Source organism: Cryptomeria japonica, chromosome 9 (assembly GCF_030272615.1).
Source record: "Cryptomeria japonica chromosome 9, Sugi_1.0, whole genome shotgun sequence".
NCBI lineage: Eukaryota > Viridiplantae > Streptophyta > Pinopsida > Cupressales > Cupressaceae > Cryptomeria > Cryptomeria japonica.
In genome coordinates this window covers 738,131,767-738,203,855 of record NC_081413.1, presented here as the reverse complement: position 1 = coordinate 738,203,855, position 72,089 = coordinate 738,131,767, and positions in this window count along the sequence as shown.

Genomic DNA, 72,089 nt, shown 5'->3' with positions numbered 1-72,089 from the left:
GTAAATAAAGTTGAATCTGCATTTATTTCTTTTCATCTTGATGAATCTAATGATTTCAATGAAAGAAAGTATAAGTATTCCAAAGGAGATCACAGTGGAGCAAGTGAAAGATTTCGTAAGAACATGGAGGCAGTACACAAATTATACGAGGAAATCAGAAAGCAAGAAGATTTTGAAGCACTATTAGCCAAAAGGTTACCGAGAGGCAAAGGTAAGTATAAAGGAAAACTACATTTGAAATGTTTCAATTGTGATAAAATAGGACATATGGCTTCTAACTGTCCTGACAAAGATTCTACTGAAAAGAGAGATTACCGAGATGATAGACAGAAAGATAATCATTACAGAGGACACCGAGACTTCAGAAGAAGAGATAGAAAGACATGCCTAATAGCTGATGAGGAATCCAATGATGATAACTTAGATGAGACTGATACAGAGGAAGTAGTTTATGTGGCTATCAAGGATGGATCAGATGAAGAAAGGTATGAAGAAAAAGCCCTAATATCTCACATAAACACTAATGATTCTTGGATTATAGATAGTGGATGCTCACATCATATGACAGGAGATAAACACAAGTTTGTTATATTAGAAGATTATGATGGAGGCTATGTTAGATTTGGTAATGATGCACCATGTCCGGTGAGAGGTAAAGGATCTATAACACTTCTTGATAATGCAAGATGCAATGATGTTTATTGGGTTGAAGGTTTGAAATACAATTTGTTGAGTGTAGCACAGCTAAACAACACAGGTTACCGAATAGAATTTCAGAAGGGAATTGTCAAAGTTCATGACAAAAATGGAAAGTTAGCTGCTACCGGGACACAAACAAAAGGTAACACATTTCACCTTGACTCAATTGGAAATAAGTGTTTGCATGCAAAGTTAGATGATACCTGGTTATGGCATAAAAGGTTTTGTCATGTCAATTTTGATAATCTGATCAAAATAAGCAAGAAGCACAGAGTAAGAGGTCTACCGAGTCTTGAAAAACCTGAGAATGCTATGTGCCAAGGATACCAGATGGGTAAGATGACAAGATCAAGCTTTACAAGTAAGTCTTACACTTCTAAAGGAATTTTACATCTAGTGCACACTGATCTTTGTGGTCGTATGAAAGTTCAAAGTTATTATGGTGATAAATATTTCATATTATTTGTGGATGACTATTCAAGGATGATGTTAGTAATGTTTTTAAAAGAAAAATCATAAGCTTTTCAAATGTTTAAATGGTACAAGGCAAGAGTTGAAAATGAAACAGGAAGACAACTCAAATGTCTTAGATCAAATAGAGGAGGAGAGTTCACATCTGATGAGTTCAACTTATTTTGCAATGATCATGGTATTAAAAAACAAGTCTATGCACCGAGAACTCCACAGCAAAATGGAATAGCTAAGAGAAGAAATAGATCTATTGTGGATTGTGCTAGAACACCGATGATTGAAAAGAAGGTGCCACAAACATTTTGGAGAGAAGCAATAAGCACAGCAGTTTACACCTTGAACCAAGTTCAATTGAAGAAAGGTACTTTGAAGACACCATATGAAATCTAGTATGATAAGAAACCTAATGTAAGTTATTTTAAAATCTTTGGAAGTAGATGCTATGTTCATAAAGATGATAGAAATGGCAAATTTGATCAGAAAAGTGAAGAAGGAACATTTCTAGGTTACTCTTCTAGAAGCAAAGCATTTAAATGTTTGATCAAATCATCTAACAAAATAGTAGAAAGTGCAAATGTGAAAATTGATGAATTTGCAGAAAGAAATGATGAAGGAAATTCCAAGGAACCAAAAGACTATGATGAATTTGTCTATGTTCAACTGAGAAGTCCTACCAAGAAGACTGTTGAAAAAAAAATGAAGAGAATATCCAGTTACCGAGTGATGAAGAAGATCATACAGAGCTACCGAGCCTGTATTAGCCAAGTATGTCAGAAGACATCATGCACCAAGTTAGATTATAGGAGATAAGGATGATCCAGTGATGACAAGAAACAAACTGAGACAGAACACATGTTTGATATCTGAATTTGAACCGAGAATAGTGAAAGAGGCATTTAACAGTGAAGATTGGATAAATGCCATGACAAAAGAGATTGATCAAATCAAGAAGAATGACACATGGACGCTAATCTCAAGACCGAAGGACAAAAATGTAATTGGTACAAAGTGGATTTTCAGAAACAAGCTAAATGAAAAAGGAGAGGTCATTCGAAACAAAGCAAGACTAGTTTGCAAAGGTTATGCTCAAGAAGAAGGAATTGATTATGGTGAAACTTTTGCACCTATTGCTAGACTTGAAGGAGTAAGAACATTGTTGGCCTATGCTGCTTTCAAAAATTTCAAGATATACCAAATGGATGTCAAATCTGCATTTCTGAATGGAATATTAGAAGAAGAAGTTTTCATTGAACAACCTGAAGGATTTATTGAAGACAAGAATAAAGATCAGGTATGTAAATTGAACAAAGCTTTATATGGTTTGAAACAAGCACCAAGAGCATGGTATGAAAGATTGCACTCTTATTTGATTAAGATTGGTTTTATAAGGACAAGTGAGAACAACAACATGTACATGAAGAATGATGAAAATGGAATACTATTCTCAGCCATATTTGTTGATGATATTATATTTTCTGGAAATGACTCTTTATGCAAGAACTTTGGAAATGAAATGAGCAAAGAATTTGAGATGTCATTAATCAATGAGATAAAGTATTTTATAGGTTTATAGATACTGCAAATAAAAAATGAGATTTTCATTACTCAATCCAAGTACATAAAGGAAATCTTGAAGAAATTTGGAATGGAGGATTCAAAACCAGTAAGTACTCCTATGACTACCAACTGTAAATTATCAAAGAATGATGAATCTGCATCTATTGATGAGACACTTTACCGATCCATGATTGGAAAGCTACAATATGTTGTTTACAGCAGACCAAATATAGCACATATAGTAGGTATAGTTGCAAGATTCTCTGCAGATCCTAAGGAAACACACATGACAACAATCAAAAGAATTTTTAGATACTTGAAAGGCAAAGAGGATTATGGCTTAGTATATTAGAAAGGAAATGATTTTGATTTAAAAGTTTATACTGATGCTGATTGGGCAGGCAACATTGATGACAGAAAAAGCACAAGTGGAAGAGCTTTCTTTTTAGGAGAAAGACTAGTGAGTTGGCTTAGCAAGAAACAAGGATGTGTTTCACAGTCAACAACAGAAGCTGAATACGTTGCTGCAGCATTGAATTGTACCAACATTGCATGGATCAAACAACTATTGGAAGGTATAAATAAGAAAGTTATCAAGCCAGTAACTATATTCTGTGACAATACTAGTGCCATTAATATTTCAAAGAATCCTGTTATGCACTCTAAGACAAAGCACATATCTATCAAATATCATTATCTTAGAGAAGAAGCTCAAGAGAAGAAAGTGCTATTGGAGTATGTTAGCACAAAGGAACAAATAGCAGATATCTTCACCAAACCACTACCAAGGGACACTTTTGAATATCTCAGAAGTAAGTTAGGGGTCCTACCCCTATCTTCTACTCACTGACCGAGTTCTGTGAAAGCATCAATCTGATGACTCTAATGAATATCTTTTAGGAGTTGATGCTGATTTATACACTTTAGGATGTTTTCTAAAGGTGTACAGGAAATAATACAGGAAATATTACAGGGAACAAAAATTGAAGACAAATGCTCTGACCGAGACTCAGTTGATACACAACAACAGGAAATAACTTCTTACTGAAAGTAATTATGTTTTAGTTCTTTACTTTTTGGTATTGTTGTCAAAGGGGGGGAAGACTAATATAAAGAGAAAGAAGACCTATCAGGGGAGAAGACTAAAAGAAAACTGAGTAGACTACAGATTGGAAAGAAGACTCAAAACAGGAGAAGTCTAATGTATGGGGGAAAGCATTTCAGCATTTCAGAATCATAGAAATCCGAATCTTTTAAGGTCAAATCAATTGGTTTTGCCATCAATGCCAAAGGGAGAGATTGTTGGCAATATTGCATTATAACAGACAATGAAAGATTGTTGGCATTTCATAAGGATATTGAGAAGGTTGTTGATGATTATGGATATAACTGATTAAAGATGTTTATTGTCTTGATATTATTATTTTGTCATTGATGTCAAGAAATTGATTTTCTAATTCAGTATGATGTTGCCATATCTTGAGAAGTATGATATGAAGATTATAAAGATGTCGGTAAAAGACACAGGAAAGAATATGATGAATAAGGGGATGAATAAGGTATTCAATGGGCAACTAGTACTGAGTCAGATAATGATGAGATCATGATGTTTAGATTGTTTTAACATCATACATATGTTCTAAATATAAAGGTTAATACTATACTATGTTATCAAGCAAAGAACCTAGTCGGTAAACCCTAAGGAACGTAGTCGATAAACCCTAAGGTTATCGTTATCGGTTAATAAAGGTGGAATGTCTACCGAGTTGTTACCAAGTTGTAACTGAGCTATAACAAAATGCATTAAATGTTTACATGCATTATTTAATGAAGGAAGCTAATGAGCTAGAACTGATCAATGATTGGTGAGCCGTGAATGAAGTTTGTTAACGAATCTAAGGCAATGAAAAGTCGGCATGGAGATCTATAGCTCAGATTGAACTGCAATACCCTGGCACAAGTTCCAAGACTAATATGCAAGTTCCAAGGCGGGGTAAAACATTTTTAGATCGAAAGATGCATTGAACCTGGACAAGATTGAAGATTTGATGGCTATGATTGATCATGGGAAATGTGATCAAGGAGATTAAGCGGTTACCTAATTGTTTATAAATAGGAAACTGTTGATAAACAATGTATGCGGGCAAGTGTATGCACAAGGATGCTACATAGTGATTACCGAGCACAGAAGCTTGAAGACCTGTTTTGAATAACAGTGTATAGAAGCCCAACAGATAGACAAGATTAGTTCTATGTCTAGATTGTATTGAACAAATAAGAATTTGCTTTAGCATTTTAGATGTGAAGTTGCAGATAGATTTTATTACTGTTATTTTGTGAAAGTGACAGAAAATCTCTTAACCAAGTGGACTTAACAGTCTTATTTGTAAAACCCTCTAGCAAGGTGACATTCTGATTGAGTGTTTGAAATCCTTTAACAAGGTCACTTCTAACAAGGTGAAGATCCTAACAGATCTGAGGGAAATCCCTTAACTGGGTCACATCTAGCAATGTGTTTGTAATCTTTAACAAGATTTGCTTTTAACCGAGCGTACTCTAGAAGAGTATATTTCTTAGTGGGTCCGAAATCCCATAGTGGTTTTTCCCTATTTGGGTTTCCACGTTAAATATGGTGTTATGAGGTTTATGATGTTCATATGCTTTTGAGTTTGCATGTTTAACAGTTTTGGTTATATTACTGAAATATATGTTACCGAGGTTGAATCTGATGTTTTTATGGAAGATTAAGTTTGTATGATTCACGCCCCCCCTCTCATCTTGTTGGATATTGGATTTGTACTTATATTAAGTATCAGAAGCATGTCGTGTTTGATAAATGCAGATTACGGAAGCATAGACGATGCATGTAAACTGTCTGACAAAATGCTTCAAAGAATAATGGAATCTTTGGAATAGAATACGGACGTCCACAAAATAGGTTGACAAAGAGATTTTTGTTAGCTATTATAGTAAAGAGGGCTCACGTAGTCATGCATGCAAAAATGTGGCAACCTAGCCAAGGCATTTAAATCATTTGAAATATTGCTTCATAGAAATGTGATTTCACAAGATGCACAATCGTGACATGATTGCAGAATATATTCAAATTAAAATTGTTGAAAAGCCTTTGGAAAAATTCAATAAAATACAGAGTGATAGGTATAAAGCGAAACTTCACAATCCATCCTCTCTGTCAACACAAAAATGGAGCTTCAAATGGAAAATGGACAACATTATATGATTTGGAGATTTTTATCATATGTTACAATTACAAATGCATTGGCCAAAACGAATGTAAAAATGTGAATCAAATTAGCACGTATTTAGAAGTTCATGATACAGAGGTGGTGGCAATTAATGAAGCATGTAAGTCATCTACTACAAGAGCTATCATTAGTTTTCCTACAGTAGAGAACAACCCATAAATGTTAGAGTTTTTAATTCAACTTCTTTGCTGTGTCACAAAGTTGGAATGGAAGTTCAAGACTTAATTAAGGTTTTACCAAAAATGCAAGCAAGGATTATAAAGTAGTGAAGATTTTTGAAATGTCAATGAATATGGAAACTCGTGGAATATATATCAAACTCGATTTTGGCATTAAATGGTGTTGATGAAGAGAAAAGAAGACAAGAATGACACTCTTTGTCTACATGGGTCAATAAATGTGGGACTCAAGAATGTGCAATCATTGAAGGAAAATATAGACAAACTTCATGTTCTTAAGTAGATTTAAAGAGGGATTTAATAAATTCAAATGATAACAACGAGGTGATGAAACTACTTAAAGGTGATATAAACGTCATCTTAAGATTACACTATTCAAGAAGATCAACAATCTATATGCAATTGTGACACCTGATGAGTATTTTGGAAATTTTGTTGGTGAGCTCAACTCTTGAAGCATGGTTAAATGGGGAGATGATGACAACTTCAGATGAAGTGGATAAAGATGGAGAAGTGCCTCAACATAGCTTATGACTTGGTTCTTCATCAATATTACAAGTTTAAATTTGTATTTTTGTAAAGGTGACTTATGTTACTCATTGTAACTAAAGGTTAGAAAGTGCAACTTATTCACACAAAAGTGAAGTAGTTTCTAACTAAGCTCTTTTTGCATAAGAATGAGTTAGTTATTAACCTATCCAAGTTAGTTACTAAGGTAGTTATTCTGGGAAGCCTATAAAGGCAAGGTTTTTGCATTGTAAAGTGGGACTTTTACGACAGGGGGAAAACTCTGCATAATTTTGTAGAGAAACTGAGATCTTTTGATGTTCATTACCTTTGTACTAAGGGGTTTTTGAACTTATATATTTTCAAAAAGAATAATGAAGAATGCATTGAGATCGTGTGTCTTGAATGTATTCATAAGTTATTGTTACTAATTTATCGTACGTTGAATTAGTAATCCCTTTATGTATTGACAAAATCTATTGATGAAACACATCATTTCATGGTATCTTGACTTGCATGTGCTAGTACAACCTATCTCTTCGTGTGTCAAGCTTTATTGTACTTCTTTCATCATCGTTTCATGACTAACCTATTTGGTGGTAACCCCTTTTTGTAATTGTTATCATTTATAAAAATCCTACTTGATATTCGTATGTCTTCTAGTAGGGTTTTTGTTATTAATCTTGTTTAATTTCTATGTTTTCTCCTTTATGTACTTTCAGGTTAAAAGTACACAAAAATCCTAAATACCCCTATCATACAAGGGAGCTTCCCCTCTCAAATGCAGAGGAAGATTGCAGTTTTACTCCAATCTCTCCAACTGTTGGAATGTTTGTCACTGCTCATCGGGCAAACAGGGTTAGTGTCGGATAATCAACCTCTATGAAAAATCTATTTACTAATAGGATCAAAGCAAAAGAAGATGTTTCAAATTTGTTCCCTGTAATGCCCCACCAGGAAACCCCGAAGGGATAAAGCTAAAACACACAAATGGAGTGCAACATTTTTTTTTAAAAAATTTAAACACAACATTAAGATACAATAAGATATCCAAGTTCAAATTACACAGCGGAAGACATCAACTAACACCTAAAGAGTTTCCCAACGTGATTACTTAATTACACAATTAAATTTACTCATGCTAATTAATCCAATAAGCCGACTGTCTTAATAACGAGATAATTCTTAAACAAGGATAATTAATTTCAGCAAGATAAAAATATAGATCACATGATAATGTTCATCCATTAAGACTAAATCATAGATAACATACGAATACATCCATTAAGGTTAAAATATAGCTGATATGATGAAGTTCATTTATTAAGGTTGAAATGTAAATAACCAAATGAAGTTCATCCATTAGAATTACAATTTAGGTAATATGACGAGTTCATCTAAGAATTGTTATCCATCCATATCGTTTAATTTTACATTAAACACATGCCATGCATCTTGTTCCAAAGCGCACTATAATTTCATCATAACTAGTGAGACCATCTCATGCATACTTAATTTCATTAACAATTATAGAACTCATTCTGCAAATCAAAATACACTCTTTCATGAACCACATTATTGCATTAAGAGACGACTGCATACATGCATTTACAATAAATTTCATCTAAACCACTTACACATTCTATCAAAATGCCATCCATACATGCTAACACTAAAACATGAAACATAAGAACAAAAGCAACACATAACACCAAAATGATCTCGGAGTTCACCCCTAGAGGGCTACATCTCCGAGTCTGCTCAACTGCAAGACCCCTCTGATAATTAAATAAGTTAAGGGTACATAAGTTCCACATCATTTACATTCCTGCTATCGAGGCAAATCATACCAATAAACAACTGACCACATTGGTCAATAAATACATAACTGATCCATACACAGAAACGGATCCAACTGAACATATTAAAAGCTAATACAAGGTCCATTGCTCGACAATACTCTAACTAGATACCTGACCCGCTATGGTCAACCACAAAACAACACTCGACACCTGCATAAAGGACAAGACCAGTTATAACACCATCACAAGGCACCAATCAAACTAGAGACCGAAGACATAAATAGGTACCCCAAATCAATCCAAACGATAGGGTCCAAACAAACATATCAAGGCCTTGCCATTACTTTAAATAAAAGCGAATACAAAAATTAAAACTTGCAAAGACAATAACCAAAAAAGGACAATCTTCTTTCCTATTGGTTTAAACAATAAAAGTCGATCAAGTTTTCTAAATGATCTAAGTTTTTTTTTTTTAATTTTAAATACATTAATAGAAAAATCACCATTACAAGGAGAATACAATACCTCAATAGCAATAGTACCATTTGTCTACTCTCAATACATAGGAAAAATATAAACTAAACCATTTATTTTACTAAATGAAAGTATCATTAACTCACCAATATTCCAAACGATACATTATTAAATTTCCAAAATTTTCAATAGTATATCATTAAAGTTTTCAAAATATCCAATGTTAAACATTTCATTCTATTTTTTCTAATTAGTCAAATAATATATTCCTGAATAAAATATTATTTAAAAATTATCAATTAATAAATATATTTTATTTCTACAATTTTCCAATTAAAATAATATTCTATCTATTTCCAAAAAGATACTTCCTCAATAAAATAGATACCAAAATTAAATATTAATTATTATATATTTATTTATCCCAAAAAATATAAACAGTTAATAATTTAATAATACACAATATTAACGAATTAAGTATATATATATATATATATATATATATATATATATATATATATATATATATATATATATATATATATATATATATATATATATATATATATATATATTATCATGATTAATATATATTTAAAATATACATTAATTAATAATTAACATATAATAATCAAATATATTAATTAATATTTAATAAAACAATTAAACATTTTAAAACCCACTTTAAATTAAATATGTTATAATATTTTTTTAATTTTAGTAATAAAAGCAATTTTCCTTTCTAATTTCTAACAAAGGGATAAATTAACATGCAATAAGCAAAAATCATTTTTTTCTTCTCTTTTCTCATGCAAATTAATTAATTTCCTAAAAATAGAAATTAAAGCAATACTTTAATTCTAATTTATTCTTTTATTCATTTATTTATTTATTTATTCTTTTTTTTATTTAAAATTCTAGGAAACAATAAATGAAATTAATCTAATTTATTTTCCACTAAAATTTAAATAAAATATATTTCTAATATCATGCAACTTGCAACTTAATTTAATAACTTCTTTTAATTAATTAAATTTATATTTCTATAGTAACTAAATAATTTCACAGAGATGCACAATTATTGACAGAACAACCATGGCCAAATATTGAAACCAAACCCAAACAAGAGGGAATATTTTCTTTGGTAAATCCCATTTTCTACCAAAACTTGCAATTTTCATGCACAACAAAAATCTTGGCAAAATTGTCAAAATAACTTTTCTCAATTTCCTCACAAAATTTAATCCACAAACACCCAGAAAATAACTTATTTCCATAAACTAAAATTAATTTTCAAGAATGGACTTTAGCCAAGAACAAGAAATAACCAGAATAGGTTTTGAATTTGACAAATATTTTAACACACATCATTCAAAAAGAGGAAAGAAATAAAAATATTTTCTTTAAAAACAACCAGAAGAAGCCACCCAACCTGGTATAGCTTTCTTGGAAGGACTTTGTAGGAGAGATTCAATCCTTCAACAAGCTTCCAAATAATTTTTCTTCACCAAAATGCCCAAATCTCCTCCAAAAATGCTTCTTCCAAAATATTATCCAAAAAGCTCTCCCAAAAATCATTCCCCCAAAATATTTCCAAACCTAGGGTTAAATAGAAGAATCTCCTGGCCTAATTCCTTATTTTAGAATTTAAACCACTTTTGAATAAAAAGAATAAAATAAATAAATAAAATAAAATAAAATAAAAGAAAAATCATTCTTTTCAACTATTAAAATAATATAAACTTGTTGTTCTAACTAAAAATCAAAATGCTTTTCTCTGTCATTTAATTTTTAATTAACAAAGCTAATAGTTGCATTTCACAATATTAATGAGGGTAAAATATTTTTAATTAAATTAAATTCTCAAAATCAATCTTTCACACTATATAAATTATATATGAATAAAACTTACTTTTCTAATCAAAATTGATTTTCTTAAATAATTAAAATTAACCTTTCTATTCCAAAAAGCAAAAGGGATTAAATTATTTCTATTTCGAATAAATTTAAATATTTCCTTTTTAAAATGCATAAACTGAATAAATTTGTTATTTAAAATTAACTATTAAATTAAACTCGCTACAAACATAAATAGAGCGGTCTTTTTAATTAATGATTAATCACATAAAAGAAAGCTATTTATTTTAATTCCTCAACTACTTATGCATAAATGAACACATTAAATCAAAATAAATACTTAGGGTTAAATACTCCATTTACCACACGCCAAGCACACAAACCAAGTAAGCCAACCAATTACCCGACCCGCAAACCCAAATGAAAAGGGAAACTGACGGATCACAGATGATGCTCACTTGAGCATGACTAGGGTAAACTGAGGGTTTTACGACCACTTAACCCAAATTCTAAGGACGAAAGAGGTATACTCAACCCTGTGAATCCAAGTGAAGACGAACCTCACACCTAGGCGGTACTATTCCTGCAATCTCCTACAACCATGAGCCACCCAAGCATATATATATATATATATATATATATATATATATATAAGGAAAGTGTTAGCTCGAGATTAATAACAAGAATCAGGAGGACAATTAAACTTACATAAGAATCGATGCGAAAGCACATTAACAGGTACACACAATAATCACAATATCTGACTACAACATTACCTCATGGTAATTCAACCATTCAAGAATGCCACATAAAAAGTCAACCAAGGTCAAACTAGTTTTACAAAGCTGACTAGGGTAGGGGTACTACATTCCCAGAGTTCGGCTTGATTTTTCAAGACTAGGGCTTATCAATTTGCCATGGTCCTCCAAATTTATCACTATCAAAAGGTGAACTTGTTTGTCTTTGTGAATCCTGTTGATTCTCCTATACGCAACTCTATACTTATTTCTTGCACATAGAAAGAAAGAGGAAATTGTTGGGGAATAGGGGTTTGCCTAAGTCAAACCCTAGCTTAGGAATTAACCTTGAATGAAATAATGCAAATACTAAAATAAATACTAGATAGATAAACCTCAGATCTGCACTTGTTGATGATGATGCTTTGCTCTTTGAATGTATTCACAAATGTTGTATGAAATGGCATGACAAACTCAAAACCCTAATCGCACACACATGCTTGCATAATATTGATGTAATTTTTCTCTACAATGGTTGAAGGATGAATATGCAACCTTGAAGATCTCTAAAAATGATCGACCATGAATGCTTCATGGATGCACAAATGTTAGATTGCTTGTAGATGGAGATTTAGATTGCATATATGAAATTAGGTCAAGATAAAATGTGTTTATATAGGGGGTTATAGGTAAATTACTGATTAGGCCAACCTCCATGGTAATGCGGAGCCACAAGGATCAAAACTTATTGTTGAGATATAGCCTCAACCCCATTTTAAATTGGGGTCTGATTAAGCGAGACCATGACATTTTGGGGTGCCATGGTCTAGACCAAGGCATTCCACACCCTAGTCCCACCACAATCAAGACCAATACAATGCTAAAATGAAGTGGTTATCCCATGGTAAGACCCACAAAAGGTTGTTCATGGCCTCAAAACTGGAGAATAGGCACAAAATAGACCTAGAAAGGTGATGAAGATAGGACATACTAAAGCAGGGGCACAAACATGAGGTGTAAATATATGCATACATATGCATGTATTGTGTGTGTGTGTGTGTGTATAGATGTTCATACATACATACATATATGTATGTATATATATATGTATATATGTATACATATAAATATATATACACGTATATATACATATATATGCACATATATATACATATATATACATATATGCACATATATAAATATACATATACATACATGTATACATGTATATGTATAGACACACACACACACACACACACACACACGCACACACACACGCACACACATACAGATATGTACATATACATACATACATACATACATACATACATGTGTGTGTGTGCGCGTGCATATACATATACATATTGTTGCCCTAGTTTTCAAACACTCAATTTTTAAACTTTTGCAGGGCTATTGGAAGGACTCTAGTATTTCTAGTTATATACATATACATACACACACATATACATATACATATGCATATGCATATACATATACATACATATATACATTTGTGTGTGTGTGCGCATAGACATATACATATTGTTGCCCTAATTTTTAAACACTCAATTTTTAAACTTTTGCATTAAATCCAATATTTGGCTTATTTGAGATATGTACCTGTCAAAAGTTTTTGGGTTGTGTAATTATGTGGTTTCAATTCAAAGTCATCATCCTCAAGCCTTGTTTTGTACAAATTTGTCATATATTGGTCAAAACCCCAAAACATTAAAATTTTGAAAATCACGAGTCTTCAAGGAAAATCATCACATGAACATGTTTTTAGAATCATTTTGAGTTATGTGACCAATTTTTATGATGACCCAGCTCACCATTTACAAGATTTTAATATTTGCATTTTTTATGAGCCCGTTTTTGAAAAATGTAAAAATCTCATTATTAATACATCGTCATGAATAAATCCCTCTAGGTTATGATCACCTCATCTATCTTAGTGTCTAGTGAAAATTTCAAGCCCAAACTCCTCTTCAGTCAAAAGTTATGACAAGTTTTAGAAAGAGGGCAAAAAGAAAATAAAATACAAGTTAAAATTAGATAAATTCATTTCTTTAAAAAAATTTAAAAAAAATTTAAAAATTGCAATCCAAATTCATAACTAGCAACTAGTTATGATTTTGAAAAGTCAAACATAAGAGGTTGTGGATTGCAAATTATGAAGTGGTTATGAGTTGTGAATTCCAAAATCACAACTCACTAGTTGTGAATTCCAAAATCACAACTCACTAGTTGTGAATTCCAAAATTACGACTCACAACTAGTTGTGATTTTGCAAAGTCAAATGTTGAGGGGTTGTTGAAATAAAATTCTGAAAGCAAAGGGGTATGCACTGTGAAATTGAAAACCATGTGACTCTTAACTAGTTGTGATTTTCAAAAAGTGAAAATGAGAGGTTGTGAAAGTTGAAAAGTGAATGCAGGATTAATTGTGCGTTGTAAAATTTGAACTGAAAGGATTATGAAATGTGATTTCACAACTCATAGCTATTTGTGAATTGTAGATTTCCAAAACACAACTAAAAGTAGTTATATTAACTACTTCAAAAGAAGAATTCCTCCAACCTCTACTCACATAGTCTCTACTCCTGCATCAAGATAGATTGTGCCAAAGGGATGTTATCTGGCATAATAAATTGCAATGATTCCACAATATGCTAAAAATGAAATTGGCGAAAATACTTTAAAAGGTTTGAAGCAAATATAATGGACTAGTTATGAAATTCATTGCAGCTCAATGCAAAGGTTTCCAGAAAATGTTACGTGTCAGTGTAAAAGACAAAGCCTAATAACAGTTTGACACAATGATAAGAGTTTGACATGAGTATGCTTCAAGATGATTCTACCACATGATTTATAGTGAATTGCAGTTAGGCCAAAATGAATTTGTTGAGACTGTTGGTGTTTTTCCACCTAGTAGTCAGAACATAAATAATTTAGAGCCTCACTGGATTGACTGTTTTGAGCTATGTGGGAAATTGACAAGGATTCCAAGGATAAGGAATTCTTCTACACTTTGGGCTCTACAAAACTCAGGTGGGTGAACCTACAAGACACTCACAACAGGGTTAACTTTAAGAAACCCCCTCTCAAAAAATTGTATAAAATCTTGGTGAATCATTCCTTTTTTTTTTTTTAAATATTAATTTTATTAGCGAATTTTTTTGGTAGAAAATATTGGCAAATCTTGAAAAATAATAAGAGTGCATAAATTACTGTTGTAAATCCTTTCATTTAATTTTTTTTTTTTATACAAAAGTAAAGGCCCGAAGGTGGAAATCATTAATTGTAATGTTGGTGAAATGCACATGAGATCAAGAGGGAAACTACCCTTTCCCTCCAAGGAGAGATGAAAATTTCACTATTAATTACCCTTCAAACACTTTTCACCTAGTTACATTTAGAAGAGGAGAGGAGAATTCACTAGATTCAACCTTCAAAGATGAAGATTGAATTCTGAATGAAATGGGAATGATAAGTTGATCCCCTCTTCCTTATTTGAAATGAAAAGGAATTGATTGAATTATGTAGTGCAAAAGTGACAAAGAACTGATTATAACTTGAGATCGGAATATGGGATGAAGCTATGCACTTGGATTTGGCAATAATATGTCAAGATGAAGTTACCTGCGAATTTAAGGAATAGTTCCCCGGATCGTGGCGAGAACATACACGGTCCTCTGAAAAATCCGCGAAATGAAAAGGGTTTTTCCGCCTCTACAAATGGAGCCCAAATACGAAAGTAGAGTTGTGCACCTGCAACCTACACAAAGAAAAGAGAGGAAAATGGGTTGGGATTGGGGGTTTGTCTTTAGGTCAAACCCCAGTTTTGGAATTAAACAAGTTGTAAAGCGGAAAATCGCGATCGAACCCTAGTTGCTTTCCCCTCTTCCAACTCCAAGGAGAGAGAAGGGAGATTCACTAGGGTTGATGGTTTTCACTTAGGGGAGAGACTTTACATTCAAAAGAGGGGTTGAAACCCACAAGATCCAATCCCACACAATGCAAGATTGGATGCTAAATGTGTTTCAAGGGTTAAGAAAGCAAGGCGACCCTCTTTTGTAAAGAATGTTGATAGAAGAATTAAGCTAGGAATGCATAGAAAGTGACAAAGATTCGCTTATAAACTGAGATAGGGATATAGGATGAAGCTGCGGACCTGGAATTAGCAGTAAAATGTCGATACGATGCTGTCCTGCAAATTTGAGCAAAAGTTGTCGGGACGATGGCGCTCGGCGTGCACACGGTCCTCCGAAAAATCCGCGAAACGAAGGGGGATCTGTTCGTCTCTGCACAAGGATTCCAGATCTTCAATTTCAGCCGCATACCTGCAACCTACACACAGAAAAGCGAAGACGATTGGGGGGTTAGGGATTAGGGGTTTGCCTTTAGGTCAAACCCCGATTTTGGAATTAACCAAGAAATGAGAAATGTTGTAAATGTAATGTAAAACAAGTACTAATACCTTGGTGTAAGGATGTTTGTATCCTTATGTGCGAAGGTATAGATGTTGTTGTTTGTTGTATTGTTGTATGTTGTATGTAGCATGTAGTATGTGATCTCCTCTTCAATGGTTGAATCCTTGTCTTGAATGCAACACTTAGCCTTGAATGGAGACTTAGAATGATCAATTACTTGAAGGAATGCTTGAATGCTTGAATGCTTGAGTATAGTTTCCACGCTTGTACACATATGTCCTCCTTACCTCAATGGGAGAGGAAAATGTAGTTTATATACTTGTCAATTAGGGCTGATAGACTGATTTTCCCGACCTTAGGCCGACCAGGAAAGATAATTTTCCAATTTGCAAACATAAAGACCCGAAGTCCAAAAGAGACCGGACCCAAAATAGGACCCAGGGACCAGGGCGTTGGGCGCTCTAGTCCCACCTCCCGGGACAATAGGGTGCAAAGGAGGTTCAGGCCAGGGTGCAAGAAAATGCAGTTTTTGGTGTCATAATCAGGTTTCGGGGTCTCCATTCAGGTTGCGTGTTGCGTCGCCATCGTGAAGACCGAAATTTAGTCGAAATTGCAAGTGTCGCAATTTTAGGACACTACATTTAGCCCCCACTTTAGCGGGAGTATAAGCGTATGCTCATACTTCCGGTAAAGTAAAAGGAAACAACATTGAAAAACTTTCACCACGTCAAGGAGGCAAGATACACCAAGCCCCCAGTGGACTAAGGATCTTAAGACTTCAATTGACACAGTAAAAGGGAAGATCACGAGGGAGAACCATGACTGTCAGTAGTAAGGTTCCCTCACTATGAGTCATGCAAGAAAGATATCAAAAATTTTCAAGGCAAAGCTAAATTTGTCAAGAAATTTTCAAGTATCTTGAAAAGATATGAACGGGATGTATGCCCCCCTACGTTAAAGCGATCACACATGCCTCACCAGGGGTGATTGCTTTAAGGTAGTGATACATATAAGAAAATGAAAAAGGGAAAGGAGCACGTTATCACAAGGATTTAGCCCCCAAGTGTGAGATAAGCCCAAGGATAATAGACACAAAACACAAAGCACGAGGTGACTTCGCTTTCCTCGGGGTTAGTATGCTGTATGATAATTCATGTATATCATATGTATGTATGCATAATTGTTCTTCATTCCCCAATCAAGGAAGGTCACCTAGAAGAAAGGAACACATGTGTCTTTTGAGTCAACATGAGAGAGATCGAGAGATCTCAATGCTTTGCATCGTCCTCAAGTAGACAACACTAAGGACAACAAATAGAAGAATGAGAGTAACATATAGAAGAAGTAACAAAAGAGAGGAGGAGAGAATCTGCTATGCTAATGAAACTAGTCTAGCACGTCATCTACCCCCCGATCTTGCTGATCAATGTTTCGGGAAGGTAGGGAACACGCTAGAGGAGGAACATCCAACACAGCAGATGGAGCTATCACAAGATCCAAACAAGGGCTATGTTCATATCCCAAGCCGCGGTGTTCTTGTCTAGGAGCTAGGATAAGTGCTTTAGAAAATTCGTTAGATAAATGGTTATCAATATCAACAAGTTCATATTCACTATCAGAATGAATAGGAGCAGTAGCATTTTCATCATGAATAACATTTTCATCTATATCATCATCAAGATTTATAAAAATAGGATATTTAACTCGCACAGGATCAAGACCATCATGCATCTTATGTTTAGGAGATTTCAGCTCAATCGTCGGCTGAGGAGAAAATGGAATAATGCTTGTTGAAGGTGTTTTTGGGGATTGCAAAGTTTGAGCTCTAAGACGACGCTTTCGCCGGCGTTCACGTGCAGAACGATTTTGTCTAGTCTTAGTAGGAAGATTAGGAGATTGAGGAGGAGGAATGTTCTCATCCTTAGCACTTGGGTGTTTAGGTTGTGGTCTCTTAGGCTGGATAATAGGAGAAGAGGAAGGTCTCTTCTCTCCATAAGAGGAAGGAGGAGGAACTGCTCCATATAAAGGAGGAATATTTGGTTTTGGAAGGAGACCAAGTCCATCATGACGAGGAGGGATAGGTCTACTTTTAGGAAGTTTATTAGATATAGACATAGTCACATCCATAGGGATGGGTTTGGAATCTTCTTGAGGAAAGACATTAGTTTTATCTTTCAAAGGAAGAACTTCCTTCTCAAGAATGATAGGAATGTCAAGTTTGGGTGTTCTAGGTTCACTTAGAGATAGGATCATATCTGTTTTCCACTTTTGATTAGATTTGAAAAGATGATCACTTCGCGGAGGAAGAGATTGGAATTGTTTAGGCCAAAAATAATCAATAGGAACACTAGAAGTTCTTTCAGCTGGTTTAAAGAGACTATGATTGACAGTAACAACTTCACCATTATGGGGAAATTTCAAACACTTATGAATAGGAGAAGCAATAGCTTTCATGGAAGATAGCCAAGGATAGCCAAGCTTCACACGAAATTGTTCGGAAGATGGAATAAGAGCAAAGTTCACATCAAGGGATTTGTTACGGACCTCAATAGGTAATGTAATAGAACCAATTGCAGGAGAAGAAAATGCATCAAATAGTTTCACAACCACATCTGTTTTGTCATAGATAACTTGATTCAATTGCAAAGTAAAAAGAAATTCTTCAGTAATGACATTAACCATACAAGAAGGATCAATAAGCACTCCACGGCAAGGTGTATTCTTGACTTTTGCAACTATATATAAAGGACCATCAGGTGCCCTGATAGTTTCACTAGAATCAAATGTGATGGAAGGTTCTTTAGGGATTTTCTGTTGCTCTACAAAGTTAATCACATTCGGAGTCATGGACACAAGATCATCAGGTGAGACAGAGGAATCAGTAGTATCAATTGCATTAGAGGTATGAGAAGGTAATGGATCAGTAAAAATTTGAAGATTTCGGTTAGGAGGAGCTACAGATGTGTTGCCTTTATCATTCACTCCAGAAACAGAGATAGTATTATTATCAATCAAATCTTGAATTTTCCCATTTAAAGCAAAACATTTTTCAGTATCATGCCCAGGTTGACGATGAAATTGACAAAAAGATTTGTTATCAAAATAGGGTGAATTAATCTTTGCAGGATCAATTTGCCTTATAGGAGGAAGAGTAAGCACATTTTGTTCCAATAACTTATTCATAATACTATGCAATGATTCATTCAAAGGAGTAAACTTTCTTTCTTTCTTGAAAAACTTAGAAATAGGAGACACACCTGATGCTGCATTCACATTGTTGTTGATGATGTTTTCATTGAATTTAATGGACTCTCTGTTCGGTTTAAACTTCCCAAATGGTTGTTGACTACTATCACCCTTATCACTCGGAGTCATAGGATGTGATTGTTCCATTTGACTCACAGTCAGTTGATAATTGTGAAGAGTTGCGCACAACTGTTGGAAAGAAGTAAACTCAGAAAACAGGAGTTTTTCTCTAATGTCTTTTTGTAAATTAGAAATAAAGATTCTTTGAATATCATTGTCAGGCACTGGAAAAGAAATTTGAGCATACAAATGCTTATATCTACCAATGAAATCAGTCACTTTTTCTTTAACACCTTGTTTACAATGCATTAAATCAATCAAAGTAACTTTAGGACTTATATTGTTTTGAAATTGTTGAATGAAAGCATTTGCAAGTTGTTCAAAAGAAGTAATAGAATAAGAAGGCAACGAGCAATACCATTGTAGGGCTTTGTCTCTTAATGTTCTAGTAAACAATTTTGCAAGCAACCTTTGGTCAGAAGCAAAATTGGTACATATTGTTTGAAAGGTCTTAACATGTGTTAGAGGATCACCCTTACCATTATAAAGCTCCAAATGTGGAATTTCAACATGTTTAGGGGGAATAGCTTGAACAATGTCAAGAGAAAGTGGGCTCGCAACATCAAATGTGGGCACACTAAACTTAGATTGATTCATAGAGGCAATTTGTTGCTGTAAAGAAGAGACAGTTTGTGCAAGATTGTTAATGGTCGCTTCAGTCGAAGAATTCATATTAGACGTGTTAGATTGTGATGGAGGTGTTATGTTATTGAAAGAAGGTAGAGAGTAAGGTGGTGGGACACTATGATAGTTATTCATAGGAGATGATTGGACAGGAGGAACACTACAAGGAGGAATAGAAAACGAATTGCCCCCTTGTGTCATGTTCATTTGTGGTGATATAATAGGAACACTCATTGAAGGAATGAATGAAGAAGTTGGATTGAATGAAGGAAGAGGGTTAATTGAAGAAGAGGGATTTCCCCCATGACTAGTAATCATAGGAGGAATGTCTTGTATTGAAGTAGTCACTATGTTTGATGTAAAAGTAGGTATAGTAGCAATAGGAGTCGTCAAAGGAATAGAATGATTAACTTGAATAGGAGGTTGTGTATACCCTAAGGTTTCGGCACAACTCTTCATAGGCATCACATTTGAATCCACAATGTGTGCAATACCACGCAAAATATCAATTCCATTCTTATCACTTTGAAGCATACGTTTTAGACCCTCAATTAAAGGAAGAGCTTGACTATCAGGGTATTCTTGAGACATCCATTGTCGAAAATCGTCAAATTGGTTATCCAATTTTGAAAGTTGTTCTACAGAAACCTCATGGAGAGCTTCTTCATCATTAAGAGGATTAGAGGAATTACCCATGTCCTCGTTAAAAAGACCATTCAAATTAGGTTCCATCTCCTCAGTAATTAAACCTTGGAAGGACTTAATTCTAAGGCTTCGTCTAACGGGAATAGTGTAAGTAGGACTTATTGTTGTAAAACTCATGCACTAAAGAAAGAGAGAAGATTTTGAATTTTAGAGGTAGCAAATTTCAGTAAAACCAGCCAATCTTCTAGATTTAAGCTGTTAAATACAATAAGGACAATCTCCCAAAATTTTGGAAAAAATGTCCGGGACCGTGGCGCTCGGGGTGCACACGGTCCTCGCAACTTTTTTCAAAATTTGCAGGGATGAAAGTTATGATGATTTTACAGCTAACCTGAAAAAATTGAGTGATTTTACGATCTGTAGATAGGCCAAATTAAAGTTGCAATCCCAAAATTGAACCCTACCAAGATTGTCGAAAAATGCAAAATTTGAATTTTGAAAAAGAGAGGGAAACTGAAATTTTGAATTTTATGATTTTAGAGGGAATGTCAAGAGCAATGCAAATTTTGAAATTTTAAAATTGACTCAATCTCACGCAAAATTCACTTCTGAAAGCGGAAATCAAAGTTGTTGTAATTAAGCACTTAATTTCAAAAGTCACAAATTGCAAAAATTTGAATAAATCACTGAAATTTCGAATGAATGATAACACACTTTTCAGATTTAGGACTGTAAGAAACACAATTTTGACACAAATTTCAATTTCAACAATTTTTGAATGATTAGAAGCCTCAATCCAAGCAATCGCTAGACCAACTTTGACTGTAATTTTGAAGGTGTTAAAATTGATAAAATCAGCCAAAATTCTGGATTTTAGCAGGAAAATACAGTAAGATCTAGCTCCTGAAATTTCAGAAAAAATGTCAGGGACGATGGCACTCGGAGTGCACACGGTCCTCGCAACTTTTTTTCAAATTTTCAGGGATGAAAGATATTGTGATTTTATTGCGGAATCCAAAGTTATAGCTGATTTGGAAATGTTTTGATCAGTGAAATTGTCGGACAAAGGTTGAATCAAGAGGGTTTCAAAAATTAGGGTTTTGACACTTAACCACTTAATTTTCAAAATTAAAGCACAAATATGAATTGATAATTTGTAATAGAAGGGCAGATCTGAAACAAGCATTAACAATTAAACATTTCACAAGTTTAATTACTTAAAAAGAAAATTTAGGGTTTTTATGCAATTAACCTCTAAAATTTTGCAAAAGATCAAACATGGAAATGTAATCAAGGAATCCAATTTTCAGATCTAACTATGAATAATCAGAAAGGATGTTCACGTCAGGTTCACCAAAATGTAAAGCGGAAAATCGCGATCGAACCCTAGTTGCTCTCCCCTCTTCCAACTCCAAGGAGAGAGAAGGGAGATTCACTAGGGTTGATAGTTTTCACTTAGGGGAGAGACTTTACATTCAAAAGAGGGGTTGAAACCCACAAGATCCAATCCCACACAATGCAAGATTGGATGCTAAATGTGTTTCAAGGGTTAAGAAAGCAAGGCGACCTCTTTTGTAAAGAATGTTGATAGAAGAATTAAGCTAGGAATGCATAGAAAGTGACAAAGATTCGCTTATAAACTGAGATAGGGATATAGGATGAAACTGCGGACCTGGAATTAGCAGTAAAATGTCGATACGATGCTGTCCTAGAAATTTGAGCAAAATTTGTTGAGACGATGGCGCCCGGCGTGCACACGATCCTCCGAAAAATCCGCGGAACGAAGGGGGATCTGTTCGTCTCTGCATAAGGATTCCAGATCTTCAATTTCAGCCGCATACCTGCAACCTACACATAGAAAAGCGAAGACGATTGGGGGGTTAGGGATTAGGGGTTTGCCTTTAGGTCAAACCCCGGTTTTGGAATTAACCAAGAAATGAGAAATGTTGTAAATGTAATGTAAAACAAGTACTAATACCTTGGTGTAAGGATGTTTGTATCCTTATGTGCGAAGGTATAGATGTTGTTGTTTGTTGTATTGTTGTATGTTGTATGTAGCATGTAGTATGTGATCTCCTCTTCAATGGTTGAATCCTTGTCTTGAATGCAACACTTAGCCTTGAATGGAGACTTAGAATGATCAATTACTTGAAGGAATGCTTGAATGCTTGAATGCTTGAGTATAGTTTCCACGCTTGTACACATATGTCCTCCTTACCTCAATGGGAGAGGAAAATGTAGTTTATATACTTGTCAATTAGGGCTGATAAACTGATTTTCCCGACCTTAGGCCGACCAGGAAAGATAATTTTCCAATTTGCAAACATAAAGACCCGAAGTCCAAAAGAGACCGGGCCCAAAATAGGACCCAGGGACCAGGGCACTGGGCGCTCTGGTCCCACCTCTCGGGACAGCAGGGTGCAAAGGAGGTTCAGGCCAGGGTGCAAGAAAATGCAGTTTTTGGTGTCATAATCAGGTTTCGGGGTCTCCATTCAGGTTGCGTGTTGCGTCGCCATCGTGAAGACCGAAATGCAGTCGAAATTGCAAGTGTCGCAATTTTAGGACGCTACACAAGTAATGAAAGAAAGTACTTGCAAATAGTTGTAAATGAAAGGTTGAATTGTAAATCACCTCAAGGGAGGTTGTGATAGCATTGTTGATAGAAATTATTGTGTGGAATTGAATGTGGGAATCAATCTCCCCTTCAATGGTTGAATCCTTGACTTGAATGCAACACCTAGCCTTGAAGGGAGACTTGAGAATGCTCAATGCTAGAAAAGAATGCTTGAAATCTTGATCACTTATGCAACTTGACAAAATCCAATCTCATCCAACTTCACCCTATCCAAATTTGACCTATCCAAATTCAACCTATCTGACTTATGCAAATGAGAGGACGAATGCCCCTTAAATACATGTTAGTGGATTTGATTTTCATCATAAGCCGACATCGAGGGAGTTTCCCGCCCATTGCACAACCCACAATGCATGCTTAGGAAAGGTCTTGCCCCCAAATAGAGCAGGGACAGGGGTGCCACGCCCTTTTCCTAGGGGGTACAGTGGCACCACACCCCTGTCCTAACCCTTTCTCTAGGGAAGAGTGCAGTCGAGGTGATGTAGAGGCCAAGAAAGAAGTCGTTTCTGAGGGTTGAGCAGTCTCCGGTCTCTGATTAGTCTAGAGGATTTGATTTGCGTGCGTGAGGACCCTAATGTAGTCAAAAATTGCTAGGGTTGCAATTTTCTGACACTACATTTAGCCCCCACTTTAGCGGGAGTATAAGCGTATGCCAATACTCCTAATAAAGTACAAGGAAACAAGATTGAAAGACTTTTACCACACCAAGGAGGAAAGATGTGCCAAGCCCCTAGTGGACTTAGGATCTTATGACTTTGATTGACAAAGTAAAAGGGAAGATCAAGAAGGGGAGAACCATGAATGCAAGTAGAAAAGTTCCCTTCACTATGAGTCATGAAAGCAAGGATACCAAAGATTACAAAGAAAAACAAAGCTCACTAAGTAATTCTTAGTATCAAAGAAGGAAAATATGAGCGAAGTGTATGCCCCCACATTAAAGTGATCGTGTGTGCCTTATTGGGAGTGATTGCTTTAAGGTAGGATACACCCAATAGAGAGAGAGAAGGAGGGAGCACGTTATCGCAAGGATTTATCCCCCAATCGAGGAATAAAACAAAGGATAATGGACACAAAACATGAGGTAGTGTCACTTTCCTTGGGGTCAGTATGTTGTATGATAACTCATGTATATCATGTATGTATATGCATATAATAATCGTCATTCCCCAAAGAAGGACACTACCTTAGAAGAAAGGGAAGAGAGGATGTCTTTTGAGTCAACATGAAAGAGATCAAGAAAAGATCTCAATGCTTTGAATTTTCCCCAAGTAGACATTAAGGGAACAATAGAAGAACATGGATACACATAGAAGAATGGTCACAAAAGAGAAAGAAAGGAGAAAGAGAGAACATATGCAGTGTTAATATTGTTAATCTAGCACGACATATGCCTCCCAATCTTCTTGATCACTATTTCAAGAAGGCGAGCAACAAGCCACGGGAGCAACATCGAGCACAACAGATGGAGATATCACAAGATCCAAACAAGGACTATGTTCATGTTGTAAGTCACTTTGTTGGATTCTAGGAGCTGGGATTAGGGTTTGTGAAAACTCGTCTGATAAAAGCTTGTCCACATAAACATACTCATACTCACTAACAGAAGCATTAGGAGTTGTATTGCCATTATGAATAAAATTTTCACCCATTTCTTCTTCAAAGTTTAGAGAAAGAGGAGCAAGAGCACGGATAGGAGTAAAACCATCACATGTTTTGTGCAACTTATGATTGGGAGATGTAGGTTGAACATCTTGTTTGGGAGAAAAGGGAATCATGTCAACTGTCAGAGTGTCAGGAGATTGAGTATTTTGAGGGATAGCTTCACGAGCTCGAACACGACATCTCTGTCAGCGTTCTCTCGCACAACGATTCTATCGGGTCTTAGTGGAAGGTAGAGAAGGAGGAGGAACACTTGAAAAAGTAGGAATGTTTCGCTCCTTGATATTTGAAGGTTTAGGTTGAAGTCTTTTAGGTTGAACAAAAGTTGAAGCATGCCTCTTCTCTCGATAAGAGGAAGGAGGTGGAATTGCACCATAGAAAGGAGGAATATTAGGTGTAGGAAGGAGACCAGGTCCATCATGAGGAGGAGGTATAGGTCTAACCTTAGGAAGAATATTGTTGTTCTCCTTAAGAGAAGGTAAAGTCAGATCCATAGGAATAGGTTGATGATCTTCCTTAGGAGAGAGATTAGTTCTATCCATGAGGGGAAGAACCTCATCTCGAAGAATAATAGGAATGTCAAGTTTTGGAGATCTAGGTTGACTTAAGGATATAATCATATCATTCTTCCATTTTTTATAAGATTGAAAAAGAGCATCACTCCTTAATGGAAGAGATTTAAATTGTTTAGGCCAAAAGAGTGTTAGGATAACCAGTGAACAACTGAGAGTGGGGGGGGGGGTGAATCATTTGTTAACAGATTATATCAATTAATCCACTTAATAACCTTCAACCAAAGCATATAAACATTAAGTACCAGAATAACAAAAATAGATACTGGTAAGTAATGCAACTTAACAATAAAACAGATAATCAACACAATGTAACCATACCACATAACACCATGATTTGTACGTGGAAAACCTGCAAAGGGAAAAACCATGGTGGGAAGCCTACCCACAGTCAGATGATACTTCTACAAAAAGTATGTGATACAACAAGGGGCCTACACATGCAGGAAGGCACACTGCATAGAGCATACTGCTCATTACAAAAGAGTTTCACTGACTACATAGAGGTAATAACCATCTCAAAATAAATGGACAACAATCCAGAATAATGAACTGTCAAAGATAGCATCTACCATGCCTGATTACAGTCCCGGTTAAGCTCAATATTAGAGGCCTTTAACCTCTTCCTTAATCCCAATTCGATCACCTATGATCAACCAAATCTCCTTCACATGTGATATTACATTCCACACCACGAACATATCATCTACAATGAGATCTTACATCAATTTATACAAACCCTGAGGCCTAAACCAATTAGGTCAGCCACCTAAAAGATATTACAATAAGATCATTACATACATCCATATTAAAATGATATGCCATGTCCCCTTAAGAACAAAACAACAATAAACAATCCATAAATCATCTCGATAACATGTAGAGAACACATTAATATGATACCGGTCCATAACCTAGATAGGTACCAGACCTAATCTGGGTCCATCATGCCAAAGCAATGCCTTCACTCAGTTGAGGAATGATCAAAGAACATCTTTAGCATCCTGAAATCCATCTAGAAGCTGCATCAACACCACTTATGCATCCTGTCAAAGATTCCTCAGTGAAAGCTTTGTTGGTTAAACCTTAAACCAATGCCGATATGGGTTTACAAGAGTGTGTGATAGTATCTGATCACCAAGTCAATACCAACTGATCAAAACATGCTCCAAAAGCATGTAACACATAAAATAAAACATACTCCATAGATCCAAACATGTTGGAAGTGTCCAACAGATAGTCTCTTTTGTCGGTAACACTAGATCTTCTACTGGTAACCAAAACCTGTCTGTCAATAACCAAAACCTATCTGTCGGTAACTAACCATAACAGCTAGTGTTGGCATCAATGAAAAAACATGAATGCAACATATAATCAATTCATCCATATTGTCAACAATATCCCCCTTTGACATTGATGGCAACACTAGATGTGAAAAACATATAAGTACCAAAAAAATGCCAAACAAGTCTCCCATGTGGAAGACAACCAACAATCTCCTAAATATCAATAACTCTTCCCCTGTGAATAATATCTTTGTAAAGTTTTAAATTTATTTTTCACTTTACTATCTCTCCCCTTTTGACATCAATGCCAGAAATCTGACACAAATATCAAAGCAAGAATATAAACCTTTGAATCTCAAAGTTGACTACTCCCCCTGAGTAGTAGCACCACTCATCAGTGCTGGAATGAATAATATCTATGATAATGCATGTCAAACTGATGACAAGCTGCATCAATCAAGTCTCCATCGGAGGGGCAGAAACCCCTAACCTGTCTCTCAAATACTCAAATGATTCCTTAGACAGTAGTTTAGTGAATATATCTAGAATCTGTTCTTTAGTGTTCACATAAACCAATTTGACTTCCTTTCCTTCTACCTTGTCCTTCAGAAAGTTATACTTAGTGATATATGCTTAGTCTTAGAGTGAAATACCGGATTCTTAGACATGTCAATAGCTACAGAGTTATCACAGTATATAACTATCGGTAAACTATAATTTACCATGATATCCTTCAAAATTTTCTTCATCCATAAGACTTGAGTGCAATTAGTTGTTGTAGCAACATATTCAGCTTCTGCAGTAGATAAAGAAATGCATGACTATTTTTTGTTGATCCATGAAACCAGTTTCTTTCCAAAAAGGAAAGCTCCAACAAAAGTGCTCTTCATGTCATCAATATCTCTTGCCCAATCTGAGTCAGTATATGCACATAAAGTGAAATCATAATCTCTAGAATACCATAAGCCATATTTTGTTGTTCCTTGCAAATACTGAAATATCCTCTTTACTGCACATTCATGATTTTATTTAGGATTACTTTGATATCTTGAAACAATACTTACTGCATTCATAATATCCAGTCTAGTTTGAGTTAAATATAACAGACCACCAATCATAGACTTATACCTTGTCGCATTTACCAGTGTAGAAGTATCCTTGATAGATAATTTCTCACTTGTCACCATAGGAGTACTTACCAGTTTGGAATTATCTATACCAAACTTCTTCAACAATTCCCTTAGATACTTAGTTTGATAGATAAAAATGCATTTGTCGGTTTGAGTAATCTGCAAACCTAAGAAAAATCTCATCTCACCAATTATGGACATTTCAAATTCATTTTCATATTTTTAGAAAATTTCATGCACAATTTATCTTCGCCTCCAAAAATGATATCATCAACAAATACTTCAATAATCAGAATATTATTATCAGTGATCTTATAATATAAATTACTATCAGCACTGCCTTTAATAAAACCAAGCTTCAAAAGATATTTATCCAATTTTGCATACCAAGCTCTAAGACCTTGTTTCAATCCATATAAAGCTTTCTTCAATATGCAAACCATATCTTTATCATCTACCAGTGAAAATCCATCAGGCTATTCAATGTGGGTGAACTCACAATACTGGTTCCCACGTTTTGACCAACTTTGACACTTATATGAATATTTTGAAGAAAACCTTCACTTTTCGACACCTATAACTTTTAAACCGTTAATAATTTGAAGATGATAAAAACTAGTGATTTTTAACATCTTGTTTGTAGATTCTAAATATATTTTTTTCAAATTTGTTTGAATAAAATTTTATTGATTTTTCCATCTCCCTCAAAAAGTATTTTTTTACAACAAAGAACATTTTTTAAGAGTGATGTGTATCCCGAAATGCATAATTTTTTTTCTATAAATGATAAAAACTTAATTCTTTTGAATTTTAGTTTGTAACATCAATACCTAGGGCATGCAGTTGGTTTGATAGTGACATGTTGAATATTTTTCATTTTATTAAGTTTTGAAGTTCGACTAATTATAATTTAGATATAGGTGTACGTTTGAACACATAACTTGTTCTATATATATCAAAATTCAATTTTCTTTTTTTTGTTAGAAAGAAAACATCATACCTAGTTCATAGATATTTTTCAGAATTTTTTTGAATTAGTTTACTATTTTTCCCAATGCATTGAACAAAGAAGTTCAAGTTCGGTGAAAAAACTACATTCATAAGAAATAAAATAAAAATATATTAATGAAATTAAATATATTAAAGTTATACTATTTGGAAAGCTTATAATAAAGAATAAATACTTTTTAAAAAAAACTTTTAAATGAATTGATTTGACCCCCCAAAAGCTAATGTAAAATTGGTTTTTTATCAGCATTTGATAGATGCAAAGGAGACTCCATTGCAAGTATGATTTAGAAGTAGAGAGGTTCTATCCAAGAAATTTTGATATAAGAGCCTTTGATTTAAATCTCTTCAATTAATTACTTAAAATGGGACCTCTTAAAGCTTAAATCATTATATTTTCTAAAAAATGTATGATTTCAACAAAAATCAAGACGTACCAAAAAGTGGGAACCAGCTTTGTGAGTTCACCCATGTATACTTCTTCCTCAAGTTCACCATTCAAAAATACACATTTAACATCCATTTGATAAACCTTATAGTTCTTATAAGCTGTATAGGCAAGAAATAGTCTAACAACTTCAATTCTAACTAGAGGTGCAAATGTCTCACCATAATAAATTCCTTCCATTTGAGAATATCCTTTACAAACTAATCTAGCCTTGTTTCTTACAACTTGACCATCCTCATTCAGTTTATTCCTAAAAAACCATTTAGTTCCAATAACATTCTTATTTTTAGGCCGGGGAACTAAAGTCCAAGTGTCATTTTTCTCTATTTGATCTAATTCATCTTCCATAGCCTTTAACCAATGTTTATCTTTACAAGCTTCAATAAAAAATGTTGGTTCAATTTAAGAAATAAGACATACCTCTTCATTTGCTAGTCTTCTTCTTGTCATAAATCCCTTGTTCCTATCTCCAATGATTTGATCTTCAGAATGATTTAATCTTACATACCTTGGTGTCTTCTGAACTTCAGGTTCATTGCTCTGTTCATCAATCACAATTGAATTTTTTGATTGTACTGGTGTAACTGTCTTAGTTTCCTGTACCAGTTGAGGCATTGCCGATTCAGTTATGATCATTTCCACTATAGGTTCCCTATCATAGGATATAGATTTATTTATGTATTTCTCATCCACTTTCACATTAGCGCTCTCCACAATTTTATGCAATCTTTTATTATAACATTTATATTCTTTGCTTTGAATTGAATAACCAAGAAATATCTCTTCATCACATCTAGGATCAAAGTTCCCGATTGAATCATCGCTTTTGATATAGCATTTACTTCCAAAAATTCTAAAATATTTAACAGTAATTGTATGTCCAAACCATAATTCATAAGGGGTCTTACTGGTTTCACCTTTGATGTGAACTTTGTTGAATGTGTAGACTGTTGTACTCACTGCTTCTCTCCAGTAGATGTGAGGCAATTTGGCTTCCATCATCATAGATCTTGCTGCATCCAAAATGGTTATATTCTTTCTTTCCACTACTCCATTCTGCTGAGGAGTCCGAGGTGCAAAGAATTGTCTCCTAATTCCATTTGTCTCACAATAACTGTTAAATTTATGAGAAGTGAACTCACCGCCTTGATCTGATCTTAGACATTTGATTTTCAATCCAGTTTCTGTTTCAACCTTTGCTTTAAAGATCTTGAATTTCTCAAAGGCTTCAGACTTCTCCCTAATAAAAGTCACCCACATCATCCTAGAATAGTCATCAATTATCAGCATGAAATACCTATCACCTTGAAAGCTTCTAGTCCTTGCAGGACCACATAAGTTAGTGTGAATCAAATCAAGTACATCATTAGATTTATCATGTATGCTCTTCAAAGTTCTAACTTGCTTTCCCAATTGACATTCCTTACATACTGGATTATGAGGCTTCATAATCTTAGGTATATCTCTAATTGCCTTTGTTGAACTGATCTTAACAATACAATCAAAATTAACATGACACAACCTCTTATGCCATAACCATTTCTCATCAATATGAGCAATCAAACATGTCTTATTACCAATGTTCAAGTGAAAGATATTACCCCCAGTCTGAATACCGGTTGCAATCTCCAAACCAGTCTTGTTAATGATTTTGCATTTTTTATCTTTAAACTGAAGTTGGAAACCCTTGTCCACCAATTGACCAACACTCAAAAGATTATTCTTTAAGCCTTCTGCATAATAGACATTATTAGTATTATTCTTGCCATCCAGAGAAATAATACCTCTACCTTTGATCATACATGCTTTGTAATCTCCAAAACTGACTTGACCACCATTGTATTCTTGTAGGGACATAAATTTTCTTTTATCTCCAGTCATATGATGTGAGCATACACTATCAATCACCCATTCATCCTTATCTTCAACTTTTGCTGCCAGGGCCTTTTCTTCATTCATGATAGTCAGTTCCGGAGCATCTTCCTATAAAGCATAGAACACCCATTCCTTTTCATTATTGAATCCACTAGCACAGTCTGTTGCCGGTTCATCCTCAGAGTCATCACTTACTCCTTCCTCATCCACTATGTAGCATTTTTTAGTTTTCTTGAATCTATATCTATTCTGGTTAGGCTTAAATGATTTCTTAGCTCTTTCCTCAAATCTTGCATTCCTTCTAGGACATCTAGATGCAAAATGACCAATCTTATTACATGCAAAACATTTAAAAGGTACTTTTCCTTTATACTTACTTCTTGTCGGTCCTTTAGGTACTCTTCTAGCAAATAAGGCTTCAAGTTGCTCAAATTCTTCATCTTCTTTCCTCATGTCTTCCAATTATTTTGCATATAAGGCTTTCCAATCACTTTTGTCGGTAGATGATGATGCATGAAAAGCAAGTTCAAATTTTGCAGCTCCAGAAGATCCAAATTCTTCAAGCTCAAAAGCAGATAATTTCCCAATCAGAATGTCTCTGTTAATTAAAGTGTTTGCCATTGTTCTCAACTCATTAATTGTAGTTGCCTTCATCTTGTAAGCTGGTGGAAGGGTTCTCAAGACTTTGGAAACTATTTCATCTTCACTCATAGATCCTTCACAATATTGAATTCCCACGACAATCTCATTTACTCTTTCCATAAACACTACAATTCTTTCATTATCTTCCATCTTCAAGTTTTCATATCTTACCCGGTAACCATCAAGTTTAGAAATTTTGACAGTAGGATCACCTTCATTCAGAGTTTTCAATTTATCCCACATAACCTTTGCCGATGATTTATCAGTCAATCCCATGATTTGCCTATCAGTAAGTGCACACAAGAGGGATTATCTAGCTCTGCAATCATTTTCAATATTTTTGTCCAAGTCTACAAGAGCAGGATTGTCGGATGCTGGATCATAAGGTGTGTATCCTTTCTCAGTGATCTCCCAAATATCCTTGCCAGGACATCTAAGATGAGTCTCCATTCGCATTTTCCATATCCCATAATTTGTTCCATCAAGCTTAGGGATTTCTCTTTTAAAAATAGTTGTTGGTGGATTTGAAGTGTTAGCTTCCATAGGATCTACCTCAAGTGGTTAAGCTTCTGCAAAAGAGGACCAATGTTCTGATACCAATTGTTAGGATAATCAGTGAACAACTTAAGGGGGGTGGGGGGTGAATCATTTGTTCACAGATTATATCAATTAATCCACTTAATAACCTTTAATCGGAGGATATAAACATTAAGTACTGGAATAGCAGAAACAAATACCGGTAAGTAATGCAACTTAAAAATAAAATAGATAATCAACACAATGCAACCATACCACATAACACCATGATTTGTACATAGAAAACCCGGAAAGGGAAAAACCACGGTGGGAAGCCTACCCATAGCTAGATGATACTTCTGCAGAAAGTATGTAATATAATAAGGGGCCTGCACATGCAGGAAGACACACTGCCTAGAGCGTACTACTCATTACAAAAGAGTCTCATTGACTACAGAGAGGTAATAACCATCTCAAGATAAATGGACAACAATCTAGAATAATGAACTGCCAGACATAGCATCTACCATGCCTAATGACAGTCCTAGTTAAGCTCAATACCAGAGGCCTTTAACCTCTTCCTTAATCCCAATTCTATCACCTATGATCGACCAAATCTCCTTCGCATATGATATTACATTCCACACCACCAACATATCATCTACAATGAGATCTTACATCAATTTATACCAACCCTAAGGCCTAAACCAATTAGGTCGGCCACCTAAAAGATATTACAGTAAGATCATTACATACATTCATATTACAATGATATGCCATGTCGGCTTAAGACCAAAACAACAATAACAAATCCATAAATCATCCTGGTAATGTGTAGAGAACACGTTAACATGATACCAGTCCATAACCTAGATAGGTACTGGACCTAATCTGGGTCCACCATGCCAAAAAAATGTCTTCACTTAGTTGAGGCATGATCAAAGAACATCTTCAGCATCCTGAAATCCATCTAGAAGCCGCATCAACACCACTTATGCATCCTGTCAAAGATTCCACAGTGAAAGCTCTGCTAGTTAAACCTTAAACCAATGCTGGTATGGGTTTACAAGAGTATTTGATAGCATCCAATCACCAAGTCAATACCAACTGACCTAAACATGCTCCATAAGCATGTAACACATAAAATCAAACATACTCCATAGATCCAAACATGCCAGAAGTGTCCAACAGATAGTCTCTTCTACCAGTAACCAAAACCTGTCTGTCGGTAACCAACCATAACAACTAGTGTTGACGTCAATGACAAAACATCAATGCAACACATAATCAACTCATCCATATTGCTAACAAAGAGATCAATAAGAACACTGGAGCTTCTTTCGAATGGATGAAATAAGCTATTGTTCACGGTTATGATTTCTCCATTGTGAGGAAATTTCAAACACTTATGGATTATAGAAGCAATAGCCTTCATGGAAGATAATTAAGGATAGCCCAACTTCACACATAATTGCTTAGAAGATGGCATGATAACAAAGTCAACATCCATGGATTTAGTATGAACTTCAATAGGAAGGGTGATAGAACAAATGGTAGGACAAGAGAATCCATCAAATAACTTCACAACCACATTAGAAGCATCATATATTGGTTTATGCAATCATAAAGTGAAAAGATACTCTCCAGTTATGACATTAACCATGTAAGAGGGATCAATAAGGGCACAACGGAAAGGGATATCCTTAACCTTCACAACTATGTATAAAGAGCCATCGGGTGCTCTAATGGTCTCACTAGGGTCAAATGTAATACAAGGATCCTTAGGCATATCCTATGTTTCTACCATATTAACCAAGTTTGGAGCCATATAGGTGAATTCTTTAGAAGAGAAATAATTAGGCACAATCTCAATAACGTTAGAGGTGTGAGAAGGCAAGGGATTAGTGAAAATATTAAAATTTTGATTAGGAGGAGCTACATATTTATTCTCGTTATCATTCACACCTTCCACACATATAGTATTATTATCAATCAAGTCTTGAATCTTATTCTTCAATGCAAAATATTTCTCGGTATCATGACCAGGTTGACGATGAAATTGATAGAAGGAATTGTTATTAAAATAAGGGGATGCAAGTTTAGAAGGATCAATTTGTTTTATAAGAGGGAGTTTGATAAAATTTATGTGCAACAATTGAGACACAATACTATGTAAAGACTCATTCAAGGAAGTAAATTGTCTTTCTCTTTGGAAAAATTTAGAAATAGAAGGCACACCTATTGTAGCATTCACATTGTGCTTGTTGATTGTATCATTGAACTTGATGAAACTTTTTGTTGGTTTGAACTTTGAAAATGGTTGTTGAACGTTCTCCCCCTTATCACTCGGGGCCATAGGAGTGGATTGCTCCATTTGATTCACAACCAGTTGATAATTGCCGAGTGTTGCACACAGCTGCGGAAAGGAAGTAAACTCAGACAAAAGAAGCTTTTCCCTTATATCTTTTTGTAAATTAGAAATGAAAATTCTTTGAATATCATTATCAGGTACATGAAAATAAATTAGAGCACACAAATGCTTATATCTACCAATAAAATCAATCACATTTTCTTTAACACCTTGTTTACAATGCATTGAATCGGTCAAAGTGATTTTAGGGCCAATATTGTTTTGAAATTGTTGGATGAAATTATTTGCCAATTGTTGAAAAGAAGTGATGGAATAAGAAGGCAAAGAGCAATACCATTGTAAAGCCTTATCTCTTAGTGTTCTTGTAAACAATTTTGCAAGCAATCTTTTATCATGAGTAAAATCAGTACACAAGGTTTGAAATGTTTTCACATGCGTAAGGGATCACCTTTTCCATTATAGAGTTCCAATTGAGGGATCTCAACATGTTTAGGTGGCATGGATTTAACAATATCAAGAGAAAGTAAGCTTGCAACATCAAAGGTGGGCACACTAAACTTAGATTGACTCATATAAGCATTTTGTTGTTGTAAGGAAGACATTGTTTGAGCAAGATTGTTAATTGTCGCTTCGGTAGAAGAATTGATATTAGACATAGGTGATTGATAAGGTGGTGTGATGTTATGGAAAGAAGGCATGGACTGAGAATAGGGTGGTGGGACATTATGATAAGTAGCCATGGGTGATGATTGGGTAGGAAAGGGGACACTCAAAGGAGGAACAAAGTTGTTGAAGGAATTGCCCCCTTGTGTCACACTGATTGGTTGAGGAATAATAGGAACACTCATGGAAGGCATAGGTAAAGATGGAGGATTAAATGAAGAAGATGGATTGCCCCCATGACCCATGGTTGTAGGAATGACATTTTGAGTTGATGTAGCCATGATGTTGGAAGTAAAGTAGGAATACTATTCATAAGAGTAGTCAAAGGAATTGAAGGATTGAATTGTGTTGAAGGTTGTGAGTAACCTAGGGTTTCGGCCCAACTCTTGATAGGCATGACATTAGAATCAACAATATGTGCAATGCCACACAATATAGCAATTCCATTCTTATCACTTTGAATCATGTGTTTAAGGCCTTCAATTAATGGGAGAGCTTCACTATTAGGGTATTCTCAGGACATCCATTGTTGAAAGTTATCAAATTGATTGTCCAATGTTGAAAGTTGATCTATAGAAACTCTAGTTAAAGCTTCTTCTTCATCATGAGATTCATCAATGGGGTGAATAGGCACATGATTAGGATGGGAAGAATTAGCATGATCCTTATTAAACAAGTCACCCAAATTAGGCTCCATCTCCTCGATAATTAAACCTCGGGAAGCCTTAATGTGAGATTTTGCCAAGACCAAGGGCACAATTAAAACCACAAAAGAGAGACAAAAGTATGACAAGAATAAACTGTATTCTCATCAATATGCAAATGATCAACTGGATTAACCAATACAATAAATATGGGCCTACTTATATAGGCAAGGATATATGGATATGTGAGAACACAATCATGACATGTGGCTCAATGAGAAAAAGGGTAGGTAATAAAAAGTAGGGGTAGGTGGGAGAAATAATATAATATCCCACAAGAGGTGGATGACCCACCGAATGTGGAGTGTAATAGAAAGATAAGACCACAAAAGGTGGAATTTCTCCTACAAGCTATATCCCTATGTGCACACTTCCCTAAGTGTCTCATATCCAAACTACAATGAGATGCATTATCATAAGTTAACTTAAGTAAAGTGTAATAATATCCATGATGAATAATTATTTACACCAACACCCCCCCTTATGTGCAACTTAGGGGAATGAAGACTCAAGTCAACAATGCAAGATGGGTCCCGACTACTAGGCCATGATAGGTACCCATGTACAATATGCAAATGCAAGAAAACCTATGAAATGCAATGTCTCACAAACAGAGAAAGGGAGAAAACCCCGTGGGAAAAAACTCCCCCCCAAAAGAGAGATGAATGTACAAAAGACTCTCAAAGAAGAAGGACAAAACCTCAAAGAGGAAAAATTCCCCCCATAAGAGAGGAAGGAGAAGTTAGCCGACCCCGCCTAATGAGACATCCTGCACCCCCAAGAGAGCTCACAACTGCTAGAACTTACTCTCAGTGAAAGGTTTGGTAAAGATGTCAGCAACCTGCTCCGCTGTAGGACAATACTACAAATCAATGACCTACTCCTGAATCAGCTCTTAGATGTAGTGCATATGAATCTTGATGTGTTTGGTCTACTGATGCTGGACCGGGTCCTTCAAGATTGCAATAGCACTCTGATTGTCACAATGTAGAATTGTCGGACGCGGAGTAGTGAACCCAAACTCTGTGAGAATATGTTGAAGCCAAATGGTCTTAGTCGCTGCGTTAACAACTCCTCGATACTTAGCCTCAATCGAAGAGAGAGAAATAGCATGTTGCTTCTTTCTCTGCCAACAAATGGGGCCCGAACCAAGGTGAAAGTTGTAACCTGAAGTAGACTTACGATCATCAAGATCGCCAGCCCAATCAGAGTCTGTGTAACCGACCAAGCGAAGTCTTGTGCATGTTGCATAGTGAATCCCACAATGATGTGTACCCTAGATGTAGTGAAGGATACATTTGGCGGCTTTCCAATGAAGCTCATGTGGTTCCTGCATGAAGTGGGAAACCATGCCAACTGCAAATGAAATATCAGGGTGTGTGTGAGTCAAGTAGATGAGACTACCCACAAGATGACGATACAATGTGGCATCAACTGGTGGAGAAGAGAACCTAGCCTCAAGCTTGACTCCTAAAAGAAAGGGAGTCAGTGCAGGCTTACAATCAACCATATGAAAGTGTGCAAGTAGATCAAGAGCATACTTGGGCTGTGATAGTGTAATCCTGGAAGGTGACTGTGAAATCTCTATCCCAAGAAAGTAGTGCAAAAGACCCAAGTCAGTCATAGAAAATATGTCATGCAAAGAAGATTTGACCTTGCTAATGATGGATGTGGTGCTCCCTGTAATGATCAAATCATCAACATAGAGCACAAGTATCAAGTGAGAGTCATCCTATCCCAAAATGTTGACATTTGGATTGGAATGACACCTGGTGAACCCTGCTGATAGAAGAAAGGAATCCATCTTGGCGTGCCAAGCCCTGGGGGCCTACTTAAGGCCATAGAGAGATTTCCTTAGTCTGCAAACTAAGGAATAATCCTAGATGAAACCCTATGGCTACTCCATATAAATCCCTTCATCAATATCCCCATGAAGAAAAGCACTCTTCACATCCATCTAATGTACATCCCAACCATGAGTTGCGGCAATAGCAAGTGTCAAGCAAATGGAGTTCATCTTGGCTACAGGCGCAAAGGTTTCAGTATAGTCAACACATGGAACCTGAGAGAAACCTTTCACAACAAGTCGAGCCTTATACTTATCCACACTACCATCCGCTGCAAACTTGGTCTGATAGATCCACTTACATTGAACCATCTTTCTCCCCTTAGAGAGAGGGACTAATTCCCATGTGTTGTTCCTCATCAAGGAACTATACTCTTCCTCCATACCATGGTCCCACTCAGGAACCCCTGATGCTTCACGAAATGTTTGTGGATCGGAAGCAGTAGCAATGAATGCATGGGGAAGGTCATGATGTTGTGATCGAGTCCTCCATGTATTTGAAGGATCCCCAACAAGATATCCCGCTAACTCAAGTGTCTGTCAAGCCCAACGAGGTCTAGGTGGAGGTGGAGAACGAGGCTCCTCAACTGTAAGTGGATCCTGCAGAGGTGTAACCCTGCAAGTCAGAGTTGAAGAAGTCTCATCATTTGAATCACTGGCATCACTATCCACAAAGGAGGAAGGTGGAGGAGGTAGAGAGGGTAAGCTAGGAGAGCTTTCCTCAAAATGAACACTCCTCTCAATGAACACCTCATGTGTCTCAGGATCCATCAATCGATATGCCTTAGCACCCTCAGGACATCCAAGAAAAAGACAAGGCCTACTTTGAGGTTCCAATGCCTTGCGTTTCTACGGAGGAATGTGAGCCCATGCTGGACACCCAAAGACTCTAAAATGTCTCACAATCGGTTTCCTACTAGCCCAAGCCTCAAAAGGAGTAATAGTTGTCAAAGCTTTGTGAGGAACCCGATTTTGGATGTGTGTGGCACAACTAATAGCCTCTGCCCAAAAGGTGGGATCAAAAGAACGTGCATGTATCATACAACTAGCCATTTCTTTGAGAGTTCTATTATTACGCTTTGCAACTCCGTTCTATTGTGGAGTGTAAGCAACAAAATGTTGAAGATCAATCCCCTCAAATGTGCAAAAATCCTGAAGTCTTTTGTTCATATATTCCCTTCCATTTTTCTGTGCAAAGAATCTTGATCACTTTCCCTGATTGCTTCTCCACATGAGCCTTGAAGTCTAGAAATCTGTCAAACACTTCACTCTTATGAATAAGAAAGTAGACCCAAGTGAAGTGGGAGTAGTCGTCAATGAAGGTGATGGAAATGGACCTGCTACATCACTATGAACAAGTTGAAGAACTTCCAAAGCTCTCCAAGCTTTCCCCTTATCAGACTTCTCCTAGAGATGCTTGCCCATGGAATATCCTGAACATACACCCTCTGAAAAACTGATTCAAGGTAGACCTGTGACCATGTCTTTAGTGTTGAGTTGTTGAAGATAGTGGTAGTTGAGGTGACCAAACCACCCATGCCTTAGCTTACTTTCTGAATATGAATGAGTAAGCAAGACCCTAGAAGGAGAACTTGGCACAAAGTGGGAGAATGAATAAAGCCTTGAGTTGTCATTGACTTGTCCTACTGCTACCAAGGCATCATTATCAAGTTCCTTTACCACAACTAAATTAGGTGTAAACTCAACCTTTTTCCCATTCCCATAGTGAGTTATTTGGTAGATAGAGAGAAGATTGGTAGACAAGTTAGGAACATAGAGAACATTCTCAAATGTTCCATCATCCATGTCAATTGAACCTTTCCCTTCAACCTCAACTTGTGTATCATCTCATATGTAAATGTGAGGTATCTTTGATGGCTCCAATGAAGAAAACTATTCCTTTGTAGAACCCATGTGATAAGAGGCACCCGAGTCAAGTATCCATTGCTGTGAAGAACCTGTTGTAGCCTCAAATGCTTGCCCTTTTCCCTTAGACTATGAGGAAGAGGAAGGAGATGAATCCTTCTTGTTGTGGACAGATGGCAAGTTGATGTTATTTTTCTTAAGAAGATTTGTCAACTCATCAACTTGCTTGGCATGACATCGATGCTCATCATGACCATACTTCTTGCAATAAGCACAAGTTGGTTTATCCTTCTTAGGTGGAGTCCCCTTCTTAGAAGAGGATGAAAAATTGCCTTGTGATGGAGAGGATGATTGTCCTTTTTCCTTTTGTTGCTTTGACTTAGGTTGCTTCTTCTTCTTGTTGGAATCTTTGCCTTAACTCCCTTGACTCCCTTGATTAGCCACCAAATCCTTGGACTTTGAAGACTTGAGAAGCCCCATGTTCAACAACTTAGATTGTTCCAATATCAACATTCCTGTGAAAGCATCAAATGAAGGCATAGTGTAGGAACTCCCCACTGTCAAACGATGAGTTTGGAAGCTAGAAACAAATGATGCATATTCAGGTGCAAGCTTTTCCAACAAGTTGAATATCAACTGAGCACCTTTTTTGTCAATTCCACAATCCTTAAGCTTAGCTCTTAGCTCATTTGCTTTGGTGACATAATCTTGGATTGTATCAAAACTCTTGGGATCCAAGTTGGTGAGCTCATTGTCAATCTTGTAACCTCTGATTTCATCAACTCGACCATACAATTTCTGAAACATTTCCGAAGCCTCTTTGAATGTAGAACACTTCTCAATGTGAAATATGAGGTCATCTGATACATACTTATGTAAAGTTCCAAGAGCCATGCACTTCTTATTGAGCCATTCTAACTGAGCATTAGGATCAGCCTTAGGATCAGGTGGTGCTGCTATTGTTCCATCTATGTAATGCATGAGTCCTTTTTCCCTTAATTTGCTCCATGTTTTAATTTTCCAAGATGCATAATTATGTGGAGTTAAAGGTGGAAATTTATGAGGACTCATAGCAAAAAAAATGAAAGAGTACAAGGAAAGAGAGGCACAATCACACAAGACACCCCCCCAAATTCACTCAATCAAAGAACCCCCCCCCCCCAAAAAAAAAAAAAATGATGATTTGGGACTTTATACTTAGTGCATGTACAATGGGCCACTTGCAAAAAAATGGCAAAGTGGAATTCTGATTTCAACTTTACAACTACCTCAAAGAGGCCAAAGGAAAATCAAACTGACAATGCAAGAGATCTAAACTAAGATCCAAGCAAATTACAAGTACCAAGTAGGCCAAAGAAGACCAATATCTGAAAGTACAATATCCACTCAAAATATCTGAAAACTAATCATAGATTATGAAAGTAGACAAAAAAATATGCACTTTCAAATAAAACAACACTTGAAAAGGAGGTCGTATGAGTTCAAACGAAGCCTTTGAAGATGCAAAATCGAGGATTGGACAGGTACAACTAAGAGAATCTCAAAATTCTGAAAAACCTATGCACCAAAATCAGAAACTAACCATGCCACTATGGAGAGCATGAAAAATTAACCCAAATAAAAAAAATTGCACCCAAAAAGGAGCAAAATTGAGCAAGTTATGAGCCTCCAAAGTTGACCCAAAAAACCAAACTCCTCAACAGAGAGGGGTCTAAAATTTTCAAAAAGATGCTAACGTCAGAAAAATCACTGTGATAAATTTGACGGCCATATTACCATCAAAATGGTCGTTGCACCCCTTGACAAGGCTGACTGGGCGGTGGCATGGCGGCTGACAGGCCACATAAGGTACAGATGACGTGGCTGCTGACAAGGCGAAGGTCATGGCAGGTGGCATGGCACGAGGTCCACGTGGCAGCAGATGTGGCTCGAGCTAAAGTGTGGGGTCGGGTGACGTGGTCAGAGCAGTCACCGGTGTCGGTGCCACCGGTGGCCTAGGTCGTCGATGTCCGGTCGTCGATGGCGGGGACCATTGGTGGCCTAAACGGTTGCGAAGGGCGGGGTTGGGGCTGGAGTCTGCAGGGGGCTGGTGGTGGAGCTGAGGTGGCAGCGGGAGGCAGAGCTGCGTGGTGGCTATGGTCTGTACGGTGACGGGGACCGAAGTATGACGACGACGTGACAACAACCTGCAACTTGCAGTACGACGGGGTTCACGGGGGGGTCTATGGTCCCCAAAAAAATTGCCTTCTTTTTTTTTATTATTTTTTTTTTTCAAAAAAAATTCACCTTTTTCAGATAAAAAAAAATATATATATATATATATATTTTTAATCCAAAAATTTGTACCGTATCGCCCGAATTGGGAAAAAAAATTTCTCCACACCCAAAATCTGACTTTTGCCAAAATAGGTCGAGTTTGTACTCGATTTCTATGGAAATGGCCTCCCGAACGCAATGGTGAGGTAAAAAACACTCTAGGATGCCTCCAAAATACGCAGTACCTCAGATCCGAAAATAGAAGCCTTCCAAAAATGTCTCCCAAAACCAATCAATGAAGCCCCAATTGCTCTGATACCATGTGAGATTTTGCCAAGACCAAGGGCACAATGAAAAGCACAAAAGAGAGACAAAAGTATGACAAGAACAAACTATATTCTCATCAATATGCAAATGATCAACTGGATTAACCAACACAATGAATATGGGCCTACTTATATAGGCAAGGCCATATGGATATGTGAGCACACAATCATGACATGTGGCTCAATGAGAAACAAGGGTAAGTAAGAAAAAGTAGGGGTGGATAGGAGAAATAATATAATATTCCACAAGAGGTGGATGACTCACCGAATGTGGAGTGTAACAACAAGATAAGACCACAAAAGGTGGAATTTCTCCTACAAGCTATATCCCTATGTGCACACTTCCCTAAGTGTCTCATATCCAAACTACAATGAGATGCGTTATCCTAAGTTGACTTAAGTAAAGTGCAATAATATCCATGATAAATAATTATTTACACCAACTCTTAATTCTAATGATTCATCTAATGGGGATAGGATAGGTAGGACTAATAGTGGTAAAACTCATGCACTAGAGGGAAAATTTGAATTTTGAATTTTGGAGCAAAGCTTACTGTAGACACCTAAAATTGTCCAGTCTAATTAAATAAATATTTTATTTATTTAATTATCTAAGCCTAATTCTTCTATTAATTAAATAAATCTTTATTTATTTAATCAATTAATTTTATCCTCTTCTAGCCTTATTTCTCATTTAAATAAATACATTTATTTATTTAAATTATCCTTTTCCTAAATTAAATAAATATTTATTTATTTAATTGATCTCATTTCTTCTATTAATTAAATAAATCTTTATTTATTTAATTAATTCATTAGCTTTTTCTACACATGACACATGTCATTCATCTCTTAATTCCTACACTACCTACCTCTTTCATTATTTTACTATTTCTTCTACCTACCCTCTAATCCTAGCCGACCTCCTTTTTTGCACCTCTCAATCTTATCCCTCCATTTCTTATTGTGTCTTCTATTTAAGGAGATGCCTTCTTCATTATCAAACCCTAATGACCTAATGCCCTAATGATCATTTTTTACTACACTACGATCTTACTTGCAACCACATTCCGTTCTTTGTTGAGCTCTTGTGCACATAAAATCTGAGAGCAAATATATCAAGCAAGATCAATGGAGATAGGAAGAATGGAGATCAAAACCCTATTGGACATGTGATGGTATCATCTTTGTGATTTTGTTTTATTTGCATTGTCTTAGGTAATCTTCATGTGTTATGGTGGATCTTTCTTGTTGTTAGGCTAGGGTTTGGTGGTTGAATTCATTTAGCCTTTCAATCTTGTTGTTATTGTTATCCATTTTCACCATATAAATTTTGGCACGCCCGGTGGGACTCTTGTCCCTTTGCATTTAACCTCCTTGTTGCAGATCTTGTGTTTTTGAAGTTGCAGATCGGACATTTTCGGCAGCATTTTTGGTATTTTCGCGTCTGCGCACTTTCGGATCGCGTTTTTTATTTTCAGGCGCGTCTGAGACAACTAGATCCGCGTCTGTGTTTTGGCAATATTTCATTTTGTAGGTTCCAGGGAGGCACGTCTATGTTACAGAAGCGTGTCTGTGTCATTTTTACCTGCGTCTGTGTTTGGAAAGAGCGTCTATGGTTTTTACTCGCGTCTGTGTCTCACAGAACCACGTTTGTGTCGCAGATTCGCGTCTGCGTCGAGGGTAATCGCGTCTGTGTATTGCCTGTTTCAAAATTTTGAAATTTTATTGATTCAGTTTTCGGATTTTGCATTTAGGGTTTCAGATCTGGTTTATTTTGAGCTAACATTTTCAGATCTAGCTAACAAAATTGGTGCAGCTTGTCTTAGAAGCAAAATCGTTTGGTTGAAGGCCCCTATTTTCACAAAGTCTTTTGGGTTTTAAAATTTACCTAACTTGTGTGTTTGCAGGAAGGGGTGATTATTTCAAACAACCCAAACTACTAACAACTCTTTGTTGCAAGTCCTTGGCAAGGTTTTTTGATTTTTATTGTGTGCCTTGTTTTCATAGACTAGCAAACACTTCCATTGGTGCACTAAAATTGAATCATTGTTTTTTTGTGTCTTGAGCAATAGGCTCTTTTTGTTTAATCTTTAGAGGGCCTATCTTCCCGTGTGGTCATTAGGACTACTAGTGAGAAGAGAACGATCCAAGTGGTAGCAAGGAAAACCCACCTCTTTTGAACCACTATAAACAAATGTATTCATGGTGAAAACTATGGATAACGTGTGCTGATTAGTTCATACCGACACTATGTCTCCCCATAAACCCGTTTGATCAAATTTATTTGATCATTTGTAGAGCGTAACCCCTATCGGCTGGGAGCCTTCTGTATTTACAGAGCTGAAAGTGTCGCATGTATGGCCACACGAGCGGATGCCCTTACTAGCACCTTTTTGTTTTAGAAGCCCAAATCCTTCTAGTTGTTGGGGCAGGAGGTCGGACCTCTGGTAGCGGCCCACACACATACGGTTCTTAGTAGAGATACAAAGTTCGCCATGGGGAGTTTTCATGGGGACTGATGCTTGGCTGACCCGAGAAGTGAGTGCCGAGGGTGGAGCCAGTGAGGTCAAGCATCTAAGTATCCACTCTGAATAGCGTAGCCTCGGGGGTAAAACCCTATGTGGGATCAACAACTATTGTCTTGGCCAGCCATAAGAATTGTGCTTGATTTATTTTAAACATTCAAACATTCAAGACCAAACAGCAAAACATTGTGTCTTTTGTGTCTTCAAGTGTATGCAAAACAATTTTACATCAAACAACACACTTTTATTAGAGTCATTGTCAGTCTAAACACTTGCAAACATTGAGTCCTCATCAACATTATGTCCTCTTGTCACGAAAAATAGTCAAACAGTCAGATTTGGTCACAACAAAACGACTTCACAGATTGGAAAAAATTGCACAAATTTTACAGAAACGCGTCTGTGTCTGTTTTGACCGCGTCCGTGTTGTCTAGGCACATCTGTGAAGGGCAGAATAGCGTCTGTATTTATAACAGCGTCTATGTTGAATAGAAACACGTCTGTGTCGGGTAACCGCGTCTGTGCAGTATACAGGCGCGTCTGTGTTCAAAATTGCAAAAAAAATTTACAGTCCAACAAACAAAAAAGAAATCAGTTTCGGAATACTTGAGCTTCCTAAGTCATTTCTCCAGGTTTCATCTAGCATTCAACTTGTCTTTGGGTCTCACAAAATCCATCATTGCTTTACATCTTGCTTTACATTCACACTTGTCTAAACTTGAGTCAAAAGGTCATTTGCTTGTCCTCACTATACTTTGTCAACACATTACATACAACAACACTTTGCTAGGTGGTCCCTCATCAAGGTTTCTTACCTTTGGGTCTCATTTGGTCTTACTTAGGGTCAAGGTTAGCTTACCTCATCAAGAGAAACTATCCTCTCTTTGGAAGTCACACCTACTCTACTACATACATACTTGGTCTTACACATTGGACATTGCAAGTACACCTCAGATTCATTTACACTCCATACAACTCTTGGTCTTCCATACTTTTTACATTTTCATCTAGTCTCACACATCTTGGTCAATACCTAGTTCATGGTTGAAACCCGTCTTCAAAAATCTAGGAGAGAAACTAAAGAGGCTCAAGAGTCTGCAAACATGAGTTCTTATGAGTATGAGAATGATATCTTTTTCAACACTGATCACACTACATTACCTGACATGGACGTCTATAGAAACATTCCAAATGTTGAAAACACAGGCACTGCAAACAACAATGTTACACACAATGACAATTTGGACAACTTATCAATACATTCAACAGATGTGGAAGAATCCATTATGAATCCCCATTTCAATCGACTGATTGAGGAAATAATGAGGAGAGATAGACAATACTTCTTACACATGATGGCACAAAGTGGAGCCAAGATACCTCATGATTTTGACATGTCTCAAATAATGGAAAACCGACCTTTGCAACAAACTCACTCCAACATGGATCAAAGGAGACCTAATAGTGGAGGAAATAGAGGACCATATATGGTGCCTGAATCACCATCGTCTTTGCTTCAAAAACCAGAGGTCCCACATACACATGGTCAAGCATATGATACTTACCTTTGTAGACCATTATGGAAGTCTTATGCAGATAGATATGCTCAATCACATACTAATGCTAAGGATCAACCACCAAAGCAATTGGATGTTCAAAGGCATGCTCAAAATTTGGACACAATGGAACATGACATGCCTATAGAATATGTTATACATGCGCAAAATAAATATTGTGTTCTTCAACATTAATCTATACCAAGTGCTCCATATATGCCGCATCACTATAGACCTCCTCCATATGAACATGTGTATGATCAATATCATCCATATATGCAACATGCTCCTCCTCCAATTGGTGCCTCAAACATGGGGTATGGTCCAAGAAGTCGATCTCCACCTAAGAGCAATTTGGAGCAACAAATTTGGAGCAAGAAAATGGAGGACATAAATACACCGAAGCCAACATACACAATGAGAGACATATGTCCCTATCCATTCGACAAGAACATTCCAATGCCTCCATTTCCTACACATTTTGTGACGCCTAAATTTGATAAGTATAGAGGAAAAGGGGATCCTAAGGCACACATAAGACAGTTTTTCACAGCTTGCATTGAAGTAGCTTCAGAAGAGACATATTTGATGAGATTATTCCCACAAAGCTTAGGCGATCAAGCTATGGAATGGTTCTCCCAACTCCCACCTGGTATTAAGTCATGGGGTGACTTAGCAGAGGCATTTATTCAACATTTCTCCTACAATATAGAGACAGACATATCAGTCACTACTTTGTGCAACACCAAGCAAAAAGAGGGAGAATCTTTTGCATCGTTCTTACAAAGATGGAGAAATCTAGCTAGCAGATGCTCTTATGAAATTCCACAAAAACAAATGGTAGAGATGTTCACACAAAATGTTAACAAAGACATTGGCTATGATCTAAGGAAAGCTTGTTTGTCTACCTTCAAGGACGTTATTGAAAAAGGCTTAGCAACAGAAAAGGTCCTAATTGAACAAGGAGTTATTAAGATATTCAAGGAAAACAAAGATGACTTTAAAGGAAAAGACAAGCCAAGATTTTGGAATAAAAACAAGAACACAGTCAATGATGGTGTTGTTGATGCCAACACAGTGCGACCCAAATTCATCTTTTCAGGATCAAGTTCTACAAACAATCAAGTGAATACTCAAACAACTTCAAGATCACGAAGGAAGTACACCCCATTGGGAGAACCACTTGAGTCAGTTTTCAAGAAGCTAGCAGCAAACAAAGTAATCACAGTTCCAGATTTCCCTCCGTATGAACCAAAGGTCAAACCAAATTGGTGGAATGATGATGAGTATTGTGAATTTCAGAAGAGCAAGGGTCATAAGATAGAAAATTGTCATCGACTGAAGAACATCATGCAAGATCTCATTGATAGAGGTGACATTGAGATTGAGGGACACTCATCCAACCAAGAACATGAGATGTTTAAGGAACCATTCCCAAAGCATGACAAGGGAAAAGCTAAAGTCACAGATGATCAAGCCAACTATACTAGAGCACCTTACAACTATGATTCAACTATCAATCACATCTCGATGGACAATCATGTCTCTACTATTATCATCAAGGACAAAAACCTTGAGAATCCTCCTCAGAGACCCAAGATTGTCCTAAGAGGTGTTGGATCTTCTTCCAAGCCTACCTCTGAGTGTCATGTTACAACTCGCCGAGGTAAAATTACTTTGCCAGGTGCTTCAACTAAAAAAACCGCTTCTTCATCAACTAAACCTGAGTATGACCTTGTAGAACAGTTAGGGAAGACACCCGCGCTCATCTCCATACTTGAACTCTTACGCATATCCCCCGCTCATAAAGCTATTCTTGACAAAATCTTGAGAGAAACTGCCATTCCTATTGATCTGAATGTGGACCAATTTCAAGCCATGGTGGGATACCTTTTTGTTCCACATTCCCTTACATTCACAAAAGTCGATGACGCCTCCGTAAGTCAGCCTCATAATGCACCACTACACATTGAAGCCTTCATACACAAACATAGAATAAAGCGAGTCCTGATAGATGGAGGAGCTGGTCTAAACATTTGTACATTGAGCACCATTAAACAATTGGGATATTCTGATAAAGCGGTGAATTCAACAAATCAAATCACCATCAAGGCATATGATGACGAAGAACGCTCATCCAAAGGCACAGTCACCTTGCCTCTAAGAATTGGGCCAGTTACAAAGGATGTGGTTTGTCAAGTCCTAGATCTAGACCTCACTTATAATATATTGCTAGGACATCCTTGGATTCATGAAATGAGGGCAGTCCCATTGACATATCACCAATGCATTAAGTTTCCTCACAATGGAGTCAAAGTAACAGTTAACAGTGATCCTAATCCATTCATATATTGCAATAACCTGAGATCACATACGGAAACCATCATTCCTAGTAATCGTGAAGCTGTTCCTTCTTCCGCATATGTTGATCCTGAGTCATTGAAACCTTCGAGATCAAAACAAGGTGAGCTTAAAGGCAAATTTTAGGACAAAGGCATGGGAGAATACACTTTAAATCAAACCATGTACTTACGACAAGTCATGAGTTCTCCAAAAGAATATGGAAGACCACATCCTAACAAACAAGTATCTGTCATGATAATCGAATGGGACCCTACTGTCTTTCAAAAATGGGGCAAACTGGAGGAGGAAGATCTATACAAAATGCTTTACAAAGACATTGAAGATGACACACAAGATCACATCAATATACCCTGTGAGAAATATGGCAAAGGCTTCAAGAGTTTACAAAAATTTGGGTATGATGGAAGAAGCCCTCTTGGGTTACGAAAGGAATGCATCATTGAACCTTTACAACCTGAATTGACTTTCAAAAAGGAACGCTCGAAGGGACTTGGTATTCTGACTTCCAAGATCCACACTAAAAGGACAGAAGAAGCATTACAAATCAAAGCTGCCAAAGTTCAACAAGAGGATCGCTATTCCACAGACTCCAATGAATGGGAATGGGGTTCAGACAAATCCTCCAGTGATTATGAGCTCACCGAGACATTCAGAGAGCCAGATGAACCCATAGAAGAAGAGGAATTTTATAAAAAGTTCAGAGTTGGTCAAGAAACAACTCATGAGGATTCCACACAGTCTTCGTCTCAAGGTTCTAGGTTGAAATCACATAGGATGAGAACACCTATCCCAGAATGCGCTACTAGTGATGACAATTTGGATTCGCTCGCGATTGAGACTGATGAGGAGAGTGCCATTGATGACCTCGATAATTACCTAGACATACCTGAATATAACCACATCTTCACTTTTAGCCCCGCAAACTCCGAAGACGTTAAAGGCCTTCCCCTGGTTCACCACCAACTCATTGACTGGGATTATGAAGGACCAGCACAGTTTGACACATTCCAAAATGATGAAGCCGTTATTGACTATCTTGGCATACGAGATGATCTTCCCCCTGGGGACCATAAAGCATGATACACTATAGAACTCAACAACATGGCATATTTTGGCGAGGGTGTTGGACCTTCTAGTCGCAAAAATGTGAAAATAAGAACAAATCAAGGGTCTTATGGTGAAAACCACACTATGGCGCTATCTAACCCCAAAAAAGTAAAAATAAAGGACGTATCTGAGGGTGAAAACCTCTCTGAGGCACCTGAAGATGGAAGGCTTGACATTCTCCCAGCATCATATGAGGAAAAGTCATCCATGTTGGTAGAGGAGACTATCAAAACAAACATTGGCACGGAAGAGGTTCCACATAACATATTCCTGGCTAAATCATTGATAGAGTCCGAAAGGTCACAGTTCATAAGTTTCTTCAAGGAACGACAAATCAACTTTGCATGGTCATACATTGATATGCCTGGACTGGATCCAGATTTGGTAATGCATCATTTGACAGTCAAACCGGGGGCAAAGCCAGTGAAACAAAAATTAAGAAAAATGCATCCACAAGTGGCATTACTAGTCAAAGCAGAGCTGGAGAAGTTATTGGATGTCGGATTCATACGCCCAATTGATTATCCTGAATGGATATCCAATCTAGTGCCTGTCAGTAAACCAGATCGCAGCATCAGAATATGTACAGATTTCAGAGACATCAACAAAGCTTGTCCAAAAGATGACTTCCCATTACCAAATATTGACTTGATTGTTGATCTCACGACAGGTCACGAAATGTTATCATTGATGGATAGATTTTCTGGTTATAATCAAATCAGGATTGCACTCGAGGATCAACATAAAACATCATTCACTTGTCCTTGGGGAACTTTTTGCTAGAATGTCATGCCCTTCAGACTAAAAAATGCAGGTGCTACATATCAAAGAGCAATGACTACTATCTTTCATGATCTCATGCACATAACTATGGAAGATTATGTTGATGATCTCTTGGGTAAATTAGTAGACAGAGATACACATTTGGACATACTTTCTGTCATCTTTGATCGGTTGGAAAAATACAAAGTAAGATTAAACCCCAAGAAATGTGTCTTTGGAGTAACCTCCGGGAAGCTCCTAGGATTCATTGTGTCCAAAAGAGGAATCGAAGCCGATCCAGCAAAGGTCAAGGCTATCTTGGACATGCCACCACTTAGAAATATCAGTCAACTTCGATCCTTACAAGGGAGACTCTAGTCTATACGAAGATTCATAGCACAACTTGCAGATAAGTGTAATCCTTTTCAACACCTGCTACATAAAAATATCAAATTCAAATGGGATGATAACTGTCAACAGGCTTTCCAGACGCTCAAGGATTATCTCTTGAATCCGCCTGTTCTGATGCCACTAGTTCCAGATCAGCCTTTGCTACTATAGATATTAGCTACTCCAACAGCACTGGGAGCACTCTTAGCACAACAAATTGCTGGGGGCAAGGAAAAGGCCGTATACTATATTAGTCACACATTGGTGGGATATGAGCTAAACTACACACCAATCGAGCGTGCATGTCTCGCCGTGGTCTTTGCTTCACAAAAATTACGACATTACATGCTCACTCATAAGACTAAGTTGGTTGCAAGAATTGATCCATTAAAATACCTTCTAAATAAAGCAACACTTACTGGGCGATTGGCCAAATGGGTAATGATCCTGAGTGAATTCGACATCGAGTATGTGGACAAAAAAGCAATAAAAGGACAAGCCATCGCAGATCAGTTAGCAGATGCCCCCATGATTGATGATGCTCCTCTAAATTCAAAATTTCCAAATGAATCCATTTTAACAGTATCACATGCAAAGCCATGGCAACTGTACTTTGACGGCTCATACACACAGCATGGGGCAGGAGCTGGTATTCTCTTTATAACTCTCAAGGGGATTCTTTACCAAAATCATACCGCTTATCATTTCCTTGCACTAACAATATAGCGGAATATGAGGCATTAACAACTGGATTACGGATTGCAGTTCAGTGGAAGATCCAGGAACTTCGTGTTTTTGGGGATTCTCAACTTGTCATCCGTCAAGCAACTGATGATTACCAAACAAAAGATGAAAAATTAATGCCTTACAAACAAATGGTGGATGATCTGAAACAATACTTAACAAGGATAGATTTTGAGCAGATACCAAGAGAGCAGAATCGCACTGCAGATGCCATGGCTACAATTGCTTCATTGATCGATTTACGTCCAAATGAAACCCACTATGAGTTCTTGGTGGATAACCTTTTGGTTCCATCATATGAGATCACTCCTACTGAAATGATATGTGTTGTTTGTCCTGAATCCCAGTTATATGGTTCCATCTTCACATACCTTCGCGACAATATCCTACCTCCTGATCTATCAAATAACCAACACCGCACCTTCATTCGCCAATCCTCTCGATATGTCAGTTTAGCTGATATCCTATACCGGCGAGGTCTAGATGGCACTCTTCTTAGATGTCTAGAAAGCGACGAAGCTCAGATTGCGTTACGTGAAGTGCATGAAGGGATATGTGGTCCACATGCTAGTGGTCCTACCTTGGCCAAGAAACTCATTAGGACTGGATATTACTAGCCCAATATGGAAAAAGACTCATATCAGTTTGTCAAGAAATGTAAGCAATGTCAAATTCATGGAGACCTCATACATGCGCCAGCACAAGAACTACAGCCACTTGCGTCTCCTTGGCCCTTTTGTCAATGGGGACTCGATCTCATAGGCAAGATTCACCCTCCTTCTTCCAATGGTCATAAATTCATTATCACAGCCACGGAGTATTTCACGAAGTGGATTGAAGTTGTGCCTCTCACACAAGTCACTGGAAAACAGATTGCTACCTTCATCCTTAACTATATCATTTGTCGATATGGTATCCCTGTTTCCATTATCACTGATAACGGGCGGCCCTTCAAAAATCAGGATGTTCATGAACTCTGTGACCGCTTCCATATTTCCCATCGTTTCTCCACACCATATTACCCCCAAGGTAATGGCCAAGCTGAGGCATCTAATAAAACAATCCTTAAAATCCTCAAGAAGACAGTCGACGACGCTGGCCGTAATTGGTATATCCAACTCAATCCTGCACTTTGGGCCTATCGCACAAGTGTTCGCACACCTACAGGAGCTACACCCTATTCACTTGTCTATGGCGCTGAAGCCATCTTGCCTATTGAGGTCGAGTTACCCTCTTTACGGGTCTCTTTGCAAAACATCATCACTGATGAAGATTACAGAGTCTCTCGCTTACAAGAACTGGAACTGCTAGATGAACGGAGACAAACTGCTTTTAATCATCTCAAGGCTTACCAACAACGAATGAGTCGCAGCTACAATCACAAAGTCAAGCCTCGCACATTTGAGGTAGGTGACTTGGTTCTCCGAGAAAACCCCAAGAATCAGCAAGACAGAGAGAAGAAGAGCAAGTTTGAACCAAACTGGCTTGGCCCTTACATCATCACAGCAGTATATGGCTCTGGGGCATATCAGCTCTCAACTACAGAAGGTGAAACTTTGGAGGATCCTATCAACAACATGCACCTTCGCAGGTTCTACACATAGCTCTTCGGAATATCCTAATTTCAAAAATACAAAAAAAATCAAAAATTTCAAAAATACAAAAAAAATCATAAAAATAAAAAATTGTTACTTGGTGAAAACCTGGCAAACAAGAGCCTTGTGACACAAAAAACATTGAAAAATTGAAAAAAGTAAAGAGAAATAATTTCATCCAACGGTGAAAACCACTTCGGTGGCACCCTGGGCAAGTACCATGGTGAAAACTGGGTCACTAGCGCCATGCATAGAGACATTGCTCCTCCCTCCTTTAGGATTCTCTTTCATCATTTCACTTTGCACACACTCACAACCTATTCATCCATAATAAACTTACCCATTCCCATCATGGCTTGTTATTGATCTACCCAAGATTGGTTAGCCATTCATAATAAATCTCCCTTTCCATCCATAATAAACCAGATCCTATCTATGGCTAAGGCAAATCCTACGTCTAGTAATGGGTGTGGAACTGAGAACATCACATGTTTCGAGGAGTATAGTTTTTTTTCCAGCTTTCTTCAGTAGATCCACATCACAGATCCGCAATAAAGTTCCGTCTTCTTCGCAATAAAGTATCAGTTTCATGGATTCAGTCAGTTTCAGATGAGACAACAAAAACAATGGGCTTCAAAAAATCAAATCTTTCAACAGACTCAGACAACATATGGTTCAGTGCTATCTATCCTTTCTGTGAAAGTAAACATTGTGACCACAATCAAATAAGACTTATACAGGTGACAAGAGACACTAAACTTGAGGACTACAGTGGATGTTGGTGTCGAGTCTTGGTTTTCTTTTGATTTCATCTTCTTTTTTGGTGACATGTCTTTTAGCTTTTCCGGGATGTCCTTGACTAGAGATTCTATCTCCAGGATGTCTTTGACTAGAAAGGCGAGGATGGGGTATCGTCACCTATTTTCTTTTGCTGTTTGTGGATTGTCTCTTAGTAATGCTATGACTTGTCCAAGGATATGAGGACACTGTGAGTCTAGTATGAATTGGGACATTCCTTGTTTGTGACTATCTTATCTCCATGCAAACAGGTACAATGACTTTCTGGGTCGAACATATACCTCGATTGTCATAACCTACTTGCCATAATAAAGCTCAATGATGATAACGCACAAGAAGCTCTTTCACTTTCATATCTTCTGTCTTTCATCCCCCTTTCTTGATTGACTTCCATCATCCTTTTCGAGTCTGTGTAGCCAGCTATTACATGACTGAGTATAATGACACACCAAAAACATTTGCATTCATATAGCTACACCTACATTGCCACATATAAGCATGTCATACATACATATAGACAACACAACTGCATCACATCCTGCACACAACACCCATTAGCACAATTTACATTTGCATTATCATATTCATCTGCATTACATACATTCACATTTGCATTATGCATACACATATAAAAACATAAAAGAACAAAAATATTGCATTACATACATATTTGCATCCATATCATAAGCATACATCATAAAACATCTCATCACATAGGTACACATGCATATAGCTGCCACAAAGATGAATCATCTCATATATATATATATATATAAAGTGTCATGATACAATGATGTCAAAATCATATGGCTACAATCACCCGCAGGTGTCTACATCATTATACAAAATGGTACAAAACTGATACAAAGGGGAGCCCTCTAAGGCTATGATGAACTCCCTCCCTCGGAGCCGCCTGGCCTCGGTGGAATCTGAGCCCCTGAAGGACCCACCCCAGGATCACCCTGCCTATCTCCTCTATCTGGTGGTGGTGGAGGACCCATGACCCCACCACTCGAGGCCTGTCTCCTTCGGCTCCCCCCGTAGCTGTCGTTGTACGCGACGGTCTATGGAAGCTCCTCACCCGCTGATCTGCTAGCACTGCACCGTAGTAGAGGTCCCTCTAGTAGCCTATCTCCTCTCCTGCCCGCAAGACATATGCATATCCTGCCCCTATGTCCTCCACCGCTTGTCTCCCTGCCCTCAGTGCTGTCTCAGCCTCTGTATAGCGCTGGATCACCTGATCTCTCTCCCGCTCAGTATCTCTAAGCCTCATCCTGAGCCGATCCCTCTCCCTCTCCAGCTCTTGAATCTCATCTGCCTGTCCCTGGCAGATCTCCCTAAGCTCAATCAGCTCATCCTCCTCTGGGTCAGCCCCCTCTGCCTCTGCCTATGGCTCCCCCTCTGCGGGTACCTGCCCCTGTATCTGTACCTGTACTGGTGCCTGTACGGGTACCTATCTCTATACATGCCTCTGTGCCGGTACCTATCTCCGTCCCTACTCCTATGCCTGTACTGGCACCTGTCCCTGTACCTCTCCCTGTCTCTGTACCTACCTGGGACCCTGTGCTGCTAGCACCTGTAAGGGTAATCCACCGCGACCCCTCACCACCTGAGCCTGTCTCTCCTCCCCACCCTCCCTCTGAGGTGCAACTCACCTCTCTCCCACTACTCCTCTCCTCCTCCGTCGGCCTCTACCTCCATCACCTCCATCATCATCCTCCTCACCACCACCATCTCCCTCCAGTGCCTCTCCTAGATCTGTCAATCGGGGAAATGGATGCTCTGCCCAATATGCTGAATACTCAGCATCCATCCTGGCATCCTCGATCTCAGGCCACATGTCCTAGGGTAGGGGTACCATCTCTGCTAGTTGTGTGAGTGTCTGATCATATGACAGCAACGGCCCAAACTACGCCTGATCTCTGACTATGCGGGCATACATGCTCGAGCCCCGTGGCATCCTCTGAATCCTGCCATACTGCCTGCAAACCCTATCCACAAGCTGCCTCTCTAGCACATAGGGCGTCCGCCCAATCAGGTACCTGCTCCGGAAGGTGTAGGGCAGCTCCACTATGTCATCCTCCCACTCCTCGCAGCCTAGATATGGTCTCCATATGACCACATCAATATCATCTAGCACTCGCCGCCAATGCTCCAACCTGCCAATCTGTGGCTGCGAGGTGATCATATCATACAGATGCACAAAACTGCGTCCATGTCCCCTGCCTCTGAAGTGTATCAGCCTCGTCACTGGCAGATGCTCGTAAGCCCACACCTGCAGCAGTGTCACCCCGCAGCCCAATCCCACTGACCCGTGATAAACGAACTGGTGAAGCTCGTAATACAAATGGGCTAGCACACATGGCCCCCAGGCGTATCTGGTGTGCTGCATCACCAGTGTCTCCAGTGCTCCCCCCAGCCCACAGCCAACCCTCGTGTTGCCATGTCTGGACACAGGAACCCACTGATAGCTCCTCCGATCACTACCAGTAATGCTAACCCTGTGGCTATCATGGTGTCCCATGCCACGTGTCCTGCCCTCATCTCCAATCCAGGGCCCTGAAACACCCGTCTCAATGCCTCCCGGTCTCCATCTCAATCGTAGGGGATCAAATCTCCATCGATCGGCACCCGCAGAATACTGTAAACATCCTCCAGGGTGACTGTCATCTCACCCATCGGTAAATGGAATGTGCACATCTCAGAGTGCCATCTCTCAGCAAGCGCAGTCAGCAAACCCATGTTTGCCCGAAACTCAGGCACATATAGTACATATCTCAAGCCCATCGCCTCAATGGCAGCTCGGTCCCCAAGTGTCAACTCAGGTCGCAACCTCTGAGTCGATGGGAATCTCTCCCGTGACTCCAGCATCGACAAATACTCCTGCAGTCAAGCAAATCAATCATGTCAGTTATAGTGGCATTCACTGTTTATCACAAAATGCTACTTTTTATCTAAATGCATATGGCTATCTATCCTAGTGACACTCATTGTTCATCACAAAGTGTTGCTTCTATCCTAGTAGTACTCCCTATTCATCACAAAGTACTACATGTGTGACACTCACTGTTCATCACAAAGTGTTATTCACATTTGCACTCCCTGTTTATCACAAAGTGCTGCTCATACTTTGGGTACTCCCTGTTCATCACAAAGTACTCTATCTTGGTACTCACTATTCATCACAAAGTGCCTTGATCTATCCTAGTCTTCCTAGAGGACCTGCTTGAGTGTATCCCCTCAGCAACTTATCCAATCGACATCATATGTTCATCACAGAACTGCCGATTTGACCTAGAAGACCAAAACTTGCATTTTTCAACACAAACACGCTTACATTACATAAATGCGCCTACAGACTGCACAGACATGCCTGCACAACACAGACGCGCCTGTATAACACAAACGTGCCTATGTCGGGCATAAACGCGACTAGACTACGCAGACGCTCCTGCACATCACAGACGTGCCCGCATTCGACGCAAATGCGGTTCCAGACACAGACGTGCCTGGCACCGACACAGACGTGCCTGGCGGACACAGACGCACCTGGCACCGACGCAGACGTGGATAGACGGTTTTTGACATTTTTCAACTCTACTTCTAAAGCGCATTTATTGCCCTATTCGGCATGCATTAATGACAAAATTAAATGCGTCAAAGTACAAGGAGGTTTGGTGGTACTTATCGGCTCTCCTACCTCTGCTGGCCTTTGAAATCGACGAACACAGTCGAATCTATGCATGAAAGCCATCGCTGTTGACTGCTCCTGCTCTTTTCTCACTCTGCACTTTGATCTCATGAAGGTGTAGATGACAATGAGGATGTATTTTCCCCCGTGGTCTATCTTATAGCCTACCCTAGCCTTAGCCTTCATTTCCTGAGTCAGTCTTCTTTATCCCGTGACTTTGTCACTTTATCTAATCAGTCCATTCTCGCCTTTCTTTCTTATCGAGAGATTGTCTGCGATCTTTTCAGACATTTTCATCCAATCTCTCGAGGGGGCATATCATTCCCATCCTGGGGCAACTCGGTATCAGTTCATCTTATTTTCTTTGAAACAACGCGACAAGCCGCATTGTCTCAAAGAGGGGCAAAATGTAGACACCTAAAATTGTCTAGTCTAATTAAATAAATATTTTATTTATTTAATTATCTAAGCCTAATTCTTCTATTAATTAAATAAATCTTTATTTATTTAATCAATTCATTTTATCCTCTTTTAGCTTTATTTCTCATTTAAATAAATACATTTATTTATTTAAATTATCCTTTTCCTAAATTAAATAAATATTTATTTATTTAATTGATCTCATTTCTTCTATTAATTAAATAAATCTTTATTTATTTAATTAATTCATTAGCTTTTTCTACACATGACACATGTCATTCATCTCTTAATTCTTACACTACCTACCTCTTTCATTATTTTACTATTTCTTCTACCTACCCTCTAATCCTAGCCGACCTCCTTTTTTGCACCTCTCAATCTTATCCCTCCATTTCTTATTGTGTATTCTATTTAAGGAGATGCCTTCTTCATTGTCAAACCCTAATGACCTAATGCCCTAATGATCATTTTTGACTACACTACGATCTTACTTGCAACCACATTCCGTTTTTTGTTGAGCTCTTGTGCACATAAAATCTGAGAGCAAATATATCAAGCAAGATCAATGGAGATAGGAAGAATGGAGATCAAAACCCTATTGGACATGTGATGGTATCATCTTTGTGATTTTGTTTTATTTGCATTGTCTTAGGTAATCTTCATGTGTTATGGTGGATCTTTCTTGTTGTTAGGCTAGGGTTTGGTGGTTGAATTCATTTAGCCTTTCAATCTTGTTGTTATTGTTATCCATTTTCACCATATACACTTACAAAATCGAGTAATGCAAAATTTAAGAAAATAATGATTACACAATTTGAACTTTGTTGGAGAAAGGGGATGACAAAATTTCCAAAAAAAATAAAAATGAAAGGAAATTGAAATTTTAAAATTAGGACCAAGGGAATACCACTTAATTTTAAAATCGAAATTTTTAAAACTAGGGCAAATTATAATTAACCTCTTGATTTTAAAATTTTTCTTCAAATTTGAAATGTTGAATTTTGAAGGTATTTCTGATTCTAGAGGGATCAAAAATTGACAAAATCAGTCAATCTTCTGGATTTAGGCTACTAAATACAGTCATAAAAGTCTTTCGAAATTTCGGGAAAAAAACTGAGGACCGTGGCGGGAACGCACATGGTCCGACCAACTTTTTTTGAAAATTTTAGGGATGAATATTACAATGATTTCAAAGATAACCCCCCAAAATTGACAAATTTTACGACCTCTAGATGGGCGAAATGAAGGTGCAAATGTAAAAATAGGACCCTATTAAGGTTTTGAAGAAAAAGAGGAATTGAATTGCAATTTTGAAAAAGGTCAAACCTAATGGATAGGGACACCTCGGAAAATGTTTAGAATTATGAATTTGAATGAAATTGTTTTCAAATTTGCACAAAATCCAATTAATTATAAAAATTAGGGTTTTATGACCTAACCACTTAATTTTAAAATTTGAATTTTGGGAAAAGGGGGGGAAATTGAAATTTTGAATTGTAGGATTGAAGACAAATCTGAGAACAATCAAAAATCTGAAAATTAAATGGAAATTCAATTTTTGCACAAGTTCAAGATGATTTTTGAAAATTAGGGTTTTAACAAGTAACCTCTTAATTTTGTAAATTTTATTTGCAAATTGAACAAGACAATAAGGAAATTGAATTTGATAAACAAGACAATTTTCAGATTTAAGATAACCACAAGCAATTTTTACAAATTACAAGTTCAATTTTAATTTTTAAAATTAGGGTTTTTAATGATTTAACCATTTAGTTTGCAGAAATTTGAAACTTTTAAATGAAAAATATGCATTTTTGTGCAAAGGAAAGCATCCAAGACGTTCGGTTCACCAAAATGTAATGTTGGTGAAATGCGCATGAGAGATCAAGAGGAAAACTACCCTTTCCCTCCAAGGAGAGATGAGAATTTCACTATTGATTACTCTTCAAACACTTTTCACCTAGTTACATTTGGAAAAGGAGAGGAGAATTCACTAGATTCAACCTTCAAAGATGAAAATTGAATTCTGAATGAAATGGGAATAATAAGTTGATCCCCTCTTCCTTATTTGAAATGAAAAGGAATTGATTGAATTATGTAGTGTAAAAGTGACAAAGAATTGATTATAACTTGAGAATGAAATATGGGATGATGATATGCACCTGGATCTGGCAGTAATATGGCAAGACAAAGTTGGTCTGGGAATTTGAGGAAAAGTTGCCTGGATCGTGGTGGGAACGTACATGGTCCTCCAAAAAATCCGCAAAACGAAAAGGGTTTTTTTTCTTTTATAAATGGAGCCCGAATCTGAAAGTACAACTACACACTTGCAACCTACACATAGAAAAGAGAGGAAAATGGGTTGGGATTGGGGGTTTGCCTTCAGGTCAAACCCCAATTTTGGAATTAACCAAGTAATGAAAGAAAGTATTTGCAAGTAGCTGTAAATGAAAGATTGAATTGTAAATCACCTCAAGAGAGGTTGTGATAGCAATGTTGATAGAAATGCTTATGTGAAATTGAATGTTGGAATCAATCTCCTCTTCAATGGTTGAATCCTTGACTTGAATGCAACACCTAGCCTTGAAGGGAGACTTGAGAATGCTTGAATGCTTGATCGCTTATGCAACTTGACAAACTCCAATCTCATCGAACTTTGACCTATCCAACTTATACAAATGAGAGGATGAATGCCCCTTAAATACATGTTAGTGGATTTGATTTTCATCATAGGGCGACATCGGGAGAGTTTCCCATCCAATGCACAACCCACAATGCATGCTCAGGAAAGGTCCTACCCCAAAATAGGACAGGGACAGGGGCACCACACTCCTGTCTTGGGAGGACAGGGGCGCCATGCCCCTATCCTACCCTTTTCTCCAGGGAAGAGTGTGGTCGGGGTGATGCAGAGGCAAAGAAAGAAGTTGTTTCCAAGGGTTGAGCAGTCTTCAGTCTCTGATCAGGCTAGAGGATTCGATCTCACATGCGTGAGGACCCTAATGCAGTAAAAAATTGTTAGGGTCACAATTTTATGACACTACATTAATGAGTTAAAAGGGTAGAATTTACTTTATTTAGATTCTACCGTTAACTTAAAATAATCTAATCGCCCTCTTTGTATTTTGTGAGATAAAATGTATGAACAATTTGTAATACTCATGGGGCCAAAAATTGCTTTTAGATGATTGGTTTTCATTGAGGCCATTACAACATGTAGCTACAATTTACCTCATAGAATATAATGAAGGTCATTATATTATATTTTAAATCAATGGTGGCAACTAAATATTGTTGATATAACCCAAAAGTAACTAATAATTAGGATATATTTATTAGCGAATTAATTTAGATTTCTACAATAAATTATAAAATGTTGGCGAATATGATCCAATACTATATCGAATATTGTGGCAAATCTTTTCGTTAAAAAAACTATAAAAAAAATTCTTTGGCGATTTAAATAACGCTAAAAGAAAAATTTGTAAAAATGTGGCAATTTGAGTCACCTCAAAAGATGAACTTATTATCCAAATCTTGTTTCCCAAATTTCAAAAAATAGCCAATTGGCAAATATTAGCCACTAAAATTTTCACTGACTCACAGATACAACTCAATTGACACAAAATATCTTTTGCAAGCATATAAGTATTAGAATTTCATGCCAATGCAAAGACACATTACACTACACATCCATTTCGTACCCAATATTTGAATATATCATTGACTTCTGATAAAGTAGAAACACAAAACACACTAAACAGAAAATGAAAAGAGGATATAACGATCTTAAATGATGATGGCTGAAAAATCATAACAAAGCACAAATCAATGCCTATCCCACGACAATAGAGTCAATATTTTCTGAATTCCATCAACCCCACAATTACTCAGGAATACAAATGACTTACACCAATATTCAACAATTCACATCATGAATCATACTTATAAGATCTCTACCATTTTATCACCCACCACAACTTATAGCAAGCATTTGATATTTTCCTTGAAATGAACCTTATCTATGCAATTACACATTTACATTCGATTGCGAAGACAATACCCATTCATCCTTGATAAATAGGAATCATGAAAGATAATAAGATAAACATAGAGACAAAACATGATATGGTTTCTATTAATTCAAAAATCATGGGCATATAATTCAAAATATGTTTAGACTCGATACTCAGAACAAGTGTTTCAAAGATAAGTCTATTACTAATTTTTAGAACCCCTTGTCAATCAGCCTTGATTTCCTTTTATAGAACAAGGAGCAAAACAAGCTTCAGGTTGTGACACATGTCAAAATTGCATTCCATTACGAGAGAATATGCTAAAGTATCTTTTAAATTTGAAAAACCAAAGATGCCCCGCCTTAGAGAAACAAAAATTCAGCTTCTATAAAGCATATAACCACCTGCTCCAAATATTCTTTGATCCTAACCAGAAGCCAGCTCCTCAAATGTCCTTAACTGAGCAATGCTTCTTGTGCCAGCTGTGAACTGCAAAACCAGCTGGCCACTCAACATTTTTTTATCAACCGCATACAATTAGGAGCATCTTTGCATTTAGCATCAATAACAACTCTGACACCTATGATAAATCTGGAGTAGGCCATATCAGTTGAAAATTAATTTGTATATGCTGAATAATATACAAGCTCATTGGTGTAATCTTTATCCACCATCTTATAAATAGAAATATTAATTACCTCCTCATATTCCCTCTTCCATTCATCCAAATATTTTAATTTTGAATTCTCATTATAAAGAAGAGGAATAGTCCAATGTTTTAACTCATTAAAAATTTGTATTTTTTTCTTAATTTCTCCATCTTTATCTTCTAAGTAATGGATTCCACTAACCAATAATTCATAGGTCTTGCAAAAGTCTCACAATGACTACGGTGGCCTAGGCAGATTTTGGACTGCAATATTCAAATCTTTAATCTTAGAACCCAAAGCTTTCCAACCTTCAAAAATTTCCCTTAAGTAGACTAAATATTTGGAACACTGAATAGCTCCTTCAAAAAGAATACTAAAATAATTATAGACATCTTCAATTTTATTCATAATTAATTTCAATAAATGTGACAAGGTTCCCCTGATCATAGTTATAACCCTATCCTTGGCCATAGACTCTATGCTCAATATCTGTTGATCCTCGACCTGCAATTATTGTTTGAGGTCAGCATTCTCTTTCTTCAAAAAAATTATTTTCTTCATGGACTGTGAAGGCTCTCCCTATTGAATGACCATAGGAGGAGGTGCAATTGCCTGCTTCCCCACTTGTTTCCTTAATTGGTCATTTTCCATTAACACCTTTTTATAATTTTCATGAATTTCAATTCTCTCTTGTAAAATGATCATTCTTTCTTTTTCCTACAACTTGACCGCATCCAATGCAAACATGGCAAAATGCATTGACAAGGTTACTACCTTGACAACTAATGTGTCCTTTAAAGTTCTTATAATTGCCCCATCCCCTGTTCTCTCTTCTACACCAATCAAAACCCTAGGCTTATTTGTGCTTGGGGATTTTTCCCATTTGGCTAATGCCTTGATAGTAGGGTGATAACTGGATCCACTATAACCTCCTTCTTTCTCAAATTCTGTAACAAACATGGGATCCAGTTGTTGCCTTATTTGATCCAATAAAAACATTTTCTCCAAGTTCCACTCTAGTATAAGCAACATCCCACTCTCCTTCACTATTTCTCTAGCCTCCTGTGGGGTCACGTGATCTAAATTAAGATCCTCAAAAGATTGAATTTCAAGAATTCCTTCAAGTAGACCTACTACCTACAACCATAGAGCTTTGAACTTAGGTCTCTTAACAAAATCATCATTCGATATAAATATATGAGCAATAATTGCTCACTCATCTTCACATCTCTGAAGTGGAATAGGGTGGCCAAAATATTTTTTTCTCCAAGGCTCTTCTATGATTTGTACATCTCTAGGAGGTGAGGAAATAATTTGTTCAACCTCCTCTTCAACAACACCTCCTCCAACTTGCCCTCCTATAGCTTCCTCCTAGTGCTCTAATGGTATTTGTTGCTGTCTCGGAGCATGTTGTGGAGCATATTCTCTTGTTTCCTCTTGACCCATGTCATCTTCAATGTTATATGCCCCAGTGAAAATGGATTCAAAATTTTCAAATATCTTTTCAATTCTCATGACAAGCTTCTTCTCATTGGAATAGAATTCTTGAAAATTAGGAAACTTTGCTCTTGTATCATTCTCCAATTTTGTGAGAATTGCCCACTTTTTCCTCATTACTAAAGGGCCCCCTCTTGATCTTAGCCCTAAGCCATTCTATAAATCCTTCAAGATCAAAATCCCTCTTTTTGTTGTACCTAAGTGCATATCTTGTTATCAAATAATTTTGTAATCTATCAACATCTTTGTCCCCTATTGCAAGTTTACCAAACCTCATGGACTTGGGGATCAATGAACCTTTCCTTTGTTCGACCAAATGAAGCTTTTGAGTCCATAGCATTTTCCACATGAATTCAAAAAATGACAATTTGTGAGATACATAAATGGGAAATTGCTGAGGAGGCTGAGGGCAGCCATATACATTGATTATTGTGTGATCTGAGAAAAAAAAACAATCTGCAAAATTAAACCTTCCTTGGCCATTTATCCTATTTTCCTTTGGCCTCAAAAAGTCCATTACTTTGGCTGGAACTCTGCTCATTATCACACCCAACCACGACATGATCCTCATAACAAAATGTTGATAATACATCAAATAATCAACGACCTCACACGTTCTCCCAGATGTGACACCATCTTTGTACTAGAAAGGCCATAGAATTCTTATCATAAAATTTGAGTTGAAGGCCTAAGCTCCACTCATACTAATGTTGAAAAAGAATTAAATGAGACAACGCAGAAGAATACTTCAATTCTATCTCCAAGGGTTTATCTTTTGCTCTAATTAATCCTTCATAGATCTTCCCAAAAACATATGCAGCATAGTCATATTTAAAATGCACATATTTGTGCTGGATTTTCATTCGCATCATCATTATCCCTAGGGGCATCTTCGCCTCTGCATCTTCTCCCAGAATCTGACATAAAGCATAATATGTTTTAATGAAATATTTTTCAAATGAATCAACAGAAAAAGGTTCTTTGTCAATTGGAATGATTGGTGTTATTTCACCACGCCAATCCCTCTTTTTGAACATAGGAACCTCCTTTTCCCTATACTGCTTCTTCCTTAATTGATACTCGTGATCAAAATTCTTGATATCAATATCAACACTTGTAGACCCTACAAGAGAAAAGCAATTGGTGATCTCCATAGGGCTTATGTCAACCAGGACTATTCCTTTAGCTGTTCTCACTATCCTCGAAGCAAGATCATACATTGTTGCTAAGGCTCTAATTAAATCCACTTCCACAAAAACATCTGGCACTATCAACTTAGCCATGTCAAACCTCTAGGGATTAGACCTAGGAATTGACTCACCTTTATTGTTGTAAAAGTATTGGAACAAATTCCAATCTCTCTTTGAGATACAAGCATCTCTACATAATACACAACCATACATTAGGTCGTTAGCATCCTTAATGCTTGTGGTGGATGCAGGAAGCACGTCCAACAAATCTTGAGACAATGAAGGCTCTTCCCTGACAACAGGTCTCACTGGAGCTACAATAAGGGCCTTAACGATGGCTTGAAGTGCTTGTGCATGCTCCTCAAGTCTCTCCTTAGGGACCTCATGCCTCTCTGTTAATGTCACTTCGACTACCTGAGCTTCTCATTTCTTTCTTGAAGCCCTAGGTTCCTTCTCCTTTGGGTCTTTCTTTTCTTTTAGCTCTCAGGCTTCTCCCCTTTTAGCGATTCTTCTTATTTTTTGCACTAGAGACACCTCTGATTGGGAGGCTTCATGTTTCCTGCTTGAGCACTTTGCAATTGTTCAGGTTTATCATTCATAATTGTAATGGCGGGAGGGATCTGTATATCCCTATCAAGAAAGGCCATAGAATTCTTATCATAAAATTTGAGTTGAAGGCCTAAGCTCCACTCATACTTATGCTGAAAAAAAATTAAATGAGACAACACAGAAGAATATTTCAATTCTATCTCCAAGGGTTTACCTGTTGCTCTAATTAATCCTTCATGGATCTTCCCAAAAATATATGCAGCATAGTCATATTCCAAATTCACATTTTTGTGTTGGATTTTCATCTACATCATCATTATCCCTAGGGGCATCTTCGCTTCTGCATCTTCTCCCTGAATCTGACATAAAGTATAATATGTTTTAATGAAATATTTTTCAAATGAATCAACAAAAAAAGGTTTTTTTTCAATTGGAATGATTGGTGCTATTTCACCACACCAATCCCTCTTTTTGAACAACGAAACCTCCTTTTCCCTATAATGCTTCTTCCTTAATTGATACTCGTGATCAAAATTCTTGATATCAATATCAACACTTTCATGCCCTGTAAGAGAAAAGCAATTGGCAATCTCCATAGGGCTTATGTCAACCAGGACTATTCCTTCAGTTATTCTCACTAACCTCAAAGCAGGAGCATACATTGTTGCTAAGGCTCTAATTAAATCCACTTCCACAAAAACATCTGGCACTATCAACTTAGCCATGTCAAACCTCCAGGGATTAGACCTAGGAATTGGCTCACCTTTATTGTTGTAAAAGTATTGGAACAAATTCTAATCTCTCTTTGGGATACGAGCATCTCTACACAACACACAACCATCTATTAGGTCGTTAGCATCCTTAATGCTCATGGTGGATGCGAGAAGCACGTCCAACAAATCTTGATACAGTGGAGGCTCTTACCTGATAGTAGGTCTCGCTGGAGCTACAATAAGGGCCTTAACGATGACCTGAAGTGCTTGTGCATGCTCCTCAAATCTCTCCTTAGGGACCTCATGCCTCTCTATTAATGTCACCTCGGCTACCTGAGCTTCTTGTTTCTTTCTTGGAGCCCTAGGTTTCTTCTCCTTTAGGTCTTTCTTTTCTTTTGGCTATGAGGCTTCTCCCTTTTTAGCGGTTCTTCTTATTTTTTGCACTAGAGACACCTATGATTGGGAGGCTTCATGTTCTGCTTGAGCACTTTGCAATTGCTCAAGTTCATCATTCGAAATTGTAATGGCAGGAGGGATATGTATATCCCTATCCATCTCATGCTTCCTTCCTTTAGAAGAACTAGTAGCTTTCTAAGACATTGTGAAAATTCGCGGGAGAATGAGACAAAACAAAACAAACTACTACAATTTGAACAAACCCTAGGACCAACCAGGGAACACTACTTCTAATTTGAAACTGCAATTCAACCCTACAATCTCGAGTGAGTTCAAGAACACTTACTATTTTCAGCTTGCTTCAACACCATGACACTTTCAATCTTTGTCCTTGTCCTTGCTATGAAGTTCTTTGCAATACTTCTCGTCCAAGCACTCAACTTTCACATAATCACAATTTAGTAGATGGAGCTTCAATTGTGAATCAATTCGACATAAGTGATCATAAAAACAAATGCCTTGGGCAATAAATGTAGCAAGCAAATTGAATGCACAAGTAACCATATGCAATTTGAATTTTAAACATTGACAGCTTTCATGCAACCAAATCGAAAAACTGGGTCATCTTTGAAACACACATGGAATTCCACTAGCAAGTCTGAAAAAGTCATGATTTTGCTTTGAATAGTCATCACATCTCACCGCACACCCGTAAACCTCATTTGTTTTTTTGAAATTTACATGCAGGACATCAGAATACTCGTTTCACCCTTCCCGCAAGTCCACAGCTTTCAACACCCATCCTTTAACAATTCCACAGGAGTGTGGAATATGCATTTGGCAACTTAGATACCTCCCACAGGTCCGTTAGTCCATTTGATCTTCGTAGAATACATTCTCGGGGATGCAGATGCCATACTCTTATTGAGCCTTAAACATTACAACCTTTTCGTGAGCCCACAAGCCTTTTCTTTTTGTGCACTATCATTCTATGGGGACACGAGAAACCACCTTTCCCACTATGCCTTTTCCGGAAGCTCGCGAAGCCAAATCTTCTTTGCCACTCCATCATATAGGAATACGAGAAACTATAACCTTTTACTCTGCTCACCCGCAAGCTTAAGAAGGCCAACATAAACATATCCGTGGGGGTGTGGGACTTAACCACTTGTATACTAAAGAGATTCCGCATTCCTGGGACCTTAAACTTTGAACAAGTGACACATTGCAAAGCAGCAGGGTGGATCATTAAAAAACCAATAAATTTAGCCCGTAGGCCCGCTACTCTTAACTAAGATTGTGGATGCAACGTGAGGGGATGAAGGAACTAAAACTAGTGTAAAAAAATATGACATGTGTAGCTTATGCAAGGGTCTAAAGGGTCGTTGAGGCCCTAAGACTAGGAGAACTAATAGGCAAGGGGGCCTAAAAGACAAATAAAGCCTTAGCAAATATTAAAACCCCTTTGGGAATTAAAAAAGCAACATAAACCAGCTCATTGGCTAAAACTTGACACTGACTTATAAGCTCCCCTGGACTGTAAAGATGCAAGTATTTTTTGCAATCCTAACAGAGGCCATTTCATAAACTTTTAGGCAGGTACGAATTGTGGATGCATAGACAATGAAACTGAATTGTTTGTTGTAAAGGGTCATAGAGATGTCATCTCATAGAGTGTAATAATTTCAAAAGTACGACATGCAGAATCACAGTAAAAGCATGTGTAAGTTGTTTAATGAAATGCCTCAAAGAATGAGTTGAGTAATGCAAGACAGTGGATGTAGATACACGACATGTGAATGATCAAACAAAATTTCTCAAAAATATGTTAACTTGTGGAATGATTGTAGCGAAAGCACAAAATGGACTTGGAGAAAAGGCTTTTGAAACTTTCAAACTCCATAAGATTGGCAAGCGTAAGGCTAAATTCATAAATCGCACCATACTGTCCTCCTAGCTACAACAAAATGGAAGCTTTGGGTTAGCACGTGGACAATCTATTGAGGCATGTTGATGGGGAGAGTTTTGTCAGATATTATGGTCTGAATTGCTATGGTCGCCATGCTTTCAAAATATGGATTCTTAGACAATAAAACCTGAATTGTTTGTAAGAATGTTTCAAATAGATGTCATCTCGATGAATGAAATGAAATGATTGCAGAATGTGTACAAAATGGATTGTGCAAGGAAGCTCCCATTTTGAATTAATGAAGCACTGTCAATGTATGCTATCATTGTAAGCTTTGTTTGTGTTCTTTTAATGGAAGAGCAGTGCACACACTTTGAGCATACAAAAATTGTGTTACATTATACATGAAAATGATAGAATATTGGTGATGATTGGTGATGGTCTACCATGGGTGATGAGCACTCTAGGTTCTTGTTAGTGAATAGATTTGCCCCTTTTTAAAATGATCAATTTTGAACTCTATCGCCTTATTTTAAGGGCAAGTGTTTCACTAAACAGTTGGGTAAGCATTGTATAAACCACTTCCCTCTGAATTTTTCATAGGTACAGCTCCCTATCTCAGTTTTTCAAGGAATGCTTTTTAACTATTTTAATTTGAATAGTAGCTTTTAACCCGAAAGCATGTAAGGCTGCCTACTTCATTCTTGGATGAGAGGCCGATATTTAACACATGTTTCCTAAAAAGGAGAAAGCAATTTTCCCTATCTTTTCAATATAAGAGATGATAGCAACTGAAACAAAGTTTAGTACACCATTTCCACAAGTTTAAAAAAGAATGAACAGATTTAAGAAACCAAATTTGTCCTCAAACACGAATCTTCTCTAAAAGAAAACAAACACTCAAAGGAAGGAATATCAGAAGAATAATTCTTTTTTTTTTTTTTTGCAATGGAAAGATCCTTACTGTCATTTGATTAGATAAACATATGCAAAGACATGTATCTACACAGATTCAAAACCCACAAATTTTCCTTCTCCCAAGAACAGTAAGATCATTCTATATATATATTCTTATGCAACAAAGGCACGATAATACATGTATAAATATTTTTCCATTCCAGATTTACCAGTTTGATTCTTCCTTCTACAAAATAGAAAATACACAAAACTGAGGGGAAAAACAAAAAAAACCAACCAAAAATTGGTCGCAAAATCTAACCCCTATTCTATCTATCTTTCCTTAATTTATAGTTTTAGAACAGGGAAGGTCTCCCTGAAAACTCAACCTCCCCCGTTAACAGTTATGAAACCAACAAAATGTATTTTGGGACAGATGTCCCGAAGTCTTTGCATAACCATGAGAAATTACAAAAATAAAGGGAACCGGGCCTGAATCAATGCATTATGCCACTTTTCCATCGTCATCATCCTCTCTGCTTTCGTGGGCATCATGAGCGGTTGTGAGTTCTTGAACAATGGATTGGTTTGAAACTTTTATCGCATTGAGCTTTGCCTTCGCCGCCTTCTTATTCCACCAGTGCTTCACCATCTTTTCGACATGTTTCAGCAGCTGATCATTTCCAATGAAAGTCATAGACTCAATCCTAGACACCCTTGTTATATCTTCCAGAGTGAAATTACCCTTGGCCTTGATTTTCTCCATGTTCATTCGGAAAGACCTGATTGCATCCCATGTGTTCAACCCACAAATTCCCAACTGCTAATCATGGTTAGGGTTAACCACCTTGTTATCATTAACTATGCTGCACTAGAGATCCTGGAGTTCGTAAACAAAGGTCTTAGCGTCGGTGATCACAGACTTGAAGGTAAGCACTCGCCACATTATGGTTTTCTTTAGCACAAAAAGCTGACATTCATCCACCACTAGCTTGATGGAGTGTTCCGTCAAAAACCTGGTAACTCCATATTCTTCTATTTTAGCAAACAAGGGCAAGATATACTGCCATTTGTGCTACTCCTTCTCCCACCGCACCAGCTGATTTTGAACTTCGGTAATAAGACTCTGTATCTCATCGCATAGCCTCTGGGAGTTGGTGATGTACTTCTCAATGTCCTTGATTATTCCCTCAATCCATTTCTCCACGGCTTCAGCAATACTCTTGGCCCGTTGAACTTGGCTCATTAGCTTTTTATTTTTCAGTGAAGTTGGGTCGAACTTCTCTGTAGCATGAGATATTGGGAGTGCCCCAAGGCAACCAATACTATCGATGAACTGGGCCAGAATGTTTATGTGTCGCTTTAGTTCTCTCTTTTCTCGCCCATCCTTCTCCGACCTGGTGAGCATTTTCTTTGCCGATACCTGGAAGAAATGATTGTCTGTGTCTCTACTCATGTTTCCCAATTCCACCTTTGTGATCTCAAAATCATCAGGGCTAGCCTCTTTGTTTTCATCCTTGGGTTTGTACGAGGCTATTTCAGCAACCCATTTTCCAGTTCCCTCATCATTGTCCAGGCGAGCGACAATCTTGAACCTTTTCGGCTTTGGATTCTTCTCTGTGTACTTAACAACCATTTCCTGGATCGGAATAGTCATGAGAAGAAAAATCCACTTTTTGTTCACCGAGGTGGTCAACCACTTAGGAGTTGCACTGAAACTAGTGGTTCCTTTGATCATTTTGGAAGGTGGCATCATAGCCATAGTCACTGTATGAGAATCCAGGGCACTAGCAACATCGCCATCCAAGTCTTCAATTTCAAATATCTGGGCATCGAGAATAGCATCTTTCACCCCTGTATCCTTTGCCTGATCCATCTTTCTTTGAGTGGCACTTCGGGAC